The 72089-nt window shown below is 44.0% G+C and overlaps 2 protein-coding genes across 3 annotated transcripts in view; both read right to left on the bottom strand.

Moving 5' to 3' along the window:
* LOC123348180 (ubiquitin-conjugating enzyme E2 variant 1) overlaps positions 1 to 15003 on the bottom strand; it is a 19435-nt gene extending 4432 nt beyond the window's left edge. Inside the window, exons 1-3 of one of the 2 annotated variants that reach the window (XM_044985626.1) lie at positions 14878 to 14976; positions 3389 to 3436; positions 1608 to 1756 (exon numbers count right to left, since the gene is read on the bottom strand). In XM_044985626.1, the coding sequence (XP_044841561.1) occupies positions 1608 to 1652 (45 nt within the window). In that variant the 5' untranslated portion in view covers positions 1653 to 1756; positions 3389 to 3436; positions 14878 to 14976. Of the gene's footprint in view, positions 1 to 1607; positions 1757 to 3388; positions 3437 to 14877 lie in introns of both variants that reach the window. The other variant, XM_044985625.1, reaches the window with a different exon arrangement.
* A 13435-nt stretch (positions 15004 to 28438) lies between these two features.
* LOC123348179 (plasmanylethanolamine desaturase-like) lies at positions 28439 to 63394 on the bottom strand. Its single transcript, XM_044985624.1, has 6 exons — positions 63071 to 63394; positions 55965 to 56084; positions 32820 to 32911; positions 31954 to 32098; positions 31064 to 31276; positions 28439 to 29623 (listed from the first exon to the last, which is right to left on the bottom strand). Exons 1-6 carry the CDS (start codon positions 63369 to 63371, stop codon positions 29502 to 29504), a joined length of 993 nt encoding a protein of 330 aa, XP_044841559.1. The 5' UTR covers positions 63372 to 63394; the 3' UTR covers positions 28439 to 29501.
* Positions 63395 to 72089: the final 8695 nt, after the last annotated feature.

Below are 72089 nucleotides of genomic sequence, written 5' to 3'. Positions count from 1 at the left end.
TCAATAAAAATATTTACAGCCAACACTGAGGTTGACACACCATTTATCCCCAAATCTTCATGGAAGACCTTCTCTCAGAACACCTGAAGTGTCAAAACAAAGTCTACACTAAGTTGATTTGTCTCTAATTGAACGGTAAACCCTCAGCTGGAGTATTATGTTCGGTCACAGTCACCCTATCTCAGAAATGGCTACAAATAGACAGGTGCAGATATAGGCAATGAGAGCACCTGAAGGCTTCCATATAATGATAGGTTGAAAAGACTGGGATTACTTAATATAGTGAAGGTAGTAGGCACTCACATTTATTTTTCCATGGTAAAAGAGCAAGGGGATAGTCAGTGAAACTGGAAGGCCGCAAGAGCGATGAGGAAGGTTTGTGTGTGTGTTTTTGTTTTAAGATACACATAATGCATAAAAGACATGTGGAATTTACTACTGCAAAGTAGAGGCCAAGAGTTTAATAGGATTAAAAAAAGGATATGACATATGGATGAGAACATATAGTTACATTATCCTTCTATATTGTTAAAAAGTACAGAAAGCCTCATGAGACACAGCAGAAACCAATCACTAACTGATAAGGAATCACCTATGGGGCCATTCCATAGATGGTAGGGCCTAGAGGCCTAAAGGGGCTCACCCCACTGTAGAGACATCAACAACGTTCCTGCCCAAATAAATTAGTCCAATTTGTCCACTACAGCCAGAGTGTAGTGACATGGACCATAGCTCTGAAGAACCATCATAGCAGCCATGTTTTGGACTAGCTATGAGATACTAAGCTTGTCACCACTGTAGGTTTCAGACTGCAAGACCATGAGGTTAGTACGTAAGGTACTTTGAAAATATCAAATGATACGGAAACACTAAACCTAATTATTTGTCTCACACATAGTGATAACATAGCCGTACTGCTATCATCAAGATGTCCTTTTTACTAACCTCTCTAAACAGGAGGACAGATACTCTCCAGCTGCAGTATTACTGTAAAGAGCATGGTAGCATTATAAAAAGCCACTCTGAGGCATATTATATACGCAGATTGGGAGACAGGTGATAAAGTCAAAAGCACAATTTAGTTTATGGCTAGAATCTCAAATTCTAATAAGAGTTTTCTGAGTTAGCTGAAACTTTAAAACTTTAAAGTTTTGCTGCAATAGAAATACCACCCCCCCCAAATACTCAAGAAACTACCTAAAGCGATGACCAAAACTGAACTAAGGCAAAATATGTTAATATAGAAGGACTGGCTAATGAGATATTACCAGTATTAGCTCCATATTTAACTCTTAAAGGCTTTGAGACTTTGCTGTAATTCAGGGCTACAGGACACTAGAAAATTACTGTGTAAATTAATCTGTAAATGTGAATGTCACTTGTGTAACAGAGCTAATCAATTAAAAGGTATTAGCATTGTTTAAAGTCATAAGCAGAAAGATATACTGGCATATCAACCCCAATTTATATGCCAAATGAATCTGGTTGCATACACGTACCCACTCAGATACATGCATGAGAATGTCTGCAAGGGAAAAAAAAAAAAAAGGAGAGGAAAGCAGAATTTTGAGTGACGCTGGCATTTATATCTGAAAGTTGATGCTTACTCTTGGAGGCCCAATAATCATTCCTGTCCATCTTGTAAGTGTCATATCTTCATCATCTTCAAGACCCCAGCTAACTGTACCATCTCCTACTCCTTTCTGACCTTCTTCAAGTTCTTCCAACAGTCGAAAATTACGAGGAACTTTTACTCCTAAAAAGAATCAGAAAAACTTTGAACTAAGAGTATTTGGCAGTGATATAAGACTGGATAATTGGACTGCTACTTTTGATAATCCTATGTCAAAACATTTAGACCAAAACCTTGAGAAACAGCAATATTTCTGAGTGGCAGTATTTTCATGCTGTGAGGAAGATACAAGATCAGACATTAAATATAAAAGTAAGTGGAAACAAGGAGTCGTCTTTGGGGGGGGGGGGCGGGGGGGATACAAAAATCATGCTAGTGAGCCAAGGCAGCTAGGCTCTGCATTAGTGCATACAGCCAGAGGAGGAAGAGGACCTCTGTGTATTCAGAGATGTAAGCAGCATATTTACTTCCTGCTTCCTTATAGTCTATCTTCCTACTTTATGTCCATTTGATTTAGAAGATAAAAGTTAGAAGCTACAACATTTTGTAAGAGCCTGGACATCTATGAATCTTTCCAGAGCTTTTTAAAAGTAGCAAATCAATCTGTTTTGTAACATAAACAAGTTAATTTGAAATTAATTTTAGTGGACTTCATCAGTGCAAGATCTAGCTAAAGTACTTATGTGGGCCCCCAAAATTATAATATCTGAGCACCTCACCATCTTTAACAAACTTATGCCACAACACCTCTGTGAGGTAGGGAACCATTATCAGTACCATTTCACAGATGGGGAACTAAGACACAGAGAGGCTAAGTGACTCTCCCTTCAAGACCAAGCCACAGCCATTAAGAATCCTGAATAAATCCTATTCTCTGTCATGTTCTTTTATTTGCTCACAGCACATGCTTAAGAACAGTCCTAAGAGAAACAAAGATGCATTGATAGGACAGAGAACGCTAATGGAGTTATTTTCCACTTGACCTTCTCAATAAATTTTTGTTTACAGAAATACCAAAAGGTTAACTATTGAATAGTTGCATAACATGCAATATGACTGAAGAGAATGCCTAGTCCCCTTCTCCAGCCTCACCTGTTGGTTAGCATAGAAGAAACAGACATTCTGTTTATGGGACTAAAATGTTCTCAGTGATGAATAAGCTCATCTAGTGCTCAAGAAACATCTCTAGTACATGACACGAGGGAACAGGCAAAGCAAGAGCCTTGAAAATATCTCCTTTGACTGCCTGAGAACCTGGAAGGGTTGTCACATTGCATACGAGAGTGCTTAGAGTAGGACAACTTTAGTGTCTTTAAAGTCTCCCTCAAGTGTCTCAGAAACCTAAAAGGGACTGAATGCCAATTCTGATTTTGTTGTGGAATCAAAGTCCTAATCCTCAAACCTCTACAATATACATTAAAAAACAAAAAAATCCAAACCCTTGAACTGACATAAGAATGCCAAGTAACCTGGACACACACACCTGTCAGTTGTCTCATATTGGGCATCTAAAATTATAACACTTGACAAATTTGGCCTTAATATCATTCCGCCTCAATTCACCATCTGTAAAGCAGGGATAATACCACCACCTCATCTCACTGAGTGGTATGAAAATAATTCATTAAGATATGCAGACACCACAGAAGAGCCCAAGATGAAGTTAGTTCTGTATTCAGTGCAAGGTTTGGATGGTTTGTGGTAAGGCTTGGAGCCACATACTGACAAGGATAAAAGGAAATATTGAATAGCTACCCAGTCAGTGAGCACCATCAATTCTGTGCACTGAATACGGCAGGAATCCTGTGGGAAGAAAGCAGTATGCGATCATTTGATTAAAGACTATCATAATGTAAATGCACAGGAAAGTCAAACTAAAGTTCAAACGGCAACATTAACTCCATCATTTCCTAACCTGAGTGTGCTGGACTTTGAAACCTTAATCAGGCGTGAGGGAGAGTGTGTGTGATATTAATATAAGTTCTTATGGAAACAGATGGCAACATTGTTGTAGGGCTCTTCCAAATACTCTGATTCAGAATGAGTCAGAGCAATGAATAGCAAGGGTCCTAGAAATAAAAGATTGTAGAGCAGCAAGTAAACTAGTCTGTGGATCGCTGGTGGTCCAGAGAGAGCTGGCTGGTCATAGGGCTTCCTTCTTCCTAACTGCTGTATCACATGAGAGAAAAAAAAAGAAAAAAGGCTAAAAACAAACAGTATTACTGCTACAGAATTTTTTTAGTTGCAAGTGTCACAACTGCAAAGAGGTGGGTCCATGAGGCACTATCAAAATGTTGATTTCACACTATATAAAAAAACTGGAAAACCCCTGTTCGGGGCTGGGGGGGGGAGAGAAATCAGTGTCTTACCCTAGTACAGCCTGTACAAAGGCATCTTCTGTCTGCATGCTAAAGCATACAGCATCTGTGGAAGTTTGGTCCTAACTTGGTACTTGAATGAAGTTCAAAAAAACATACAAATTGATGAAGATCAATTTGTGAATTTAATGAGGGGATGAGGAAAGAGTAGGAAGATGAGAAAACTGTTAGTTATCCAATCATACATCCTAAAATATGTTCTTATCTGTTCTGTGCATATTCAGTATTTGCCAAGTTACTTTTGCAAGCTAAATCCGGGGCAAGTTCTATGACAGAAAAGTATTCCTACAGCAGCTGACTCAAGAGTGAGTCATCTGCATTTTCCACATATGCCAAATACCTGCATAATTTTTGTTATTAAGTGTAGTTATGGAGACTGACAACACAAAAACAAAACAAACCTGTTTGCTTTAACAGCCCTTCAATACAAAAACAGAATACAGAAGAAATAAGTAGTTTAGTCCAAGTTTTAATAACTACATCACCAAAACAGGCTTCAGATTATAAATTTTAATTTAGCCAATTCTTTATGAACCAGAATACTCTGAGCAGCAGCTTCAAATTTCATTTAAATTATGACACAAAAGGTAGGAGAAAAATCTACATCATCTTAGTTTACTGCCTGCAGACCTCATGGAAATAGTCCAAAGAGAAATTATTATAATTATAAACTTCAGAGCAAAAGGAGAAAGATTACCACAGTGAACCTGCTAGAGACTTAACTATAGCAACACTGAATGTTAAATCACCAGTTTCATGGGTTTATAAACTGGATATAAATTTTAAGTCTTGAGTAATTTGTGCACACCTGGCCTCAATCTTAGACTTTTGTTTACTACCTCTGACAAACCCCATGAAGGACATTTAGTTTTACAGCGGGGATTGGAAAAAAAAATCCACTTGCCAGCCATAAGTGGAGAAGCCTTATTTCTATAGATCTCAAGTTCCTAATGAAGAGTTGCTAGCCTTATGGTTATGAAGATGCATTTCAAGTGCTAAGTGGTACAGCGCCTTTGCTCCTCAGAATTCCACCAAGCAGCAGCAGCAGACTAAAATTGATTCTTGGTAAGTAATTATCTATCAAGTCATCCCAGATTTTAAGTTGCCTTCCAACAATGACCTGCCAAACCCAGGCACAACAGAATAAATTAAGGATGCAGAAGACTGATAAAGCAAAAAATCCTGTCAGTCAGAATCTAAGATAATTTTTGTATTAAGAAAGAAAAATATGCTTCCAGGCAGATATACGAAAGTCCTAGTTTGAAAAAGGGTCTTAAAACATTCCAAAATTCAACTCCTAGCAAACCACTTAAATACAAAAAAATTAACAGGGCATACGTTAACTCTTAGACCTCTTGCATCTTGTCAGGCTGAGGTACAGTATTACAAGTTAGAGCACAGAAAGCCTTAATACTTTAAGGGCTGGTCTACACGGGCTGGGGGGGAAGGGGGAGAACTGATCTAAGATACGCAACTTTGCTGAAGTCGAAGTATCTTAGTTCGACTTACCTGGCCATCCTCACGGCAGCAAGTCGACTGCCGCGGCTCCCCCATCGACTCCACTTACTCCTCCTGCCGAGGTGGAGTACGGGCGTCGATTCAGGGATCGATTTATCGCATCTAGATGAAACGCGGTAAATCGATCACCGATAGATCGATTACTACCCGCCAATCCGGCGGGTAGTGTAGACGTGGCTTAAGTGTTTTTAGTTTAATTAAAAACACTTAAAGTAGTTCAAATAAGTCACACACAAACAAATGTATATTTGATGAAGCAAAAAAAATAAAGTCCATTACTCTGCTTTTCTGAGCTTTCCCAACTTAAGAAATTTCAGTTATATAATTTAAATGATACCAGATTCAGCACTTGTACAACCAAATTGAAGCGCACAGTATGTTTTACAGAGGTAAAGACTTTTCAAAGACTGGGTGCATTTTGGAAGCACCAAAGTACTTTAGCAGCGCTACTAGGTTCTGATACAATGAAATGGTCAAAATACTTTGACGGACAGATGCTGTACTATGAAAGTCAAAAGGAGTTTTACCATTGATTTCAATATGCACAGAATCAAACCTTCAGAGTAAAGAGTTAGTTTTACATTGGCATAACAATGAAAGATTACATCTGTAGCTTTTCTTTCTACAGAGGAGTTAAGATACAAGCATTTATCTTTTGGCACATACGGATTTATCTCAACTGTAAGGGATAAAATAAAGCACAAGAATTTATGGCTAATACATTTCAGTAATTAGGAACTCTAACAAAAACAAGTCCTTGTTCTGTCAAGGATAATTTTACATAACTAATTTAAAAGAGGAAACCTATCAGATTCTGATCTCTCATACCAATTTTAACTTTGACATCCGTAATTACTCCAGATTTAACTAGCCTAAGTGAAATCACATCTTTCAACCATAACTTATCTTTTGTACCTAAATACACAAAACAGCTAGCAAAAAAATGTATTAAATTACTTTCCATGTTATGTTTGATATTACAGCCTTAATTATATCCGCTCCAAGTATTCTTTTGCAGTTCTTCTTTGGAACTATTTTTAAATGCTAGATTTTCCAACAATCACACAATTAAGTACTCTTTTAGATGCAGAAGTTTGTCCTCAGAATACTTTTGAAGTGATGCAATATTTAGTGTTTGATTAAAGGCTTTTGGTTATGACACAAACTGTAAGAAGCCAGGAAATTTAAAGTTCATATGTTGCCCTTACATGTCATTGTACTCAAACAAGACAACAGAAACTGACTTGTACTGAGATATTTAACCAGCCCCCAAACCCTATGAAATACTTCTGAATAAGATAAAGTGCTAGTTGCATAATTTTATACTAAAGTGCATTCCTTGCAAATTAGACTAAGGGCTAGTCCACACTAGAAGTGCTACAGTGGTGTAACTGCGCCGCTGTAGCGTGTCTGGTGAAGACGCTCTCTGCCAACAGCTCTCCTGGAGGCATAATAAAAGCACCTCCCTGAGAGCCACTAGCCCGCTGACGAAGGCCTGGTCTACACCGGGTGGGGGGTCGTGGTGTGTGTGTGTGTGAAAATCGATCTAAGATACACAACTTCAGCTACGAGAATAGCGTAGCTGAAGTCGACACCTCTTAGATCGACTTTGATTGACTTACTTCATGCCCTCGCGGTGCGTGATCAACGGCCGCTGCTCCCCCGTCGACTCCGCTTCCGCCTCTCTCCCTGGTGGAGTTCTGAGTCGACGGGGAGCACGTTCGGGGATCGATGTACTGTGTCTAGATGAGACGCGATACATTTATCCCCGATAGATCGATCACTACCCTCCAATCCGGTAGGTAGTGTAGACATACCCATACTGCTGTCTACCCCAGCGTTTGGGTTGGTGTAGCTTATGTCATTCTGGGAGATGGCTTACTGACACCCCTGAGCAACATAAGTTATATCGTAATAACCTGTAGTGTACACAAGCCCTAAAATTGCTTACAGAGACTTGCATTTCCATTAAAGAGGTCTCAAACTAAAGAAAACTTTGTAGTACAAATTAGACAGTGGCAACGTCAACATTGTTTCTTAGTTTTTAAACTGTGAAACAAGCCATAACAGCTACAATTTATTATACTAAAAAAGTCATTCAAAACTAATATTTTGGGGAAAATATTTACACCAACTCTTATGAGACAAAAATATTTGTTTTTATATGCAACAAGAATATTGGTGATGTTGAGTTCAACATTCTCTCTCAAACTTCCACCTTCCAAAAAAAAAAAAAATTTCCTTAAGTACTGCTAGAATTTCTGAAATTAATCCCTTTGATTAAAAAAAGCTTCTAAATAGCTGATCCTTTTGTACTCAATTATAAAATAAAATGCAAGTGTTATCTGGATATTAAGATTAATTTAAAACAGCAGGAAGTTCACGCCAGCAGATTAGAGCAAATATGATACAAAACTTTATTTTTAGCTAAAATCCTGTGTCAGTTTAATATCAGGTTTCTTATAAGCACACAGGAACTGCCATACTGGATCAGCCCAAGGTCCATCTAGTTCAGTAACGAACACCAAATGCTTCTGAAGAAGTTGTAAAAAACCTACTGTAGGCAGATGAGGGATAATTTGCTGTCCATGCTAGATCTCATCTTGCTTTCTAGTAGTTAGAGATTGGCTTAAACCATGAAGCTCAAAGTCACTTAGCATTAACTATAATAATTCTGGATATTCTTGTTATCCAGATACATGTCTAATCCCTTTTTGAATCTTACTAACTTCTTGGCATCAGCAACATCCAGCGCCAATGAATTCCACAGGCCAGTTATGCATTGCACAAAAAGCTCACTCTCTTACCAGTTTTAAATTTGCCATCTTTGGATTTAATTGAATGGACCTTAGTTCTTGTGTTACAAAACAGGAAGAACAGAAGCTACCAATCTATCTTCTCCACACCCCTTTTTTATGTACATTTATTGTGTCCCCTCTTATTCATTTCTCTTCTTTTCAATCTCTTCATAAGAATTTTTCCACGCCCCGTATCACTTGTCATCCTTCACTAACTCTGCAAAATCCTTTTTTGAGATAGGAATACTATCACACAGTACTCCAGATGAGGACACACTATTGATTTAGATGATAGCATAGTATTTTCGATATTATTCTCCATCCTATTCTTTATGCATCCTAACACTTTGATTTTAACTATAGCTGCATATTAGGCAGAGATTTTAACTGCCTTAACTCATCTGCAACGAAGTCTAGAATCCCAAACTGTGTTAACTCTGGAAAATCAAAACTTTGTAAGGTGTATGAGTAATTTATTTTTTCCCCTCCAGTGTGTATTATTTTGTATTTAGCAATGCTGAACTTCATATGCAATCTTGGTGCCCATTCACCTAATCTGGTTAGCTCCCTCTGAAGTGCTGCACAGTCCTCTCTGGTCTTGACTAGACTAAGTAACTCTCTATTATCTGCAGATTGTTACCTTTCTCATCTCATTAATAAGTTTACTACATGACACTGGACCTAAAAATGGAACCTTGAGGTACCCTGCTGTTAAAATTTTTGCTATGATGAAAGTTGACCATTTAATCCCAGTGTTTTCTGTCTAATAGCTAGTTTTTGATCCATTATAACACTCTGCTGTTCTCCTCATGACCCCTTAGATTTTTCTGTAGTCTCTTATGAGGGACCTCGTCAGAGGCCTTTTGAAAGTCTAAACATAAGAAGTTCAAGCAGTTATTCTTTATTCACACATTAAAAAACTTCTGAGATATAAAAGTGTGTCTTCCTTTGCAGAAACCATACTGGTTAGACCGTATCATATCAAGATATTTCAGAAACATTATTATTCAATTTTTAATTATTGTTTCAACCTATTTCTTAGATGTAGATGTAAGGCTCACTGGTCTGTAATTCTCTCAATCACCCCTGGAGCCTTTTTTAAATATTAGGTACAATTGCTACCATCCAATCCTCTGGAACAGTGCTGTCTTTAGATGAGAAATTGGGTATTTTTGTTAAAGAGGAAGTGGCTGGTCTCCTAAGTTCTTTTACTGAAACACTATATGCTACAGATATCATTCAAAGATATCCAAGTGCTTTACAAATAAACATGCATACCTCACAAGGATTTTGTGAAACAAGTACTAGTAAAGTAGATTTTGATAATAAGATATAAGTTGCTTGTCAAAAAGCCCCATGGTAAATCAAAAGGGAAAAAAAACAAACAGAAAACCCCAAGAGATTCATTTCCCAGGTCCTTGTTGTACCCTTAAGACTACACTTATGAAGCTTCCGGTATCAACTGTGTACATTACCAACAGTATTACAGTGTCACTGTAACATTACTGAAAATGAGTCTAAAAACTGCATTGTTGGCCACATGGCAGGATCTATTACCAGCAACAAACAGTTGCTTCATTTACCAACTGAACAAAGCCCAAAGTTGTATTTAAATTAAGTTGTTGGCCTATATTCCAAGGTTCCACAATTAGAGGTTAGGGCAAAGTCTCAGAATTCCCATACCATGTTAAAAAAGTTACATACGAATTTTAAGAGTTTTTGCCAAAAGTAGTTAAGGTACACAACATCCTACCAGCAGCAATTTAAATTTGAACATAACCATTAGTACATGCTCTTTACTGACATGCAAAGTTCCTGCACCGTTTTTTTCCCCTCTAGCCATATATTACCTAAAGTACAAACGCTCCACTTTCAATACTACAAGAGCCAGTAAAGCAGAGCTTTTAGAACAGGGGTGAGCAAACTACAGCCCCCTGACCCCATCCGGCCCACCAGCCATTTTAATCTGGTCCTCAAGCTCCCGATGGGGAGCGGAGTCTGGGGCTTGCCCCGCTCCGGCACTCCAGTTGGGGAGCATGGTCGGAGGCCACTCCATATGGCTCCCAGAAGCAGCAGCAGCATGTCCCTCTCCAGCTCCTAGGCATAGGGGCAGCCAGGGGGCTCCACTGGGCACACTGTCCCCGCCTCAAGCGCCACCCCTGCAGCTCCCATTGGCCGGGAATCACAATTGGGAGCTGCAGGGGCAGCACCTGTGGACGGGGCAGCGCGCAGCAGAAACGCCTGGCTATGCCTCCGCGTAGGAGCTGGAGGGGGGACATGCTGCTGCTTCCGGAAGCTGCTTGAGGTAAGCACCGCTCAAAGCTTGCACCCCGAGCCACACCCCTGCGCCCCATCCCTGATCCCCCTCCTGCCCTCCAAACCCCTTGGTCCCAGCCCAGAACACCCTCCTGCACTCCAAACCCTTCATCTCCAGCCCCACCCCAGAGCCTACACCGCCCCGCCCCAACCCCAAACCCTCTCCCGCACCCTGAACTCATTTCTGACCCCACCTCAGAGCCAGAGCCCTCACCCCTCCCCCAACCCCAATTTTGTGAGTATTTATGACCCGCCATACAATTTCCATACCCAGATATGGCTCTCGGGCCGAAAAGGTTGTCCACCCCTGTTTTAGAATTACATGGAGATAGAACGTGATCCAGAAGAAGCAACATACCCATTATCAAAACACATTTTACTGGTTAGTTAAGATTGTTCAGGTCTGGCCTACAGTGCAATGCCATGTCATGTGGAAGCCAGGTACCAAGGAAAGTTTTAGATTTTGTCTCCATGAAATGTTGGTTGCATAGCTCCTACTGCATCTCTTCATGCGCATCCCCTCATGTCCACCCAGACAGTGAATTTATGGATCTGCACTTGCTTCAAAAGAAAGCCACTTGCCTTATTCTTCCAGATAGACATAAATTGAAAAATCAGCAGATGCAAAGGATTATTGGGAAAATATGGCTGCCAGAATGAAATGACATGAGAGAGCCTGATGAGGTCATATCACAGTTTCATGTTTTATACTGAGTGTTCCAACATGGTCTCCTGAAATATACAGCACATTTGTGGCAGAACAGAGATATCATCAGGATTATGCGAACTTTTATATATAGATGCATAAAATACAAGCTTTATGGCAGTAGCTACTGCACTGCTATAACATCAGGGCTTTCCCCCCTTTAAATCTTGATTCTCTACAACCATTGTTCTTATAAACTTTAAACAGTCTTTGGAAATAGGCTACCCCAAGAGAAAGATCTTAAGATTTGTTCATTTGCTACTTCAAAGGGGAATGTCCTATGATTAATGGATGGATATGTAATTTTACATTTCAACAGAGATTTTAAACCAACTATTCTCATGCAACATTTGAAATCGAACACTGGAGCAAGAACCTGAAAGTGAAACTGACTTTATCATTCAACTTGAAGAAACTAAGTAGATAATGCCCGTAGAATCTGTAACTAGATTTTGAATATTCTTACAGTTTTAACGTAAGGCATTTAGTTACAGATGTAAAGAAGTTTATTTACACTAAGAGATAATGCTAGTAGAGTTTGTTTAGCCTTTCAAATCAGATTAACAACAAAATTAAAAGCCACAAAATCCTCAGTCTTTGAAATATATTAGGCCTGTAAAGGACATTATGTCAAGCCCTCCCTGTGAAGAGCTATGTGCTGCAAAAGTGAATACGAAGACATCTAATTTCATCTAGACAATACCAGTTTTAGCCCAATAAGTGACCAAAATGATTTGGGGGTTTTCAGGTCTCACTACACAGCATTAGACAGAAAAAAAAAAAGTGTTCAAATATGTAGCACCTGCAAGTCACTGCTTCATCAACAAAGAAAAAGCAGGGCCCAACTCACATTGTTATTTTATCCAGTTACCAGTGTCTGAAGCCTCATTTTAAACTTTTACCCCAGAATTGAGATAATAAGTACCTGAGAAGTGAGAACAGATAAAGGCTCAACCTTAGGAGAGATGCACTATTCTGGTAGGCATAACCAATGACAATATAGACAGCTTTTCCTTTATGAACTGCTAAAGAGATGTCTTCTTGAGTTTCCCCACAAAGATTTCAGCTGACTCAACATTCTCCCCCAAGTCAATTTATATAGCTTCTGTGAATTGAAGGGCTGAGCTACCTTAAAATGCTGCAGCAGCACCCATAGAGCACTTCACTGAACATGCTACCTATGCCACATAGGTGGTACTCCTTCATGAGAAGTGGTAGTTATGTTGAGGGGAGAAGCTGTCTACATTGGGGGTTATGTCAGTTTAGCTGCATCACTCAAGTGTGTGGATTTTTTAAACCCCTATGCAACGTAGTTATACCGACCTAATTTCCTAGTGTAGATCTGGTCTCACTCATGGTTGTTCTTAATGCACCCAAATACACAGGGTTCAGTTCAATTCAGCCAACACACAACACCTTTTGGAAACAGATTCTATCTCCCTTCCTCTATTTCTCCCACCCCCTTCTGTGCTGTAATTTGTCATGTCTCAAAGTATATTCATACTTAAACCACTGTGGCTGCGCTACTGTAGAGCTTCAGGCCTAATCTACACTAAAACATTAGCTTGGTTTAGCTACGTCAGTCAGGGGTGGGAAAACTCCACACTGCTGAGTGGCATAGTTAAATCGACTTAAGTCCTCATATAGACAGTGCTAGGTTGATGGAAGAATTCTTCTGTTGACATAGCTACTGTCTCTTGGAAAGGTGGATTAACTCTGCCAATGGGAGAATCCCTCCCATCAGTGTAGGTAGTGTCTACACTGAAGCACTGTCATGGCGCAGCAGTGCCACTGTAGCATCTTAAGTGTAGCCAAGTTCCCAGTGTAGAAACTACCTACGCCAACAGGAGAGGTTCTCCCATGAGTGTAGGTAAGCCACCTCCTCAAGAGATGGTAGCTAGGCTGACAGAAGAATTCTCCGGTCAACCTAGCACTGTCTACACAGGGGGTTTGGTCAGCATAGCTAGGTCTCTTGGGGATATGGATTTTTTTACAAGCTGACCAATGTAGCTATGCCAATATAAATTCCCAATGTATACCCTCCCTTAGTAACTTCAGATTTACTCTAATAACCCTGTTAATCAGGGAACAATATCATACTCAGAAGTGATAAAAGAGTAGGATTGAATACTTGAGAAAGAGAAATCATGTTAAGGATAAAGGAGAAGCAGCCAAGAACATCCTCAACTTGGAACAAGGCATCCCCATTCTCCTCCAGCCTGGTTTTATCAAGGGTATACCATCTTGACATCCCACAGCCTGGTACCCCCAGAACTCTACTCCCCCAAAGACACCCATCCTAGTACACAAGGCACCCCTCCTCTAGCCTACTAAACCCAGAATGCCCCTCTTCTCAACAACACCCCATCCTGGCACGCAAGGCAGCCCCCCTCCAGCCCAGCACCCCAGGAACACTCCCCCCCCCCAGGACACACAGCCTGGCACACAAGGCAGCCCCTCCCCCAGCCTAGCACCCCCAGAACACCCTTCCCCCCAGAGGGACACAGCCTGGCACACAAGGCAGCCCCTCCTCCATCTTAGCACCACCAGAACATCCTTCCCCCTAGGGGGACACACAGCCTGGCACACAAGGCAGCCCCTCCTCCAGCCCAGCACCCCCAGAACGCCCTTCCCCCCTGGGACACACACCCTAGCACACAAGGCAGCCCCTCCTCCAGCTTAGCACCCCAGGAACACCCCCCCGCTCCCGGACACACACAGCCTGGCACACAAGGCAGCACCTCCTCCAGCCCGGCACCCCCAACCCCTCCCCCTCCCGGACACACACAGCCTGGCACACAAGGCAGCCCCTCCTCCAGGCCGGCACCCCCAGAACCCCCCCCTCCCAGACACACAGCCTGGCACACAAGGCAGCCCCTCCCTCCAGCCCGGCACCCCCAATACCCCTCCCCCCCCGGACACACAGCCTGGCACACAAGGCAGCCCCTCCCTCCAGCCCGGCACCCCCAGAAACCCCCTCCCCCCCCAGGACACACAGCCTGGCACACAAGGCAGCCCCCCTCCAGCCCAGCACCCCCAGACCCCCCCCCCCGGGACACACACAGCCTGGCACACAAGGCAGCCCCTCCTCCAGCCCCGCACCCCAGAACCCCTCCCCCCCCGGGACACACAGCCTGGCACACAAGGCAGCCCCTCCTCCAGCCCCGCACCCCAGAACACCCCTCCCCCCCGGACACACAGCCTGGCACACAAGGCAGCCCCTCCTCCACCCCGATACCCCTCCACCCCCACAAGCGGCTGCTCCGCCTTAAGCCCCTCCCCGCGGAACCTCGCCCGCCAGCACGGGGGCCCCCAGCAGCAGCAGCCCCCTCACGCCGGGGCCCCCGGCCTAGCGCCCCCAGCCGCCGCCCCTCCAGCCCCAGACACGCCCCGCCGGCGAACCCCCGCTCACGGGAGCCCGCTGGGCCGAAGCCGGGCACCCCCGCGGCCCCCGGTACAAGCTGCTCCCCCCGCCTCCTGCGGCGGCGAGTCCCTCCTCCCCGGCCCGGCCACCCGATCCCCGCTTACCCGAGCCCGTGGTGGCCGCCATCTTGCGCCGCTGTCGCTCCGACTAGCCCGGCCCTGCCGCCCACGTCACCTCAACGCGGGAAGTGCGGCGGTAAGCGAGTCCGGGGGCTGGCGGACGGGACGGGGTGCAGGCGGGCGCAGTAAGAAAGGGCCTCGGGGCGGGGCGGGGCGGGGCTGACCAGGGGGACCTAGACAGAGAGATTTCTAGATGCAGATCTCTTGTGTGGGAAATTAGACCCGCGGGCGGGCGGGCCCTGTGTGGGTTTCTCAACAATGGACGTTAGATGAGGAAGGGGAGATGAGAGCACTGACAGTAACTAGTACGAAAAAACAAAACAAAAGGAGGAGTCCTTGTGGCACCTTAGAGACTCAGACATTTATTTGGGCATAAGCTTTCATGGGCTAGAACTCACTTCATCAGCTGTATGAAGTAAAAGATACCGGAGCAGGTATACATACAGGAAAGGCTGTGGGTTGCTTTGCCAAGTGTTGTCAGTCTAACGAGCTAAATCAATGAACAGCAGGATACCAAGGGAGGAGAAATAACGTTTGAAGTGGCAAGGGAGTGCATAGGGCTACATTCAGTGCCTTGCATGGTGACAGGTTTCAGTGGTAGCCAGGGAGCCTGGAGGCTAGATAGGGGAGCAAGTATAGAATCTATAGGGGAGATGACAGTACCACAGCAGTATACCTGGGATGAAAATAGTACCCCTAGTGGCATCTGTAGGCAGTGGTGCTGGAACTAGGGGTGCTGCTGCACCCCCAGCTTGAAGTAGTAACAAACACCAAATACACTGTTTCCATGGTTTCTGTCATCAGCACCCCCACTATAAAAATTATTCCCGCACCCCTGTCTATAGGGTAGTGAAGTTGGCACATATAGAGGAACAAAGCCTGTATCTATAGGGCACACTAGGTTATCACAATGCCAGTATCTCTATCAAGAGAGTTAATGATGGTTATACTATTGTTATGTATTATTTTGCAGCCCCCCCCCATGCGTCCTATGTGCCTATACCAGGGATTAAAAACATAAACTCCCTGTCTGATAGTGCTTACAACTGAATTTCAGACACGACACAGCACAGGAGGAAGTAACAAAATAATAGGGTAGAAAACAGGTGGCAGCAATAAAAGGATTTGGTAGTCAGGTAAGCTATGTGCACATACATGATGCACTTCTATGGGAACAATGCTGGTATCTGGAAGCCAAATATGAGAGATGTGCAGGCCACACATCTGTAGGGTAGCAGTGACCTTAGATGGCAAAAGAAGGAGAAGTTACAGCACCTCTGGAGGAGGAGCTAAAGCTGATCTATAGGAATAACATAGAGGGAACAATGTTAGTGTCTCTAATAACCATTCAGTATCTATCAGAGCATGTATTTTAGAGTTACACTATAGTCAGCGTTGCAAAACAATTTCCATTATAATGCCTGTTTCCTTGCTTTCATAACTGCTGCAATATTGTGCCTTATGGGTGGTCTCTACCCCAAGAATGGTTCTGAAAAGTTTCAGCAAACTTGAACTTTAATGTCACACCCATCGACCCATGGCTTCTTCAATACACATCTTTTCCAGCAGGGGCCACCACACATCTATGGAAAGACACAGCTCCTTGTGCGTTTCATGGTTCACATTCAGGACCAGTTTCTAGGGAAAGGGCAAAACACCTAGAGTGAATGCCAGGAAGGACCTATAAACGTGACAGATCATTACTCTGCACTGGTGTGGTCCTGTTGCTGCTTTCTTCATGGTCATTCTTGCCTTTTTCAGAGCAGCTTGAAGGCTGCTCTAACATACACTGGGCTGCAAAGGGCACAAGGAACTGAAGACAGCTGAGGGTCAGCATGATGCAGGGCAATCCGGGCAATGACCCCTTTTCCCAGTTATGCTAAGCTAGTAGCAGGGAAGATGTGTAGCGTAAGCAAGCCCACCAGCAGCTCTACACCAGCCCTTCTCAGGCTGGCAGCAGGACAGGGTTTGGGTGGGTGCAGAAAACTCTGGCTTTGTTTATTATTTACATTATAAAAAATGCCTCTGGCTGGCTGGAATTTCCGCCAGTGCTTCCTCCAACAGCCTTTCTGAGAGCCTGCAGCCACTGAGCAAGGCCTCCCAGTGATCTTCCAGCCACCAGGGCTCCAGCACGCAGGCCAGGGACACTGCCTTCTCCTCTGCCCTTACTGCTGTCCCCCTTCTGCCTTACCCAGCTTGCCTGGAGCTGCCAGCACCCATCTGCATACTCACCTAAATGCCTTGATGGCATGGAGGTGAGGATATGCTTGGACAGGGCACCATAGGGGTTGAGCCGAAGGCTGACCAGGGGCTCATAGTGGAACAGACTGATGGGGGACTGCAGACAGTAATGTGCTGGGGGAGGAGGGAAACAGACGGGGAGCTCAAGGGGTGGAACGCTGGGCTGGAAACATAAGACTGCTCCAGGTTGCCCCAAACAAATATTCTCCAAGGCTCCAGTATCCCACGCCCCAGCTGCCCCAAGCTCAGCCCTTTCACTGCAATGTGTCAGGGAAAGGTTACTTACACCCTCACTCTAGCATTTCACTAGTATACATGAATATCATCTCCAGCACACATGAAATTGGGACCTGAGCTCGTTTGCCTTGATTATAAAAGTGGAGCATGATGGTAAAATACTTGAGAACCTCTGACTCTATCCCACTGGGCAGACAAGCTCTGGTCTAGCAGCCTGGGGTCAGTTATGCTCTCTCTATAGCTAGATTACACTGCTGGTGTAGCACAGAGCAGCCAACAGCAGTGGATGAGCTTGCCATCACTTACCAGGGGGATTCAGGTGCAAACTGGACTCTGCTTTCTCTAGGGTTCACTGGCCAAAAGCCATCACTAGATTTTACATTAATCAGAAAACACTCTGATTTTAGAAGGGATGTGTGTGTTTCCATTCCAGAACATTCACACCTAGGTTTTCCCATCACCACATATCGCACTTGTCCAGTCAGAAAAACAAAGAGTGAAAATGTTTAAAAGCATATATTAGAAACTTGAAGTCTTTAAATCATGATTTGAAGACTTCGGTAACCCAGTCAGAGGTTAGGGGTCTATTACCAAGGCAGGTGGGTGAGGTTCTGTGGCCTGCAATGTGCAGGTCAGACTAGATGATCACAGTGGTCCCTTCTGACCTTAAAGTCTATGACTCTAAACATACTTTTCCTCCAAGTGGTATACATGGCTGGATTATCTGAATTAATTTAATATCCAACCCACCCTTTCCTGAGGGCAATAATCACAGATGCTATAACAATTGATATTTCTGATTATAAAGTTATGATGCACAAATCCAGAATTTTCATTGAGATCTTAATTTCTAAGACCATGCAAATGCTGTTTAGGTGGATTACATTGATTTGCTTTGTTCTTTCACATTTTGTTGGGGGAGGGAGGAGTTGTTGGTATCATTAAAACTCAGGAACATTGTCCATAATTTTTTGTTTGTTTTAGGCTGAGAAGGACTGTAAAATTTAAGGTAAAACAATACAAGCAAGAGTTAAACTGGATTAAGTGAGTCTACATTATGGGCTTACAACCGCTTAACAAGGTAGTTTTAAATCAATGTAGTTAAACCAGTGCATTTGTCTAAAATAGGCAAGAGCCAAAGTCTATATGCTGATATGTAGGGATGAGTTACAGCACTCTTGGGTTCTGGCCCTAGCCCTGCTACTGACACATTGAGACCTTCTGTAGGCCATTTAACCTTAATACACCTCACTAACTATTTGTAAATGTATGTAACCCTCACAGAGGTATTGTGAAGCTCAGTTAATTGGCTGTAAACTGTTTTGAACTCAACAGATAAAAGTGCTATAGAAGATTGCAGTGTTGATGGAGCAGTAGCCTATGTTGGTCCCAGGATAGTAGAGAGGGTGGATGAGGTAATGTCTTTTATTAGACCAACTTCTGGTAGTGTAAAAGACAAGCTTCTGAGCTACCCCAAGCTCTTCTTCAGGTCAGACCTTGTCCCACTGCTAGAGAAGTGAAAGGTACTAATAAATCCAGAGAGACCTAGGATTTCATTGTTGCCAGCACACTATACCATCTTCACCACTTGTAACTTTTCACAGTAACAACAGTAGGGATGAAACTTGGATCCAAACTACTCCAAGAGCACAGGCCTCTGACACACAGCTGTAATTCCATCAGGTAGAGGGCAGCAGTAGACAGGCCTTAGCCCGTTCAGACTACACAACACAATGGCTTGGGATCAAAGTACTTGCAGCAATGTGGAATGGCTTTAGGTTCTTGGCAGTAATTATCATTGATTTTAAAGTCTTGCTCCTATATTGTATAATGCAATTTAGGTGAATAGATGAGGAATTCACTATTGGACATGTCAAAGATAGGGAAGGTAATTATCTATCCCTCTGACCGCTACCCTCTATGCTGCTCATCCACATGGGCACGAATGATACAGCTGCAGATCAGCAGTGACTACAGGGCTCTGGGAGCAAGGGTGAAGGAGGCGGTGGCACTGGTTGTGTTCCCATCCATCCTTCCAGTCAAGGGTAAAGGCCCAGACAGGAACACACACATCTTGGAGATGAATTCAGGGCTACGCAGATGATGTAAACAGGAGGCCTTCTGCTTCCTCACCTGAGATGCTGTTCCAGTAAGGACAACATCTGGGAAGAGGAGCATCTTTGTTCATTGACTCCCCAGCCTCGTGAGAAGGGTTTTAAACTAGGCTCCAAGGGGGCAGGTGAAAAAAGCTCACAGGTAAGCATAAAATAAAAGGTTACAGATGACTAGATGTTGGGGGTGGTGAGAGGTACATGGAAAATTACAATAGGATCATAGAAGCAACAAGAAGAAAACCATTAGGTGAATTTGCTCAATATCTTAGATGTCTACACATAAATGCAAGGAATATAGGGAATAAATAGGAGGAATTAGAAGTAAACAATGAGCTAAATTATGATTTAACTGGCATTACAACTTGGAGGGATAAATCTCGTGACTGGAATATTGGTCCAGAGTGGCAAGGAAGAATATGCAAGGTGAAAAAAGGGAGGAGGTGTTGCATTATACATCAGGAGAATGTCTCTGAAAAGATAAAAGGGGGAAAAACAGGGGTGAACTCATTGTAAGGGGCCTACTGTAAACAAACAAGAAGAGGAGGGGGATGAGATGTCTAGAACAAACAGAAATAGCCGAAACACAAGGCCTGGTAGTAATAGGGGACTTCAAATACCCAGACAGCTGTTGGAAAAGTAAATATGGCAAAACACAAACTTTCCATAAGTTCTTGGAATGTATTGGGGATAACTTTTTGTTTCAGAAAAATGGAGGACATAACCAGGGGGACAACTATTTAGACTTGATTCTGACCAACAGAAGTCTTAAGATGGAGGGCCATTTGGGTGAAAGATCAGATGATAGATTTCATTACTGTAAGGAAAGGAAGGAGTCAGAGCAGCAAAACAAGGACAGTAGACTTCAAAAGAGCAGATAACTGGTAGGTAAGATCCCTTGGATAAAGGAAAGCTAGCAGTTGCTCAAGGTGCAAGCTATCCTGATGCGAAGGAAAAATTGTCAGAGGTCAATATGGCTCTATGTGGAGCTCTTCAGTGACCTGGAAATCAAGAAGAAATTCTATAGAAAGAGGAAATATGGACAACTTGTTGAGGAGCATAAATGAATAGCAAAATCAAAATCAGAAAGGTTTGTCATTTTGTGCCTTAGCCTATCAAGGGACATAAGGTAACAAGGTTCTTTATATACATCAGGAGCAAGAGAAGGATAAACAATGCGGGTCTTCTACTTGGCAGAGAAAGTGAGCAAATAACTGGTGGCATCACAAAGGTTGAGGTGTTCAATACCGGTTGTGCTTCAGTCTTCACTAAAAGGGTTAATGGTAACCAGACACTCACTGTAAATATTAACAACAAGGGGGAAAGAAACACAAGCCAATGTAGAGAAAGAGCAGCTAAAGAATATTTAGATAAGTTTGCTGTATTTAAGTCAGCAGGGCCAGATAAAATTCATCCTAGGGTATTTAGGGATGTATTAATAGGAGTGTCAAATGTAAGACACCGGAGGTAACTCTCCCACCCTACTTGGCATTGGTGAGGCCTCAGCTGGAGAACTATGTCCAATTTGGGGCCCCACACTTTAGAAAAGATGTGGGAAATTGGAGAATGTCCAGAGGAGAGCCACAAAAATTATGTTTAGAAAACTTGACCTAGGAGGCAAGGTTAAAGACACTGGGCATGTTTAGTCTTGAGACTGAGGGGGACCTGATAACAGCCTTCAAATATGTTAAGTACTGTTCTAAAGAGGATGATCAGTTGTTCTCCACATCCACTGAAGGTAGAACAAGAAGTAATGGGCTGAATCTGCAGCAAGGGAGATTTGGTTAGATATTAAGAAAAGCTAACTAGAAAGGTAGTTAAGTTCTGGAATAGGCTTCCAAGGGATGTTGTGGAATCAGTGTCACTGGAGAGTTTTAAAAATAGGTTAGACAAACACCTGTCTGGGATGGTAGGTTTACTTGGTTCTACCTCAGCACAGGGAACTGGACTTGATGACCTCCTGAGTCCTACATTTTTAATGTAAGCATAAGATGGCAAATTTGACCGCTTTTTGTGATCTAAAAGTACCAACTCATTTCACATAGGTCAAACAAGTGCTAGCTGATACAGACAGTCATTACTGCTCTGTAAAGGCAGAAAAAAAAAGTTGCAAAGCCCTTTAGTATTTTTAGGGGTAAGATCCTCAGCTGGTGTAAACTGTCATAGCTCCACTGAAGTCATTTTTGTATTGGTTTCAATGGAGCTATGACAGTTTACACCAGCTGAGGAACTGCTCCCCGAGGTGCTGCTCCCTAGAAATTTTATCCTATTATAAACAGCAGAAGGATTTTGTTGTTGCCATCTCTATGATCACATATATCCACAACACCACATACCAAAATAAAATCCCACAACTGTCTACGGGTTGTTTAATTCCACTGGGACTCGTTCACTTCCATTATTTTATTACAGAGAGATTGTGTGTGGTTCCCAAGAGAGGGAGGAAATGGTATATTCCAGTCAGGTCTAGCCAACAAGCAAAGTGTGTGTCTAAATCTTGAAAGTTATCCGCAACTGTTAGTTTGAACTACTTAGCTTCAAAAACGGACAACAGGTTTTGTTCATGCTACCCAGCTACTCAAGCCTATGAACATAAATACACCCCCCCCACACACACTTTTATGTTAAATTGCTGCAGAACAGAACATTTCTAGTTGGTAAAGACGAGTGAAAAAAGAACCTCAGTCCCACCTTCAAACTGGGATTTGAATCCTTGCCTCATTCAAAGCCCCTTTTAGAGACTTGGTTCCATGTCAGATGCAGAACTGGAAGAAGTCTGTTTTGCAGATTCTGTATGGATCCAGCCACTACATCATGAGAACAAGTATCTACAGGCAAGATTTCTGCCCTAAATGGCACACAACTGCCACCATCAGCAGCTGAAATAATGTGAGAAGAGCGAGAGATTTTGGTACCCAGGCCCAAGCTAGTCTGGAACTGTTTCCAGGTTGTCTCCTCTTCAGCACCTCTCTATTAATAGAAAGCTTACTACTAGGACATAGCATGAGACCAAGAGAACACTGCTTCCTGTACCAAAATGTCAAAGCAATGCTCACATTCTTAGGAAAAATAATTGTTGATATGAACCCAAGACTTGTTCATACAAGTAATGCTTAGCATAGTGATTTTTATCTTCAAAAGTACTGTTCAAACATTAACCACCTCTGAAGCGGGAAAGCAATGGAGGTGCTTATTCTATTTGTTCTTTCAGACAGCCCAGTTTGTTCCTTCTATAAAGTGCCTACCACACGCAGCTCGTGATCTAGGGCCCGATGACTAGAGTCCTCTTGAGTTTTACCTTTTCCAACTGAAACACTTGGTTTTACGTAACTTCACATTTAGAGAGATGTTTGTTTTTAACTGGAGGAACCTGTAAAACTCGTTAGTGAATAAACAGCCAGTATCAACTGACAACCTGCTTGGCTGCAAACCTTTCATAAATTGTAATGATAAATACCTAGATTTAAAGTATTTCTGCTATAAGGCTAAATAGGTACCAGAGTAATTGTAGAACTTCAGCTCTAAAGCAGCTAATTAATCTTGCTCTCGCAAGTCTGTTTACACAGGAACGTGACTATGTCAACCCATTTTTACAATATCCTAATGCACTAGTGGACAGAACAACCCTACATTTTAACTCACTACTACAGGAAAGAGAAGAGAAAAAAAGGCAGGAAAACTCAAAAGTTTTAGGGCTCATTTCTGCTCACATGGTTGTGTGTGGGAGCAGGACATGATTGAGATTGTGTCTGTACACACAAGTCTCTCTCAGGTTTAATTCAAATAGCTTTTTTAACTGATTTAGTTAAACTGAAATAAGTGCATCTATACAAGGGGTTGTATTGATTTAAAGGGAGTGGCTTCTTCCAATTCAGCATTATCCTGTCTCTAATCAATTTAAGATAAACAGATAAGCTATTTATATTGATTTAGGAGCACCCTCACAGCCTCATTTTGCACTGGTGAAACTAAATTGATTTTTAAACCCATGTGTATTTAATCTGGTGCAACCATGTGTAGACAGGCCAAAAGGAAAGAGACTTGAGAACAGAACCCATTTATTAACTGACATGTAGGGAGTGGCATACCACCAGACATCACTAGTTTACTCTGCACTTATTACTCCTGGGGGCATTCTGCACCAAACAATTAAAAATTCTGCACATATTTTAAAATTCTGCAAATTTTGTGGGTCAGTCACTCCAGTTTCAATTATTTTGGTAATTTCTTTCAAAATATCTATCAGCAAGTATGTCTGTAACAATACGGACACACACAAATTTTCCCCCAGGAGTAGAGATAAAGAAACCCCACAACCCAATTCCTGTTTCTCTACCCCTTTCCTCTCCACCCCCCACCCAGAGCCAAACCGGGTGAGGAGCAGACACCCATAACCCCTCCCTCAGGGCCCACCTGTGGGATCCTCCCAGCCAATACACCCAACCCCCTTCCACCCCAGACCCTAGCCACACCAATCCCAGCCCACATACCCGCATCCCTTCCCCGCTCAGTTCCTAGGGATCCAGAGGGAGAGAAAGCCTGATCCTCGGTCCCAGGCTGGCACAGAGTTTCCTGCACAATGTGCTCTCCCTTCCCTCAGGGCATGCTGGGAACTGCAGCTGCCTGGACCCCAGTAGCTCAGCGGTTTTCAAACTGCAGGTCGTGACCCAGTCCTGGGTCACGGAATGGAAGGCACTGGGTCGCGGTGGCTCTGGTCAGCACTCCTGACAAGGCTGTTAAAAGTCCCATCAGCGGTGCTACCTGGTTAAGGCAGGCTAGTCCCTACCTGTTCCGACACTGCACTGTGCCCGGGAAGCAGCCAGCAGCAGGTTCGGCTCCTAGGTGGGGGGGGGGCTACGGGTTCCACACACTACCCCTACCCCAGGGCCGGCTTTATGACCCGCGGGGCCCGATTAGAATACTCGGCGGCAGGGCGTCCGCTCCGGGTTTTCCATGGCACTGAAGGACCCCCTGCCGCCGAAATGCTGCCGAAGACCCCTGGAGCGGGGCCCCCTTAGGCGCAGGGCCCAATTCCGGGGAATCGGCTTAAAGCCGGTCCTGCCTGCCCCGAGCACCAGCCAATGGGAGCTGGGGTGGTGGTGGTGGTCACAGGCAAGAGCCGCGCACCTTCGCCTAGGAGCCGGACATGCTGCTGGCCGTTCCAGGGCGCAGCATGGTCTGAGGTGCCAGGACAGGCGGGAAGCCTGCCTCTGCACCCCAGCTGCACCGCTGTCCGGGAGCTGCCGGAGGTAAGACTGTGCCCCAATCCCCAGCACTGAGCCCTCCCCCAACCCAGAGCCCCTTCCTGCACCCCCAACCCCTCATCCCCAGCCCCAAAGAACCTGCACCCCAGCCCAGAGCCCTGACCCCCTCCTGCACCCCAACCCCCTGCCCCAGCCCAGAGCCCCCTCCTACACCCTGGGCCCCTCATTCCTGGCCTCACCCCTATACCCCGGCCCTCTGCCCCAGCTTTAGCCCCTCCCACACCTGAAACCCCTCATCTCCAGCTCCACTGGGTCATGGGCAGCAACAATTTTCTTCAACTGGGTCACCAGAAAAAAAAAGTTTGGAAACCACTGCTCTAGCTCCCTCTCCCCAGCAGTATCTTCTCTGTGCAAGCTGGACTCTGCCGAGTCCAGTGCCCCCTAATGGCGGCTAGCAGCACTGCAGCCCACTTCTGGGAGGGAAGGAAATTCTGCAAACCCATTAATTTCTGCAAAATTCTGCATTGCGCAGTGGTGCAGGATTCCCCCCGGAGTAACTTATGTTGTGTTTTTCCACCCATTTATCCTGACAGATTGGTAAGCATCCCCATTAACAAAGAGGTTAATAAACTTGTCCAAGATCACACAGCAATCAGGGGAAGAACAAGGACTACACTAACAAAAAGCTCAGTGCCTCCCACTGTCCCACACTGCCTCTTCCTCTGCAAGTTGAGTTATCATGGTCCTACAAACATTCAGACATCAGTAACATCCCCCAAACATGCTAGAGTGCCACTTACCTGTGAGTTGCATCAACAATTGAACACGATTGTAACCCAGGAATGTACGGTTTTGGAGTATGTCAACAGGTGCTGCCTGGATGCTACAGCCAGAGCCTAACCTTGTCCCTCTTTTTTACATTCTAAGCAGAAGGAAAGTGGCGGGTAGGAAGTAACAGTAGTCCATGCTGCTCTTCTCTTAAAGACACACCAATTGTTTTTAAGTGGAATATAAGTTGCTGAAATGAGTGGGAGCAGGTGACAAGAGATGTTGCTGCAGTCAATACCAGCAACTTCTGCTCATTTCTATAAGTCAGCCCAAATGCTATTTTCAATGTCCATTCTCAATGAAGGAGTTTTCTGTTAGAGACATCTGCCTCAAACGAGGTTTATTATTTCAGAGGCAAGGAGTGTTATGCACTGGATAGAGCCTGGGAGTCAGACTCCTGGGCTCTATAGCCAGCTCTGTCCCACAAGTTAGTGACCCTGGAAAAGTAAACTCATGAGCCACACCGTAGAAGGCGGCATGAGTCATGACGTTTGCAAAGTTGAGAAATCCAGAAGAAAGATGCTATCAATGTGCAAAGTATCACACAGTTACTGGGTTCTATTCAGGAAGCAACATTTGTATTCACATACCCGAGGCATACACATTTCAACTCCAAGAAACGTCAGAGTGTCCTTTACCTGTAACACAAGGACGACTTCAATTCCACTCCAATGTAAGTGTTCCTGTTTCACTAGCTATTCAGCAGAACAGATGGAAGGAACTGATTTCCTGAAGGATATTGCCCCCGGTACTATTAGAGTCAATAAAGGTAGAACCAGCAATCTGGGGCTATGGCTACATTAGCGCTTCAAAGCGCTGCCGCGGCAGCGCTCCCGCGGCAGCGCTTTGAAGCGCTACGTGTAGTCAAAGCCCCAGCGCTGGGAGAAAGCTCTCCCAGCGCTGTCCGTACTCCAGCTCCCTGTGGGGAATAACGGACAGCGCTGGGAGCCGCGCTCCCAGCGCTGGGGCTTTGACTACACTGGCGCTTTGTAGCGCCGCAATTTGCAGCGCTGCAGAGGGTGTTTTTTCACACCCTGCTGCAGCGCTGCAAATTTGCAAGTGTAGCCATACCCTAAGAGTAACACACACACTGCTGGTTAAAACTATTGTAGAGAAATCATCCCTGTGGGCGCCTGGCATAACTTAAGACAGCACTGTGGGGCTGCTAAATTATGGCAGCCTCCCCTGGCTGCCCAGCATCTCCCAGTGTTGTGCTTAAGCCATGCTTCAACATGACCCTCCCATCCCCTTCCCCATCCTTGCTCCCACAACATCCTACACAGGGTGTGCTCATAATACTGCTTTCCACAGTGCCTATACTGGGGGAATCCTTCCCTTAATCTGGATGCAGGGTGTTTAGGGCCTTTTTACACTGCTCTGGCCCTTCTATTAGGAGTAAAGGCCCCAAAGTGAGGTGTGTTCCCACCCAAGTCTGTTTAGAAAGACCCAAACTTTTGCATGGGTACATTGATTGAAGAATTTGGAGCAAGCAGATAATCGCATGTTATGCAGGGGGAAGAGACAGGTTTTCATTAGCTTGTTAAAATACAGGCCCTGAAATGCCTAAAAACAAGGCACCGACTGCAACATGAATCTCTAGGACCACATTTTCAAAATTCAGCCCTTCCATTCTCAGTGGGAGGTGAACTGCCACATCCTGAGCTATTCTGAAAAGCGTAGCTCATTATATTAAAAAATTTAGACTCAATCAAAACATATGCATGAGCCTCGATTTACACAAGACCTAATACTTGACTTTTAAAATGAACCTTCCTATTAACAAAGTGACAAACTTTAAAGCCAATGCAACTTATTTACCACCCCAAAATTAAGTGTACCCATTTTATATTGAGTTACAAAGAGTTTACAACTGAGAAAGAAAAGAATCAAAACACTCAATCTATTTGACAGGGTTCATTTCTTGGAAGAAAGGGAAAAATAGCTACCATGCTAATCATCTTCACTTGAATGAGGGACTGCTAGCAACAGAAATGTAGCAATTTAAGGGCATTTCTCTTAGGCATTCAGCCCAGGGGTAGGGGGTCCACCCTACGTCAGGGGTTGGCAAACTACAGCGGGGGCTGCATCCAGCCCTTGAACTCCTGCCGGAGAGCGGGGTTTGGGGCTGCCCCACTCCGCACAGCTCCTGGAAATAGTGGCATGTCCACTCTCTGGCTTCTATGCCTAGGGCTCCACACGCTGCCCCCACCCCAAGTGCTGCCCCTGCAGCTCCCATTGGCCAGGAACCATGGCCAATGGGAGCTGCGGGGGTGGCACTTGCGGACAGGGCAGTGTGCAGAGCTGCCTGGCTGCACCTCTGAATAGGAGCCAGAGGGGGGGACATGCCGCTGCTTTGGGAGCTGCTTGAGGTAAGCACCTCCCAGAACCTGCACTCTTGACCCCCTCCCATGCCCCAACCCTCTGCCCCAGTCCTGATCCCCTCCCACCCTCCAAACCCCTCAGTCCCAGCCCAGAACACCCTATTGCACCCCCAACCCCTCATCCCCAGCCCCACCCAATAACCCGCACCCCCTCCCACATCTCAACCCCCAATTACATGAGCATTCATGGCCCACCATACAATTTCCATACCCAGATGTGGCCCTCGAGCCAAAAAGTTTGCCCATCCCTGCCCTACGTTGAGCTCGCTGTAGGATCTGGGTGTAAAGCTTTTCTGCAGGGTGGTAGAAACTGGAATAGTCCTTTGTTATAATGTCAGATGCTTATATACTGAAAGAGTAAAATACACTGTTATAGTATAAGCAAAGGAAATGCAAGGTTTACACACACACACACACACACACCCCTCCCTGCTGGGAGACTCATGCATTAATCCTGTGAATGCTAGATATTTCAGACTAAGTGTTGAGGATGAAGTGTGATTTTATACCACTGAATAAAGGAAGAACTGCAACAAGACTTAACAAATGTGATTAGTATTATCCAACTGCTGTTATAAATTATATACATTCAGAACATCACGTTAAAATATTATTCCATGTTACACCAGAATAGATTAAGGCTTTATATTATTTACAGAAACCAACAAGCACCTTAAAAAACACCATTAACATTTCTGTGCTAAAGACTCAAATTTGATGTCTTTTGCTCTCAAAAGACAACAATTTGCAGATGTGCCCAATGCTACACCTACTTTAAACATTGATTATTGGAACAGGAAACATACTGGCAAGATCCCATCAGTGAGCACTCCGAATCAATTAACGCAAGCATGTGGGATACACATATACAAAGTGCCCTCCAGATACTCAGACATTTATTAATGTAAAGCTGAATGCTTATACAGAAATGGTTGGTTCAAATTCCTCAAAAATTTGAACAGATTTATTTTATTTTAAGAGAAACTGAAAACATTTAAGAATTCTTTGCCCATTGATAGAGTCAAAATTTCAAAGTCTGCTCCACACCACGTTAACAAGACTTAATGCAATAGCAAAGATGGAATTGATTTATCAACCACTAAACGCACTGAAACGGTGACAATTTTACTGGCTTCGATCACTCTGACACGCTGTTTTCATGCAGCATATCTGGATGGGATTTCTTAAAATGCCGTGACAAGTTATCTTCACTATTCTCCATATTGATCTTAGACAACAAGCTACTTTTAAAAGTTAAATAATGTTGATACAACACATGTTTACTGTGCCACCAATGTATTAGAAGTGATGGTGCATCGTCTTCCTCTCTGGCTCACCTGATGGCTTTTATGAGACTCAGTGATGAAATATTTTCTAAGACATCAGCAGACATGGCTAAAGAAAGGTGCTCGGTACAAACGGAAAAGTAACCATTCGCATTTCAAGTATTGTTTTAAAAAGAATGAGTTTTTAATTGCAGTCGATGTTAGCACTTTTTAGCTTGTGCTTTAGTCTGTTATTTCTTTGTAAGTCTTGCATTTGGCTGATGGCTTTTTTTTAAAAAAAGGTTGGCAACAAAGATAAGAACTGTAGAAGGCTGGTAAGAGTTATTTAACTTTCTGAGCCCACTTCATGTCATCTGCTCTAGGCTTTTGCCCAGTCACTCCTTGGATAATGTTCTCCAAGCATCTCCAAAATCCAATCTTCTCTAATGGATAGTTCAGCCAACCTGAAAGACCAGAGGGAATTAAGTATTGAGCATTAGCTTAAACCATAGCAGTAGAACCTCAAGTTTGCATTGCTTTTCTTCCCTACTTAACAGTGTTATTCACTTTAAATAGCAAACAAAAATGTGTTAGAGAAAAGTTCAGTGGTAGTGCGCTATGGGCAAACAATGAAGAATGGTCACTACACAAAGCTAAAAGGAGATTATTAGGGTAAAAGAGAAACTTAAAAGTAATTTGTAAATACACCACTTGAATTTAGATATTTCTGTTTTAAAATTTCTAGCTAGTTATTTAGATTACAAATTGCCCTTCACTCAGACCAGTGAGTTTCACTTGTTCGGATGGTTTCCCTTTCTGGTTCCTGAGCACTAGTGCACAGATGCAATGCCTCATTTGCAAGCAGTGCAAGAGAATATTCAAATCAAACAAGGTAACTGGTCACTGACATTTAGACAGATTTATTAACTCACCAGATTTTGTAAAATTTCAGACAAACCTAAATTTTGAGTCTACACTACTTATATGTGAATTAGATCTACCAGCTATACATCTAGATATTTGAGAGAGGATCCTATGTAGAATAGAGACTGTTTTCTGACAGATGACAGGAACAAGTTATAAAGCTTTACACAGGGCACACAGTATTGCATGACTAATACAAATCTATAGATTTTTATTTATTTCATGGTCCATTTGTCAGAGCAGGAAATGGAGTCAGGTATCTAGAATTGTATTTCCAGCTGTGCCTTCCCTCACTATGTGACCTTGAGCAAGTTATTAGCACTCTGGTTTAGCCTGCCCATCTGCAAAATGGACATAACCAGAATGACTTTAGTTGAGGTGAATATCATGATTTATAAATCCAAGGAGAATCAGAGGCCAAAAATACCTTGATAAAGAAGTTACACATGTTCTGAAGGCCGTTATTAGAAGTATTTGGAAATCTGAAATTCATGGCCATGAATTTCAGAAGTCTAAGAACTTGTTTTGGAAACTAACATTCAAGGAGAGATGCCAGTGTAGATTAAGAAAATGATATAATTCCCTTTGTATGAGAACAGCAGCTTTCACAGAATTCACTGCATTGAATAAAGATGCACTAATCTGCATGCAAGATCAGACTGCTTGACCTTACCCAAGCCTCAGCATCACTGACCTGAAGTCAGCAATAGAAAGTTACTGATTTTCAGCCAATTACAAGCTTGATTTTTCTTTTTTTGGGATTGGGATTTTTCTTATTTATGTAACAATACCAAGTAAAGAGCCTCAGTTGACTTGTACAGTAAAAGCTAATACTGCAAGTTGTAGCACGTAGCATCTTCCACATTTTATAGACTGCTAAACAGTAATATCATATATACAATCAGACTACATTCTTGCCACATGTATGCTTTCTGGCTCAGTGAAAAAAGCTCAGTCCAGGAATATATAGTTTACTTTACCTGTGGTAATACAAAAATAAGTCTCATGGGGAGACACATGATGGATTCGGTGGTGTTTCCGTGGCAGGATAACATGCCAGTCCTGCAGAAAGATGACCCACCGAGGAAGACCAAAGTACGTATGAGACCATTTGTGAATCTGGTTTGTCAAGGTTACAAAGATAGCCAGGGCAAAGACATAACATTCCCAAGGGCATGTCTGGTATAACGCTTCTGCAAAAAATAATAATAAAAAAAGCATTAAAAACCCAGACCTTTTCTTTCCTTTCTTTTATTGAAAAAGCAGATTCCTACCAGTTTCTAATAATGCCTGCCCCGTTTAGAAGTTGCCCCTCAATTCTGACACTATTCTAGCAGTTGCTGACACTTCAGATGTTAACAAGGCCCATGACCAAATTGCTTCAGCAATAGACTGTGACAGCAGAGTTGCTGAGTCATGAACTCCTCATCTCATATGACATTCTGAAATGCCACAAAGTAATAGGGTTGCAAGACTAGTATGCACCACACCAAATTAGTCAAAATAAATTCAGTCTAATGGATAGTGAGAACCTGAGCTATGGATTTACTGGCTATTGTAATTAAACAGGAGAATGTAATGCTGCATTATTAGTCTTTATATTTATTGAACTATTTCTGCAAAAGAGCAAATTTCAATGGTTTTTAATCTTAAGATTTCTTCCTTAATTGCCTGAGTTTAAAATCCTTTGTGAAAGAATGAGATGCTAGTTCTTCTGCAGAATTTATATTTTAAGGCTTCTTTACTGAACTCTTCAGTAAGACACTTTCCTGGAGATGGGAGATCCTTGACACGGGAAAGGTTAATCACCCATTATCAAACAGTGATGAAGATTCTAAATACATATACATAGTCACTGCAAATAGCTTACCTGGGGAAAGAGAAACAAACTTGTAGGCCATGTTTGCCAATGGCACTAGTGTCAGCATGCAGTTATCTCCATTGGTCTCTATAAAATCATGTCTAGTAATTGCTGTGGGGTCAATGTGATGTTCTCTAAAAGGTCTGATGAAAGCCTGAAAGAACAAAGCCAAAAGTGCCAGGCCATTACTCGTAAGAATGAATGGATCAGAAACAGAATGACAGCATCAAATCAAAGAGCGATAGAAGGGCTTCCATACTATCATGCACCTAGGAATTAAGGTTCAAGCTTTTAGAAGTAGTGTTTGAAATTATTCAACCATCTGTTGCTTTACACTTGGAAATCTTCATACAATGCTTATATTTCAGCCCAGTTTTTGCATTTTTAAGCAATGCATTAATATTGTTAACACATACGTAGCACTTTTCATCTCAAAGTGCTTTATAAAGGTGGATATGCATTATCACAATTTTACAGATGAGGGAGAAGCACAAAAGTTAAGTGACTTGTTAAAGGTCACATAGCTAGGCAACAGCAGATCTGGGAACAGAGACACTTATTCTAGTGTTACTTCTGCTTGTTAATACTCCCAGTCGGAACAGGGCACATTAGAGAGTCACCTCAAACTTCCTGGCTGTTATCAGTCTAGAAGAAGTTTAACACTGTATGTCATAGCTCTGCCGCCAATATACCAGGCCAATTAGCATGGGATAAAGAGAGGGTGAGGAGGACACAAGCAGGCCAAATCAGTAGGAGAGACAAGACAAGACAAAAAGAAACAAGTTCCTATATAGTGCATAGCACATTTAAGATGGTGGCAGCTTCCCCCAAAGTGATTTTTATTTGAAATTTTAAAAATTAAAAAAGTCTCAAACCTTTCCAACTATGGGCAGCTCCACAGATCCCCAGGTGTCCGCTCCCCAGTGCACTAATCCTGACAGAAAGTCAGCAGTAATAACTCCTGCAACTTTAAGAAAACAGAGTTAGGAATCCAGAAGTATTGTTTCAGTGTCCACAATCTCTCCCCCCGCACCCCCCCCCCAGAAAAAAAAATATCACTACTACTATTTTCTGGACAGATACACACTCCCAAACACAAGAGCGATCTGGCCACTCTGAATGCACAAAAGTCAACTCTTCAATGAAAGGTGGGTGATCATGACAGAGGCCATTAAAAGATTATGCCTTCTCTTAGCTAACAATAAGATCTTGGATCTGAACTACAATCCTGTTATCAAATAATTTCCATACTAGTAAATCTAGATTTGTCAGAAATTAATTTATACTGGATAGTCAATCAGTGAAACCAATTACTTCTAAAATATATCTCTACTCTGAATAGGATCCCCTCTCAAATATCTAGATGTATAGCTGGTAGATCTAATTCACATATTTAACAGCCAACATAAAGGGACAGTTTGGTTTTATCTAGTACGTCCTCGGTTTAGACCACCCATGTCCAGATCTCCACAGATATTCATAGCATTGGTGTGTAGCACTACCCACAATGTGGTGGTTATTCTTTTTGCACTCAGCAGAGACCTCCTACTAGCAGACCTGCCCCCCCCGCCCCATTACCACCACACTCTTGGACCTCACCAAAGCTTTCAAAGGGCTTGGCTACACTTGCAAGTTGCAGCGCTGGTGGAGGCTTTCCAGTGCTGCAATTAGTAACTGTCCACACCTGCAAGGCACATCCAGCGCTGCAACTCCCTGGCTGCAGCGCTGGCTGAACACCTGGTCTGCTTGGGGAATAAGCATTGCAGCGCTGGTGATCCAGCGCTGCTCATCAAGTGTGGCCACACACCAGTGCTTTAATTGGCCTCCAGGGTATTAAAAGCATTCTGGGATATCTCCTAACTAAATTAGTCTTTGTTTTGTTGTGAACGAGCTCCGCGAAGAGCTCCGTTGCCGGTGCTGCTTATCTAAAAAACAGAGCTCCTGTTTGCTGTGATCAATCTGTACCTGGCTGTAAACAATCAAATGAGAGGCAGGCAGGGAGTGAGTGAAACAGCGGGGAGACGTGTTGGATGCAGGCTGTTTGCAATTAAGAGTTAAGACTAAGGGGTTGGAAACATTTTCTGATTTTTTCAAGGCAGGAAGCTAAACACACAGTGTTGGCTCCAAAAATCCACTCTCTCTCCCCCCACTCCCTGTCACACTAGACCCCACTCCACCCCCCTCTTTTGAAAAGCATGTTGCTGCCACTTGAACACTGGGATAGCTGCCCATAATGCATCACTCCCAACAGCGCTGCAAATGCTGCAAATGTGGCCACACACCAGCGCTGGTAGCTGTGAGTGTGGCCACACACCAGCGCTGCTCCTACACAGCTGCACGACCAGCGCTGTAACTCCCAGCGCTGCAACTTTCAAGTGTAGCCAAGCCCTAAGTATGAAACAGAGAACTCTCTCAGCTTACTACTAAATAATATCAGCTACAGATGCACACTTGAATACCTGGAAGGGGCTTCCCGACATGGTTCTTTACAGCAAGGCTATTTACAAAGTAAGGTTGAAAGCCTAGCAGCCAGCTAGAGGGTGGAGCCACCTACAATAATGCAATGAGGAGCAGAGTCCATATTGATGATTCCCTGCAGAAAGTGTTCTACGCTGAAGCGTTATTACAGTGGCATGGTAAATGTATAAGAATGTGTGTCTAAATCTGTAGACCAACATAGACAGTTTGTAAAGGAGAATATATATATTTTTAAACTGCCAGCCAGGTGCACTACGTTTGCAATTTAAAATTTAAGCTGTGTTCTGTTCCTGCAGATAACGAGATTTATTTAAATTTTAGTTTTATATAAACTCTTCGCCAAAAGCACCTGTTCAAAAGCTCAGGGCAACTTTGGCACATTTAAAGAGAAATAAAACTTGATTGAAGCAACAGCACATCTTCCCGTCAGACATCATCTGATCAGCTGTGTGACCAATGCATCTGAAGATGACCCTATCATACTTCCTCACTACATTGAAATTCTACCATCAGCTGCCTCAGCTCTTCACCAGACAGGATTTACAGCATGCCCAGAACGTCAACCCATTGGAGGGAGATAATTAGCAGGAAAGTCCTTAGAGAGAAGGCTCTGCCAGCAGCCACTTTATAGGGGCAAGATGGGGAGAGGGGGCAGTCAAGCTCAAAGGCCTCTGCTGATCACAGCTGTGGCAGCATGGCACAGGGAGAGACACAGTCTCTCAAGTAGGCAAGTCCCAAGGCATTTAGGGCCTTATAGGTCAAAACCCAACACCACTTTAACCATCACTTGGCCAGCAATAGGTACAAAAAAAAAAATCATTAGTAATAGATTCTACAGATCCAACTTTGCCCTTATTGCTCTGAATGGAGTTTCTGAAGTGTCACCAAGGGCAGGATTTGGTTACAATTTTGTTGATACGTAAACAGGAATAGAATCCAACTCCCTTGTGGAGCTGTGTTGGCTCTGCAGGTATAATAGAATTACAGTTTTCTGTGCATTTAAAGTCTTGTCTGCTGAATTTGGCCACAGAGAGGAACTGTACTGAGTAAAAAGGTGCATTAGTTTCTCAGTGTATAACTGCACTTAAAACTGTCAAGAACAGCAGTACTCTCCTCCCCCACACCCACTCCTTCTGCAGCTCTATTTAAAGCCATTCAGTAGACACTCACCTAAATTTCCACATCTGCGAAGTGTAATATGCAAATAAAGTATTCCTGGAAACTGATTAGGGGTTTTATCCTGGAGGGAGTCACATGGAAACTATACACAACTCCTGCCAAGCTAAGCATCACACTGATCTTTCAATCCATTGTCAAAGGGCACCTTGGGATCAGAGAAGTAAATAAATGAGGGGTGTGTGTGTTTGTGTGTAACACATTTCAATAAAGAGATTGGCTAGCAACCAGTATAAAACCTAATGAACCACACCATTCATATCTGACCCTTAGAATGTAATTCACAAGGCAGAGGCTCGTAGTCTAGCAATACGTGTACTAAAGGCAGGTGCATGCTGTATTTGAGGAGTTGGTTAACTACTCATAGGAAGCCACATAATAGAACTAGCCGAATAGCTACGGTCAGAGTTTCCGGAAGTTTTTTTAGTTCTCCATTTTTTACAGTCACATTAACATTTTAAAACCGGCTCGGTTACAAAAATCACAGATGTCAGACATATTCTGACTTTTTAACTCTAGAAACACCAGCTAGTTTTTAAAAAAAGGTAAGAACAGAGTTGTATTTTATTTTTGCTGTATATAATTGGAGGGTAATACCCAAACTGCCTCACTGATTCTTCCTGGGACCTTGGTCTGCCACTCCAAGAAAACAGGGGGCTCCTGGCTTTCTACTCAGCAGGCAAGCACCTTCTCTTCCAGATGCCTTAGGGTATGTCTACACTGCAATCAGATACCCACGGCAGGCCCAAGTCAGCTGACTTGGGTTCATGGGCTTAGGCGTGGTTAACCGTGGTGACGACATTCCGGCTTGGGCTGCAGCCTGAGCACTAGGACCCTCCCAACTCGCAGGTCCTAGAGCCTGGGCTTCAACCTGAGCCCAGAAGTCTACACTGCAATCAAACAGTCCAGTAGCCCAAGCCAGCTGGCATGCGCCGGTCACAGGTGTCTAGTTGCACTGTAGACATACCTTTAGACCTCCTCTCCACCTCAGCTCCCCTTAGAAGGTGGTGCTTTTGTCATGTGGGTCTGCTAGGGTTTAGGCAGAGACAAGCAGACCCATGTCACTACTTGTGACCCAAACCCCAGAAATTAATGGTTACATCGTTAGCTTGCCTGGCTATGCTATCCTGGTGTCTCATTGCTGCTCTAAAGAGAGCCTCAAACACCTCCTTCCAGGATGCACCATTTTAGTAAATTACCTCTGCATTTTTATCCAGCAGTGAGACAGGCTGGGTTTCTCCTAGTCATGAGTTGATGTTAACATGCTTTTTACTATGGGGTTATGGAGCCACACACCCTGTTGCAATCAGGATGCTTAGATCATCTGTCTTGGGACTGTTGTTAGCAAGATTTTGTTTGACATTAGCAGGATTCCCAAAATGCAGATACTTTTATGAAACAAGGGAAGATTAGTCTTTTTCTTGTTAATACGACAAAGTACTGCAGGAATTCTCTTCGTTTGCATGCGGTGCAGAGACAGTGCAGCTCACGCACTCCCCGCCTCACATAGTATATTCTGAGGGTTCCCCTCACTCTTTGCCCTTCCCTTTGTCTTTGTTTAGCTAATCCCAGACATGTGTCTCTCTGCCCCCAACAATAATAATGAAACTAACAAGTTATATTCCTTTTCTCTGTCCTTTGTGTTGCCTTGTCAATTTATACTGTAGGCTCTTCAGAGAAGGAACTGTCCACTGCTGTTCTTGTATGGTGCCTGTCACAATGAAGCCCGGATTTGGCTAGTACGTACCTACCTACCTACCCACCCACCCACATTTTTAGAACAAGACTGTCTTGTTCTAAGATAGATGGATATGCTAGAGATACAGCTAGCCAGTGTGGGACAGCATTCAGCCTTTGGAATCACCCCACATCATGAATCTGAAAGAATGTGTGGCTTCTACTTAAAGGGGAAAAGGAATAGGTGGAGTTTATTTTAAAAACCTGGGCTACGGCTACACTAGAGAGCTTACAGCTGCATCAATACAGCTGCAGCACTATAAGCTCTCTGTGTAGCTGCTCTAAGCTGACAGGAGCGAGCTCTCTGGTTGGCTTAATTATTCCAGCCCCGCCGTGAGTGGCGTAGCTATGTTGATGGGGAAAGCTCTCCCGCGACCTAGTGCTGTCCACACCAGCGCTTACATCAGCATAAAATTATGTTGCTCAAGGGGGTGCCTAATTCACATGCCTGAGCAACGTAACTTAGTCAACTCCTGTTCTTTTTGCGGATACAGACTAACACGGCTGCTACTCTGAAACCTGTCATTAATCTGTAGTGTAGCCATAGCCTCAAATACTATGAATACGGAGGCTGTAGCAGCCGTGTACCCAATTCTCTCTCACCTGACCTCACACAGACTGAAGTATGTTCTGTGAGGATCATGTGGCTTTGAAACTTTCAAGATAATTGAAAAAGGAAGAGAAGAAAAGCAGAAATAAAAGTCTCGGTGGAAGGGTCTGAGAGAATATTTTACACAGCGTTTCAGGAGCAGTCACTATCAAACACCAAGATTAGGGGAAGAGTGAAGAGTTTGGTAAGATATGTCTTATTCTAAGGCTGTTTGAAATCCCAGCAAATGCTAGAAGCTACTTTCTAGCAAACAGCATTGCAAGGTAGGTTTCACTTACAATCTAGCCGATTCGCAGGTGGGTAATTTTGGCAGAAAGGAGTATGGAAAGAGGATGCGGGATTATACCTGGCATTCGTGGTGGGGATAATACTTTGCACTTTATAACACTTGGATTCAAGGATCTCAAAGCATCTCACAAACATTAATGAATGTAGCCTCATTTTCCTCATGAGGCAGGCATTCTCCCATTTTAAATGAGGAAACGGAGGCATAGATGCTAAGTGACTTGTTTAAAGTCACACAGGAAGCCTATACCAACACATGGGATAGAACTAAGGCCTCTGGACTCCTACGCCTGTGTGACTATAAAGAACTTCCTTCCTTTCTGAGTGAGATGTAGTGAGGTCTGGAGAGAAAAACAGACCAATTGTGAGTGATAAAATTAGGGAGGGCCAGTCACAGATCCAGTAAAGATGGAAGCCTAAAGTTTGTAATTCAGGGATGCATGAGTTTCATGCTGATCAGAAGCAAGGCCACTGTAGAACAGCAGAGAAAGGGACTTTTGCTGAACTTGATCTTATTCAATCCAATCAATAGGAACTCTGAACATTTATTTCATGATGGATTAGAAAGATCTCAGAAAATATCATGGCCAAGAATAATGGACATTGACTACCATCTTTGAATGTAATTAGAAATATAATGTTTTAATTTTTTTGATTAATGTTTTTTTTTTTAAATCAGTTCTGAACTAGGTGTCTAATGAAAGCTTTCATTTGTTATTTGATATATAGACCAATGTGGTGTTAAAAAAACCCACTTGATTTCAATAAACAGAATCGGTACTAGCTCAATAAAAATATTTGTCTAGTTTTTTGCTTCTTTTTAAGTGACTTTAGACTATTAAAGCAGAATGTCGTTCCACTGAAAAGAAGTGGAAGAAGAGGCCTGGAACACACAGAAGGGCGTTTCTTTCAAAAGCAGCCTACTGATCATGAATTGAATAAAACTGACAGGCCTCAACAGAAGGTGAAACCAGATTTCACAGGCAGAGAGTTTAATCAGGCATTTTAACTAGAGCAAAGAACAGCAACAGAGGTGGTTTCAATATCCAGAGGCATAACCCTCATATCATTGGCATGCAAGGGAGGAAGTTTTAATAAAGTAAGAAGCTAAGCCCTGGTTTTGCCAGAAAGGCTGTGCCTGGGTTTTGCCCTCAGATACATACAGGGTTTTGAAGTACAGAAACAAGAGGCTGCAAGGGACCTCGGCAGAGGCAAAGGCGTGATGGCTAGCGGAGCAAGATCTTGAGCTGGCGGTTATTGTTACAAAATGAGCATCATTGCAGAGAACTCAGTAAAGAGTTTCTAGGTATACAGGTGAGATACAGCCAGTGAATGTGACTGACCCTTAAAAGAACTGAGATGTGTTAAGAAGCTTGGAGCTTTTATATCATGCATCAATACAAGCAGAAGCCTAGGGAACAGCAGCTTCTGATGTTTTTGGGCTGTTTAGCAACAGATGGCAGGGAAAACCAAAAACTGCAACAGCCAGAGAACAGAATGTAACCAAGGATGTTGCATTAGAGCAAGTTACACAACACTGACAATTCTCTGAGCTCCCAAACTCTATAGCAGGGGTCAGCAACCTTTCAGAAGTGGTGTGCCGAGCCTTCATTTATTCACTCTAATTTAAGGTTTCGCATGCCAGTAATACATTTTAACATTTTTAGAACATCTCTTTCTATAAGTCTTTAATATATAAGTAAATAAGGTTTTTAAAATGTTTAAGAAGCTTCATTTAAAAATTAAATTAAAATGCAGAGCCCCCTAGACTGGTGGCCAGGACCTGGGCAGTGAGAGTGTCACTGAAAAAAAAAAAATCAGCTCGTGTGCTGCCTTCGGCACGCATGCCATAGGTTGCCTACCCCTGCTCTATAGGAAAGGGCCAGAGAGCAGTGCACCTCATATGCCTGGGAGCTCAACAGATAAAGTTTTTTTTTTCTTCTTTTTGGATTTGTGACAAATCAGATACATTAATGGGGATAATGCCAATGTCATGCTAAATATAACTGTACCTTCCCTTGGTTGTGATTTGCAAGTGAATTCCACCAACAGAGCAGTCTTATACTGGAGTAGAGTGAAGTTTCACTCCTAGGGTACATCTACACTACCCGCCAGATCGGTGGGTGGCGATTGATCTATCGGGGATCTATTTATCACATGTAGTGTAGACACAATAAATCAATCCTCGATCGCTCTCCTGTCAACTGCTGAACTCCAGCAGTACGAGAGGCGGAAGCAAAGTCGACAGGGGAGCTGCAGCCATCAATCCAGCGCCGCAAGGATGTGAAGTAAGTAATTTTAATTCGATCTAAGATATCTCGACTTCAGCTATGCTATTCTCATAGCTGAAGTTGCCTATCTTAGATAGATTTCCTCCCCTGTGTAGACCACGACCTACTCAGAGTTCCTACTCAGGAGATTTTTTGGGAATAGGTGTGTTGGACTGAGGAGTGTCACATGTATTGAAGTGTTTTATTTTTCCCTAGGTTGTGTACTTAACCACAATTGCTGTTTAAAGTGAATGAACGAACATTTGCAAGTGGAGGGGTTTAGGAGGCAAAAGTTGGAAGGGAAAAAACTCAAGCCAAATTCCCCAAACAGATAGAAATATACATATGTTTACTGCTAACACATCTTTACTCCTAGAAGCACTTGTTTTAGGTATTCCCATAACAGTAACACCCATCTACATTCCATATAAATTTGTCGCCCCCTCACTTTTGTCAAAAATTATTTACATGACAAATAAGGACTAATGACATTGATGTTTTAGAAAACAATTAACCATAGAGGAAAGAATCCTGCAACATTAAGTTTCCTGCAATTAAAAAAAAATTAAGAACCACTCATTTTAGCTCTGTCACATATATGGGCCCTGGCAGGCCATTACAGATAAACACCAAGTAAATCAATCAAGATTGGTGCTGGATGTATAGCCTACAAAAGCAGCTAACTGTATCAACAGGACAGCAAAGTCCCAATGGCTGGTAGGAACGTGGTCCCTAAAGGATTTAGCTAGAAGAAGCTTAAGGTTTTTTCCTTTTGCGACTGCATGTGTCCCACAGGTTGGCAACACCTAATCTAATCTGCAGGGAACAAACAAAGGTGAAGCAAGCACAAGACAATGATAAACTTTGTAGCTACTGGTCATATGCCCACCGGGGTAGTTGGGGCAGCACAGAAGGTGTGGTGACAAGACAATTTGTGACTGTCTCAAGTAGAAAGAGCCTGCTGAACACGTTAACCTTGACTGCATTGCCCCCAAAACGAACACTGCACAAAGTTTACTCAAAAGTGAGTATAGTTTAATGATAAAAATCTACTTATATATAGTATTGTCTGAAAATTTAAACAGAAATCCTGAAACAAACATTGGTCAATGTATTTGAATATTAGGGCACTGAATGACTATTCTGCCAAGTGTAATTACTGATATTTTGCCATTCTACAGCACCTGTCAGCCAAAGATCTCAAAGCACTTTACAAATTTAAGCCACAAGTATTCCTGAGAGGCAAGAGGAGGAGAGTGAGGAACAGCTGTTAATCACCTCACCCAAGGTCACATGGCGAGTCAGTGGCAAGGCTGGATGGAACTATATGCCATCTAGTCACTGTATTACACTTCTTTCAGAAACGTTTTATTAGAGTACAGCAGTATCTCTTGCCTGGCCTCCCACTATTGTAGCTCACATCTGAACACAATGTAAGAGTCCACCAAAAAGCCAGAAACAATATGTGGTCTAGAGGAGAAAGTGCAGGAGTCTCAGCCTTTTACTTTACACCTGAAGGTAAGATGCTTATGGGAGAAACAAACTAATAGGTTATTTTGGTTAAACTACCAAAGTGTGAGGGGAAGAGAGTTAGATGCAAAACAGCAGCAGCAATTCAAAGTGAACATGATAGGCTGTCTGAGGAGAGCCTGACACATTCTCTGTTAAACTAAGGAAACAAAATGACTCATCTGGCCTCTTGCAGTTCTGGGACACCTGTGCTGGGTAGCCTTACACATTGGGAGTCTCATTCAGTTCAGTCCAAAAGATTCAAAAAGCAAGTACTGGAAGGATGGAAACATCTCCTGAGATGCTCTCTGTTCCTTTAGAGAGGAACTGACAGAAGTTGGCTGCATTAAAGTTGTGTCTCTTAAGGCGTTTCTAAATTCTCCAATACACAAGAGTTACATCTAAGAAGGTACCAAAGGTAAGAAGTGCCCAGAAAGATGGAAAAAAGCCTGTCAGACACTGTAGCTTGAGTTACAGTCAGAAGCTGCCAGTAAAATCAGCTGGGGAGCCAGACACTAAACACAAGGATAGGCCACAGGAATTGGCTTTTAAGCAAACATCTATCAGATAGAAGACTTGAGCAAAACAACCCATCCCCAATTCAGCAAAATAAAGAACCAAGTTTCAACTAAAGAAAAAAAAAAACCAGCAACAAAACTAGTTTGCTTTGGATGCACCCAGCTAGCTGGCGAGCCAGACGTTCTTCCTATCACACTTACACATGCACTAGTCTAGAATTCTGTTTAGAACTGAAAATTGATGGTTATACAGAGGATACTGACATAGGAACTCTTCTGCTCTGTCTCTTCAGAAAAACGATGGCAGCATGCGGACCCCAGAGCAGGCTGGTATAATAGAGGATGCTGCAGGAGAACCAAAAGGGAGACTTCCTCCTTTGCTAAAAAAAAACCCTTCCCCCAGCAGTTCACCTCCTGGGGTGATATAGTGAGCTTAGTGAGCAAATCCTCTTGCCACACACTGACTCTCTGAAGTCTCTGGTTCCAGTCAAGCAGGATCAATGCAGCCCTTTGCAGTACCACACAGTTTACTCTGGAGGTCCCTTTTGGAGGGAAAACATAATACTCAAATATACCTTAAGGATCCTATGGTGCGCTTCGTACAAGGCCTGTGTCTGCCCCTAGTGTGGCTGTTCAACACTCCCTCCGGCAGCACTAGCTAGCACCTCCACCCCAAAGGTGGCAGCAGCATTTCAATAGTGCAGTATGCGTAGGGTTCAAGGTAAAGGGCCCAGTTTTATAAAACAACATACATTTCACTCTGAGGGATCCCAGAGCATTCAGCTACATACTTATAAGAATCATTGCACCCTTCTGCAATGCAGCTGCAATAGTACTGAATGTGGGATTTTCTAACCAAGATATCTATTATTTCAGAACAGGCTATTGTACATATGTTTACACTGGTGTGATTCCCAGCTTGGGTTAGACACACTTGTGCTAGCTCTAATTGAGTTAGTGTGCTCACTTGGGTATGTACTCAAGACAGCGTGGAATTCAATGCATCTACCTCAAAAAGATGAAGGGATAAATTTCCTGTCTACCAAGATTTATACTACGCTCATCACTTAGCTATCCAAGCACCTTCTATTCTAAAATACACATCAAAAGATAACACCAAATACCACAAGCCGGCCCTAAAGGTACAAAAGATTAAGTTTCATCTGCATTTGTTGTTTTTTTTTTGGGGGGGGGGGGGGGTTAGCTGCTTTATGACATTTACTGAAGGCCTGAAAAACAAGGGAGAAAACCCATTTAAAATGTCAAGACCAGCAAGTCTCGTCTTCCCTAGTTTTGCAGTAGGGCTTCTTACATGGAGAATGGCTGGGGCGAGTGGGGGGTAGAGAGGGGAGGTACTGTCTCACAATGTAGCCCAAGGTCTCACTTTAACTGAGGGCTGGTCTACACTACACAGTTAGATAGACATAATGCAGCTTACATTGACCTAATAATGTCAGTTCCTACAATCTTCCTCCTGCGGATGTAATTGCCCTGCTACACCAACATAATCACTCCACCTCCATGAGAGGCGTAAGGCTTACAACGACCTAGTTAAGGCAATGCAGTGTCTGTGTAGACACTGCGTCCCTTTCATTGGCGGTTGGCTGTCTTGTCAATTCCACCGCAGGAGCTGTGAAATTGACAAGTAGGCCCGACAACTAGAACTCAGCCTCCTCCTCTCCCTGGTTGACTTACTTTTCTAGTGTAGACATACCCAGAGAGGGCAGGTGTATTAAGTATTTGGCAAAGACATCCATGCCAGTATGCAATGGAGTTAAATAAAAGTGTTAAAAACCCCAGAGTTTTAAACAGTCTTACTCAATATCACTTCCTCTTCAAACGGCTCAGCTTTGTCTCACAATGAGACTTTCCACAGCTCTCCAGTCACTAGAGAGCCACAGCAAACAAGACCTGAACTTCTAACATAAAAGCAAGCAGAAGCCCCCACACACAACCCCCACCCTTTAAAACAAAACAAAAATACAAGCCTGTCAGGCCATCTGTGCACATCAGGAAAGGCCAGGATTAGGCACATTCCCAATTCTCCTTTCCTCTCCAGGTCACCTTTGAGCAAACAAATACAGAATCTTTAATTCAGAAATCGTCTGAAACCAAAACAAAGTTCTTGGCCAGCCTCTCTCCCTGCATGAAACTCACATAGCATATGATTTGGCACAGCACATTACAACATGCCAAGTCAGATGATATCTAATAAAAGAATCTGCTCACATCACCCAGGCAAATGACTGCCTTCATGTCAGCCTACACACACAGGATCCAGGCCCCTAGAGTTGGAAGCGTTTCTGGAGTCAGTGAATGTCACTAAATACATTTTAAGTAAAACAGCAGCAAAAAATAAAGGATTTTTTTCCTATCCTGTAAGGCACTGACAGAGAGGGAGTGTAATGTGGCCATGTCTGCACCGCAGCTGGGAGCATGCCTCCCAGCCTGGGGAGACAGACACACTTTCTAGCTGCACATGAGCTAGAGTGCCAAAGCGTGGATGTTGTGTCTCAGTCTCGTCCTGAGCTCGGACCCAGGAACTGAACAGGCTTGGACTTGGGTGGTCAGCCTGAACCACTGAGAGTGCTGCAACATCCGTACTGTGATTTTTAGCATGCTGTTTTAAGTGGAGTTAGCGCATCTGTCTCATCTCCAGGCACTCTGAACCTCATGCTCAAACACACACTTTGCAAAGGAGCCCGAAGAAGGGGCACCAGAAAACTAATGACAAGAACACCACTAGTTACTACTGCAGCAGCTGTTCTGGATCTTTAATATTTTACAGTTGAACAGATTTTTGCTAGTTTCCCCATGTTTTCACCTTCACACGGAGTAACTCCTCCCACTTTTGTTTTTACATTGAAAAATGTAGCGCTAGTGAATGGAATCTGCAGCCAGAACTCCAGTTTACCCATAGAACAGATACAGCACAGGCAGCAGCACTTCCTGCTTCCCACAGAGCCAATTAATTCATCTCACCCTTGAAAGACCCTCCCCCATCTCCAAAACCCATGCAATTTCATTAGCAAGAAAGGAGGCAAATAACTCAGTCAGTGGATGTTGTAATGCAACGGCCATCCACTAGAAATGGACTGAATGGACTGAAACCCCACAATTCATTTCACAGGCTAGACTGATCAGTGGTGGATTCAAACAAATGACAGGTAATACTGAATCTAGCTCAGGATTCTCAAACATTGAAGACCTTCAGTGACACAGCAGTAATAATAATGGAGCTTTCCACTGTTACTAGTTGCTTCAATCGTTACAAAAAAATTAGAGCTTTAAATTAAAAAACTTTTAAACACAACAGCAGGTTCATAACATTAACACACACCAATCCATGCCACCTTTTGCAATAAGATAATGAGAACTCCTGCTCTTGAGCTCAAAGCCCTTTGGGTTTTGCCAAAATGACCCCTGGGGTAACCCTTTAGCAGGGACAGAGATCATCTAAAGCAGGGATTCAGGAACTCAGGGGAGTGTCAGACCAGTCATTTGTGCAGGGACGAATAATTTTCTACATGCCCATACTCTGAATGACATTATTCAGAAATAGAACTATAAAAAAAGTCAAAGAATCCTTGACTATGGACCAAAAGCAACCTCTGGATCAGCAGGTGCACTTATTTAAATCAATATAAGATACACCTGCTTACTGCAGGGCTGAATTTGGCCTTAAGTGTTTAATGTTTTGGTTTTTTTTTTTTAAAAAGACATGGTTGGGGAAAGCATATGAGGGAAATTAAGTAACCCTGGATCAAATGAAACACTGGTATAATATTATTCCTCTGGAGAGGGAGATTAGAGCATAGCGTCTTGTTTGTTGCTGTGTGACATTTATATTACTTTATTGCACTCATTTTTGAATAGTTTATCAGCTATTTCCACACTACTATATTTACACAGAAACCAAATTCTGCTACTTTAATCATTCACTGCTATTTAAACACTGTTATCAGTGAATTGGCTACCTTATCAGTTAAGCTCGTAACTGGGACAACCGAGGGCTCAGTCTTTCATCACTGTTCCCAGCTGGCTACTATGGGTTAAACACAGAGTGGATTTGATTTAAATCACTAGTCAAGACAACTCTATTTAATCATGGATTTCTATATAAAAGTGCATTCTTGTTGGTTGTTATAACCTTAATACATATTCTTCACAACTCAGATAGATGTAGGTTTCATTTTTAGAAGGTACACACTATATATATAAGTGATTTATATTGAAAACTTTTCAGATTAATTTTACAGCTATATCAGAAAATGAACGATTGTTTGGTTATTTCATTTAGCAAAGGTAATTGAAGCAGGTATTTATGAAGTCATTGGGAGTGAATTATCTCCAATTCAACAGGTTAATCATTAATATTTGGAGGATTTTCTTGCCATGCTGTATTAGGAGGACATCACCAGACAGACGTTTAAATTGTTTTAGTTAACTAAAACAACAGCGTTATGTATTCTGTATTTTTTTCCTTCAACAGCAAACATATTTTAACAAAACAAGAATATGAATTTTTAAATTTAGTTAAACATTCAAGTTTTTAGTCAGGTTTGTTTTTGTTAAAATTGTTTTTAACTAAAAAAGTTAAATGAAATATTAAAAAAAATCAAATCGACAACATTAGCCAGGTCAATATGAGAAACTTAAAATATTGGCTTCTGCATCTAACTCAGTCATCTTTTCTTTCATTTTCCTGTTTGTTCTTAATGTGGCAAAGAAAAAATAAGCTTTCCTGCTTTTACAGGTCCCAAATGATTTCTCAATTTGGAATGAATTAGTCCAAAGAAAGAAAATATTCTTTCTACACCAGCAGAATCATAGATTATCAGGGCTGGAAGGGACCTCAGGAGGTCATCTAGTCCAACCCCCTGCTCAAAGCAGGACCAATCCCCAAATCCCTAAATGGCCCCCTCAAGGATTGAACTCACAACTCTGGGTTTAGAAGCTACTGCTGTTAAAACTGAGATTAACACTTCAACAGTCTCTGAATCTGAGGCCTGGTCTACACTATGCGTTTATACCGAATTTAGCAGCGTTAAACTGATTTTATGCTGCACCCGTCCACACAACAAAGCCCTTTATATCGATATAAAGGGCTCTTAAAACCGATATCTGTACTCCTCCCCGACGAGGGGAGTAGCACTCAAATCGGTATTGCCATGTCGGATTAGGGTTAGTGTGGCCACAATTCTACGGTATTGGCCTCCAGGAGCTATCCCACAGTGCACCACTGTGACTGCTCTGGAAAGCCATCTGAACTCTGATGCACTGGCCAGGTAGACAGGAAAAGCCCCGCGAACTTTTGAATTTCATTTCCTGTTTGGCCAGCGTGGAGAGCTCACGAGCACAGGTGACCACGCAGAGCTCATCAGCACAGGTAACAATGCAGTCTCTTGAGAATCAAAAAAGAGCTCCAGCATGCACTGCACGGGAGGTACTGGATCTGATCGCTGTATGGGGAGAGGATTCCATGCTAACAGAACTCCATTCCAAAAGATGAAATGAAAAAACATTTGAAAAAATTTCCAAGGCCATGATGCAGACAGGCCACACCAGGGACTCAGTACAGTGCCGTGTGAAAGTTAAGGAGCTCAGACAAGCCTACCAGAAAACCAAAGAAGCAAATGGACAGTCCGGGGCAGGGCCAAAAACATGCCGCTTCTATGCTGAGCTGCATGCAATTCTAAAGGGGTCCACCACCACTACCCCACCCCTGTCCATGGATTCCGAGGTGGGGGTGGTAATCACAGCCATGGCTGAGGATTCTGCGGACGGGGAAGATGAGGAGGACGAGCTTGTAGAGAGCACACAGCACTCCGTTCTCCCCAACAGCCAGGAGCTTTTTCTCACCCTGACGGAATTACCCTCCCAAGCAACTATCCCAGACAATGAAGCCATGGAAGGGACCTCTGGTGAGTGTACCTTGTAAATAAAAGACATGGTTTAAAAGCAAGCGTTTAATGATTAATTTGCCCCGAGGATTTGGGATGCATTTGCGGCCAGTACAGTTACTGGAAAAGTCTGTTAACATGTCTGGGGATGGAGCGGAAATTCTCCAGGAAAATCTCCATGAAGCTCTCCTGGAGGTACTCCAAAAGCCTTTGCAGAAGGTTTCTGGGCAGCGCTGCTTTATTCCATCCTCTATGGTAGGACACTTGACCACGCCATGCATGTAGGAAGTAATCTGGTATCATTGCATGACAAAGCCTAGCTGTGTATGGTCCTGGTGATTGCTGGCATTCAAGCAACATCCGTTCTTTATCTTGCTGTGTTATCCTCAGGAGAGTGATATCGTTCATGGTAACCTGGTTGAAATTCAGGAATTTAAGTAAAGGGACAGAGATGGCCATTCCTACTGGGCTGTTTGCCTGTTGCTTAAAAGAAATCCTTCCCTGCAGGTAGCCAAGCGGGGGAAAGGGGGGGGCGCAATTGGCGCTGAGCTTTTCCGCATTTGGCTAGCAGGGATCTTTCCTGCTACCAGCCACGTGGTTGCGGGGGGAAGGGGGGTGTTTAGCAGTGATCTTCCATGATGCCAGCCACAGGGTGGTTTCTGCTGCTGCACATTAACAGGAAAGAAGCAGCACTCAACGGTAACACCAAAGCTGCAGGCACTCAATATTAAGATGCAAAATGCGACCTTGTAGTGAAGACACATGAATGGTGAATACTGTTGTTCACCGTGAAAGAGTATGACCATTGTTCTCTAAAATGTATCTTTTTAAATACTTCTCTCTTTTTTCCCCTCCTTCATGCATCTGCAAATTTTTCAAGCCTCCCTACTCTGTCCCAAAGGCCATCTCAGATAAGGTGGCGGAAAAAAAAAAAGACGCGAGAAGAAATGTTTTCGGAAATCATGGAAGTGACCCGCAATGAAAGAGCTCATCTGAATGAGTGGAAGGACGTGGTAGCAAAGTACAGGAAAGATGCCAGTGACCGTGAGGACAGGAGAGACGCTCGAGATGAGAGGTGGCGGCAGAAAGATCAGCGGTGGCGGGACAACTCTGGGGCTGCTGCGTGATCAAACTGACATGCTCCGGCATATGGTGGAGCTTCAGGAACGGCAGCAGGATCACAGAGTGCCGCTGCAGCCCCTGTATAACCACCCTCCCCCCTCACCATGTTCCTTAGCCTCCTCACCTGCCAGACGAGTAAGAACTCATGGGAGTAGGCTCCATGCACCCACCCACTCCACCCCAGTGGACAGCCCAACCAAAAGGCTCTCATTATGAAATTTTTTTAGTGGCCTTTTCCTTCCCTACTATTCTCCTCCCAAACCCCACCCGGGCTACTTTGTCAGTTCTCTCCCTCTTTTTATAATTAAGTAATAAAGAATACATGATTTTTAAACGAGAGTGACTATTTCCATAGAAAGCAAGCTGTGATCGAAGTGGGGGTGGGGGTGGGTGGCTTACAGGGAATGAGTCAATCAAGGGGGGGGGTTCATCAAGGAGAAACAAAACACAACAGTCACACTGTACCCTGGCCAGTGATGAAACTGGTTTTCAAAGCTTCTCTAATGCGCACCGCTTCCTGGTGTGCTCTAATCACCCTGGTGTCTGGCTATGCGTAATCGGCGGCCAGGTGATTTGCCTCAGCCTCCCACCCCACCATAAAGGTCTCCCCCTTACTCTCACAGAGATTGTGGAGCACACAGCAAGCAACAACAACAATGGGGACATTGGTTTGGCTGAGGTCTGAGCGAGTCAGTAATGTGCACCAGCGCGCCTTTAAACGGCCAAATGCACATTCTACCACCATTCTGCACTTGCTCAGCCTGTAGTTGAACAGCTCCTGACCACTATCCAGGCTGCCTGTGTATGGCTTCATGAGCCATGGTATCAAGGGGTAGGCTGGGTCCCCCAGGATAACGACAGGCATTTCAACATCCCCAACTGTTATTTTGTGGTCTGGGAAGTAAATCCCTTGCTGCAGCCGTTTAAACAGAGTAGTGTTCCTGAAGACGCGAGCATCATGAACCCTTTCCGGCCATCCCACGTGGATGTTGGTGAAACGTCCCTTGTGATCCACCAGTGCTTGCAGCACCATTGAAAAGTACCCCTTGCGGTTTATGTAGTGGGTGCCCTGGTGCTCCGGTGCCAAGATAGGGATATGGGGTCCATCTATCACCCCACCACAGTTAGGGAATCCCATTGCAGCAAAGCCATCCACTATGACCTGCACTTTTCCCAGAGTCACAACCTTTCGTAGCAGCAGCTTAGTGACTGCTTTGGCTACTTGCATCACAGCAGCCCCCACAGTAGATTTGCCCACTCCAAATTGATTCCCGACTGACCAGTAGCTGTCTGGCGTTGCAAGCTTCCACAGAGCTATCGCCACTCGCTTCTCAACTGTGAGGGCTGCTCTCATCTTTGTACTATGCGGTCCCACCAGTCTGTGCTTGTTTCCCGGGCCAAAACTCAGTGTTCAATGGCTAGAACCTGCCCCATTACCAGCAGGATCTCCAAAGCACAGGGGCCCGCAGTTTGACAGAATTCTGTGTCCATGTCCTCATCACTCTCGTCGCCACGCTGCCATAGCCGCTGCCTCCTTGCCTGGCTTTGCAGGTCCCAGTTCAGCATTGACTGCACGAGAATACACAAGATGTTTAAAACGTCCATGATTGCTGCGTTGAGCTCCGCAGGGTCCATGCTTGCTGTGGAATGGCATCTGCACAGTTCACCCAGGAAAAAAGGCGCAAAACGGTTGGCTGCTGCTGCTTTCACGGAGGGAGGGGTGAGGCTGTACCCAGAAGCACCCGCGAGAATGTTTTTTGCCCCATCAGGCACTGGGATCTCAACCCAGCATTCCAATGGGCGGGGGAGACTGCGGGAACTATGGGATAGCTACCCACAGTGCAACGCTCAGGAAATAGACACTAACCTCGGTACATGGACGCACACCGCCGAATTAATGTGCTTAGTGTGGCCACGTGCACTCGACTTTATACAATCTGTTTTAAAAAACCGGTTTCTGTAACATCGGAATAATCCGATAGTGTGGATGTACCCCAAGTGCTTAAGTGACTTCTACCAGTTCACTGATGTGACTTTCTTTAAAATATCATCATCAGCAAACATATTTCTTATTTCCAAACTGGGTGTCTTTTACAGCCTGCTGCCATTATGGGGTTTCCCTTCTAGTGAGAGAATGGTATGGTAGATCTCAAATCAATGAAGGCTACACTCAGAAAGACCTCAAGACTTCTGGAATATGCCGCTCAAACAGTTTCACTTTTGTTTCCAATGCCTGTCCTTCCCTTTTCACATTTATCTCCAGACTTCTCCTTGTCCAGACCTATTCCGCCCCCAACATTCTTCTATTCATGAAACTTGGCCCTTTTAGAGAGAGAGATGAGGGATTGACTGTGTACACAAATTTGAGGTCTGTTATTTTTTTTATTTATATATACACATATATACATATACACACATATATATATATATATATATATATATATATATATATATATATACATATATACACACACACACACACATACACACACGAGAAATGTATATATTTATTTAAAAACATTTTTGCTGTTAACAAGCATGTTATGTCTGGAGACACAAATCCACAGTTTGAGAACTGCAAAACTAAGCATCTCTGATGGTATCTTCTAGACTGAGCACTGAGTCCCATTGGGTAGATAGAAAGATTAACCTAAATAATCTATACAGAAGCCCCTGGAACCCCATAAAATTGGGTCCCTAATCCATGAACTATTGGAACTCATTTACAAAAGTTTCTTAAACATTACATGAATATATTGTCTCATACTATAGAATTAGAATTTATAATCCCTATTCCATGATGAGATATCTTTGAGCTATAATTTATCTATCTTTAGATTTGATTTTTTTGTTAAAATGCTTTTTGAGGAAAAACCTATTTAAATAAAAAACGTGGGTTTGTTTTTTTTTTAAATCATTGACTTTTAATCCACCCTAGTTAAAAATAATTGCTGACTTCTTCCCCTACTGTCTCTTGATTATGAGATAATTCCCAGGCAAGATGTCATTCTCTCTTCATCACCATCCCATAAATGGGAAACAGAGAAGGGAAGAGGGGACAACATTCTAAAATTCAAGTAAATCAGGTGTAATAATTCATAGTGAAAGGAGGGGGAAAAAAACAAAACAAAACAAAACACAAAACACCACACACCAAAATGAGCAAAACACAAGTTTAAGAGCCACTGAGAACTGGACAAGCAGTCTTACTGCTCAGGTTCAAGGAACAAGCTCAGGCAAGCGATATCCAATAGCTGTCACTGTCATACTTGCTTGGTATCCTGTAATAAGTAACACTGCTCACACTGAACAGGGATTTAGATTCCCATCCGCCACCCACAGGAACAATGTGAAACATATAGCTCACATTACATTTATTCAAGGCTCCTTCTCAGAGAACAAGCATATTAGAAAGCACAGCAGCTGAGAAGAGTTTAGGGCAGCGGGTCTCAAACTTTTTTTTACTGGCAATCCCTTTCACATAGCAAGCCTCTGAGTGTGACCCCCCCTAATAAATTAAACACACTTTTAAATATATTTAACACCATTATAAATGCTAGAGGCAAAGCAAGGTTTGAGGTGGAGGTTGACAGCTCATGACCCCTTCCGTAATGACCTCACGACCCCGAGGGGTCCCGACTCCCAGTTTGAGAACCGCTGGTTTAGGGTATTCATCTGCAAATATATTCTTTTCTATTAAATTAATAAAGCAGTTACTGTAAAGCTCATGTTTATATTTTTCCTTACCATTCATCCTTAGTACATGGTACAAAAGTCACATATACTAGAGGAGGCAGAAAGTTAGCATTTTAGGGATGTTTGTATGTTCTAACTATCTGACAAAACCTGCCAGCATATAATTTCATTAGTCCTTTTTTTGGTGAACTAAGCCAAAAATAAGGAGAAACTTTCCACGAAACACTTGAACAATGGATTCACAGTCACTTATTACAAAAAAGCATGTGCACGTACACATGATAGCGAGGGGCTTCCAAACTTCATCATAGTGTGGACAACATTTGAATAATGAGACTGACCTGTGGACACCTGCCCTCCTGTTAATAGCACTGACCACCTCTCTGGCCATTCAGAAGTCCTACAACAACCTGGGGCCAATCACAGCAACAGCCAGTAACTGTCATTGAAACCAATATGACTAACACTCATCTCTTACATAAAAATAAACTGTAGGTTAAATACTTGTTTCTCAACAAAGCATGATGCTAACAATCTAAGCCAAGCACTATGCCAAGCTAGCATGCTCTCTCTAATCCTCTCTCTGCCGATTCCCATTACAGTCTCCGTGCAACACGGAATCACAGTGGCGTTCTTTTGAAGCAATGTAATTTCACTAAAATGCTGACTCTTCAAAGCAGATATATTTGGCACCTGGGGATGCTTTTTGCCCTCTGTACATTGGGCAGCATTTCAAGTTGTTAAGAGTGCAACTTGTTACATGGAACCCAATTCCATTAATATACCAGAACCACCTTCAACTCAGTTTTGTGTTCTATTAAATCCACACAATATGCATTCTATCTATAATATGGTATAATTTGGGATTGAATCGGTCCCTATAAATTGAGGGTTGCCATAAACAAGATTATGGGATTGAAATACTTGATTTCTTGTTCTGATTCACAATAGGCAGAATTACTATAGCGGGGTTCACTACAAACATCTGATGTGTTGGAAGCTATTAAAAATAATTGCTATTCAGATTCATAAATCCTGTATGCTACGAACCCTGAAAAGAGACAGTGAAGTAGCACAGCATATAACTTGTGTTGATAAGAACACATTTTACAGTCTTCCATACTGTATTCGCTTTCCCTACCATTTTTAGTAACTTCTTTGGTGGCAGTTTTTTTTTTTTCCAATTTGAGGACTCACACTTAATAGTGGGTTTTTTCATAATTTCTTTTCCCCTCTGAATCTCGCCACAATTTATCAGTAAAATTGTATTGATGATTGTACAGAAAATAAAACAGTGTACAAGTTTTGCCAGTAGATCTCAGAGCACTTTAGTAAGGTGGATACGCATCACTGTCACTGGTGTAACATCATGTGATACAATGTGAATGAAGAAAGTCTGGAAAAAAGGCAAGCAGTAGTTCCAAACACAAATTTTCCCCATAAATTCCCAAACTAGTCCACAATAGGTACAGAAAGTGATCAGGCCAGATTCTCTGCGGTGCTGCCTGTGGGAGGGGTGCCCCAAAGGAGGAACAAATTTGGCTCCCTGATTCTCAGGCAGGCTCTTCATCAGCTCCAGTATAATTCAGAGCAGCCAAAGAACCCTCCATTCCTGCTGATAATATCAGGATGCAACAACACTTTCAGCCACAAGCCTCCCCTCCCAACACTTTCCCCCATTTCAGTGCAGGGACAAGGCCACAGAGTAAGAGCCTACTATTCATTCCCTTAAGCAGAAGCACCTCTCTGCTCAAGCAATCCAATCAGATTTCAACCCCTTTGTACCACCAAAATGAGGCAAAAGGACTAGACTGTCCCTGGCAATCTGGACACCCATAAATGCAAATTGGGAAGATAAAGTAAACAGACTAGATTTTGCCTGGCAATCTGATCTGTTTACTTTATCTTTCCAATTTGCATTTATGGGTTTCCAGTCCAACAGACTAATAACCAATCAAAAGTCACTTCTTTATGGATTACTTACAACAAGGAGATTGCATGTCTTTTCTGCTACCTCAGTTAAGTGATAGAGTTAACATTTTGAAGGTGAAGGCCACGTCTCACATTCTGATACTCCTGACATGTCTTTATTTCCACATTTGTAATAGAATCAGAGACACTAAAGAAGAGCGTACATCTCCAAAAGCCCAAATTTTACAGGTGTCTGACAATTCAGAACCAAGATCTTTCTTTGTACCTAACTTTATGGTGCAATCCTAAAGACTTTCTATAGCAGGCATTTATTTAATGGATAAATATCCATAATAGTTTTGTAACTCAGTTATTTATCTTTTGAACAATTCTCATGTAATTATTTTAAAGAAATTAAAAAAACAGGGGAAAAAATATCAGAACAGTTAGTGATCCTTCTGACCTCCTTTGTAAAATTCTTTGAGGTCCACTGATGAAAAGCACATACAGAGGTGAGCATTATTCTACAAGGCAAAGCCATTTTATCTGAGACAAGGGCACAGAAATGGTTGAAACACCACCCAGGGTAGTGATTAACTTCAATTTGAAGTGGCGCCCTACACTGAATATTTAGTTGCAGATACTCCATTACCTATCTCCTCAAATTAGGAGACAAGCAACTGAACAAATGCTCATGATCATGCATATACTTCCAGCTTCACAAAATGCATTTCAGTGACCAGGGAAAGATGAACACTTATGTTATTACAATTCAGTTACTGTCTTGTGAATAGCTTCTACTTACATATCCCAACAATAACTGAAAGAGTATGGTCCAGACTCAAGTAGGAAAGGAGACTGTAGAAGTTGAAAGAGATCAGACAGAAGCATAAGATGACACTGATCCATTCTTGCAGTCTTTTCCCTGTTGAACAAAAGAGGGCACATTAACAGTAATATCTGAAACACTTTGTATTAAAAGCCAGGGTACTATAGTAATCTACTGCCTGTATGATTTGCTCAGTTTCTCCTCTTTCACGTTGTTTAGAAATGATGAGGCAGAAACTTATTTAGTGGTGGGAACGGTATATTTTGTCTCATGTCAGAGACACTCCTCCACTATGCACAATTATTAATTATTATTATTATTATTGTTGTTGTTAAAAAACCCACCAAGGACAGAAAAAACATCTTTCCGCATAGTTTTCAGTTTCCTTCTTGCAGTGTTCACTGTCAAGCCCGTCAGCAGCTTTGGTCTTGCTTTTGTAGCTGCCACACCTTTTCTATGCAGCAACAGGAAGCAGCACACCACTTCACTGCTAATGACATATTTTCACTATTGTCAGCAGGAGTGAAGTTCAGCCACAAAGTGCTGATTTTCCTTCAGCAGGCTTCTTACCTTTCAGTCTTATGAGTCTCAGACATAGTGACTGAAGTACCCTTTGTCCCCCATATCCATGTACAGAGGCTATTTTAGAACTGGTCATGAAAAGCTTCCATCATATTAGGGAAATGAACAGAAACTGTTTTTTATGTTTCATTTTCAAACAAGTACATGAATGAACAGGAAAATGTGTTCTCTAGTATTCCTGTGCCCCATCAGAGCTGCTTTCATAGCATCTTTATATGTGGCTCTCAAAGCTCTTTAGGCATTAACACCCCCAAAACCTTCATAGCCTTATCTTTACTAGGAAAAAAACCCCTTAACTTGAGTTAGTTAAAACAAGGGTGTTTATTGTTTTCACACAAGTTAGCAAGTAATATTAAAGACTAGCCTCCCTGACAGCCTATAACTGAGCCTGCTAACTTGTGTGAAAATGATAAAATCCTACGGAAGATTAGGCAGTTTACCTCAAATTAGCCATCTCAAATTAAGAACACCTTCCCCCCCCACAGGGAATGTCTGTGAGGCATGATAATTCTCAGAGTGTTAACCAGAGGCACAGACAGATTAAATTGCTTAACCAAGGCAGGTCTGTGACAGAGCTGGGAATAAAGCCCAGGAGTCTTGACTCCCAGTCACATGCAGAACTTTGTATACAATAGAACCTCAGAGTTACAAACACCAGTCAACCATACACCTCATTTGGAACTGGAAGTACGCAATCAGGCAGCAGCAGAGACAGAAAAAACAGTACAAACTACTAAAAAATAAAATAAAAGGAAAGCAATATTTTTCTTATACATAGTAAAGTTTCAAAGTTGTATTAAGTCAATGTTCAGTTGTAAACTTTTGAAAGACCAACCATATTGTTTTGTTCAGAGTTATGAACATGTCAGTTATGAACAATCTCCACTCTCAAGTTTTTCATAACTCTGAGGTTCTACTGTACTGTGAAATAACAGGGCATATAGCTATGACAAGATACTCTGAGACACTTGGGAAGACACAAGAAGGTGCGGTGTTAAGAATCAGTCATTTCAGCTGAATCTTGCTACAGTTCTTCACAGTTCAACAAATGCACTGACTCCTTACTTTTACAAAGAGGAAGCATGTGTTTCAGGATAGAATTACACTCTAAGAAGGTTCTGATTTGCAGGCAATCAGAGATAGATAGCATCCACTACTGTCTAATCAAGAGATAGGACAGTGAGACACTATCTGACATGCCTTTGCTTCCTTAGACAAAATAAAAAAGTGAATTTACAATCTTTTAAAGTGGCCAGTAAGAATAACAGTTGATGTAGTTACTGGTCATGAATATTCTGAATATTCTATCAGATGTGAGAAGTCCCAATCACTCCCCCTTCTTAGATCTCATCTGCTCTAGCAACTCTCTCACTGCTGACAACAGACATCAGCAGCAACAGAGCTGATCTGGTGCTGAACACAGTTTAACTGTAAGCATTGGGTATGGCTACACTTACAAATCTGCAATGCTGGTAGTTGCAGCGCTGGTCGTCCAGCTGTGCAGGGCCAGCGCTGGTGTGGGGCCACACTCACAGCTACCAGCGCTGGTGTGTGGCCACATTTGCAGCATTTGCAGCGCTGTTGGGAGTGATGCATTATGGGCAGCTATCCCAGCGTTCAAGTGGCAACAACATGCTTTTCAAAAGAGGTGGGTGGGGTGGGGCGTAGTGTGACAGGGAGTGGGGAGAGAGAGAGTGGATTTTTGGAGCCAACACTGTGTGTTTAGCTTCCTGCCTTGAAAAATCAGAACATGTTCCCGATCCCTTACCCTTAACTCTTAACTGCAAACAGCCTGCAGCCAACAGACTCCCTTTCTCCCCTCTGCCCAGCAAACACTCACTCCCTGCCTGCCTCATTATCTCATTTGATTGTTCACAGATTGATCACAGCAAACAGGAGCTGTGTTTGTAGATAAGCAGCTCCGGGATCAACGAGCTACGGAGCTCCGAGTTCATAACAAAACAAAGAGAGGCTGCATAACAAAACAAAGAGTAATTTATAAAAGCATTCTGGGATATCTGCTAATACCCTGGAGGCCAATAACAGCGCTGGTGTGTGGCCACACTTGATGAGCAGCGCTGGATCACCAGCGCTGCAATCTTTATTCCCCATGCTGAGCCAGGTGTACGGCCAGCATTGCAGCCAGGGAGTTGCAGCGCTGGATGTGCCCTGCAGGTGTGGACACTTACTAATTGCAGCACTGGAAAGTCTCCACCAGCGCTGAAACTCGCAAGTGTAGCCATACCCATTGTCAAGTACAAGTTATCAAAAGCAGCAAAGAATCCTGTGGCACCTTATAGACTAACAGACGTTTTGCAGCATGAGCTTTCGTGGGTGAATACCCACTTCTTCGAAAGCTCATGCTGCAAAACGTCTGTTAGTCTATAAGGTGCCACAGGATTCTTTGCTGCTTTTACAGAACCAGACTAACACGGCTACCCCTCTGATAAGTTATCAAAAGTTAACTCTTTCCTGAAAAGGTGCTGAACATAGTTAGCCACTACTTTTACAGGTAAATCATGTTCAGCACAAGTTCAAACGTTCCTGTTGCAGAAAGTAACCATCAGTACGGGATACTTTTTGTAGTGTAGAAAACAATCAGTGCCAACTTATGTTGAATACCTATTTCCAAGCGTTAGGGAAAACCTTGCTGAGCTGTATAGAGAGGAGCAAAAGAAAATCCTGGTGATCAAGGGTCTGGTCTGAGGAGCAGGGCATTTTGTTATTCTCCAGTATGCTGAGTAAAATGGCATGCCCAGAAAGCATTGCTTTAATAAGTCAGAAATAGAACTGGACAGGAATAAGAATCTTAAAAGGTAAACATGTCCTAATCTCACCACTGCAGAATTTTGTTCTGAGAAGGATGGACATATCTAAATTGTATAGATGGATCCTGGGATAGCAGATGACTTTGTAAGAAGAGCAAAAGTGATTAAAGGAACACCAAAGAGAACAGGTTTTCAGAGAGCAGAGGGTAACAATATGAAAGACTGCTCTAAAAAGGCCTCCAAGGTGCCCGAAGTTAAAGTTAATTAACACCCACATTCCGCAAGGAGAAGCGGCACCCTGATTAGAAGAGTTAACTTGAGAGGTCCACAAGGAGCAATTAGTTGACAATGTGGGAAAGACCAAGGCACTTCTTCACATGTCCGAAGGTGTGTGACTAGAGCCCTGGAACTCTGCATATTAGGGATACTAAGACCACTTTCTTCATACTGACATCTGAAACCAGGAATATGACCCCAATTTTGGCCAGACTTGCAATGGATTGACCAGAGAGCAAGTCAGCACTAATTATCTGATATTTATGGAACATTTGAATTTTAACAGTTGCCAAACAGAGAGGATCAACAAAATACAAAATACCATTTTAAAAAAGGATTATGGAAATAAGCCAAAGTGGCATGAGCTGAAATGGAAAAAGGCACTCTTATTCCAGAATGAAAATGTCTACTTGTGAAGTTATAGCAGTATAGTTACACCAGTAAGTTTCTCCATGTAGACATTCTCGATGTACCTAAGAACTATTACTCTAGCTTCATATTTGGACCCCCAAAGTATATATGCTTACTTATGGAACTTGCAGTGTGTTCCCACCAGTGCATAAAGGGTTCGCACATTTAATTCCTATTAGCATTAGTGAGTTACTGGTATAAAACCCCCTACAAAATCCACAATATGCACTGCTCCCTAATTTTTATCTGTAGCTGAAAGTAAAGGTAGTAGTCTGATACTTCAGAGAGTAAACAGACCACTAGAGAGACCAAGGAAGAAGTTCTTGCGCTATAAACCATGACAAAGTCAGCAAGGTAAATTATTGGCCACCTTCCTTTGAAGCCTAGGCAGTCACTGCTGGGGTTAGGTTAGCATATTTGGATGAATGGTCTGACAAATATTACATACCTGATTTTTCAGCACAGCTGTGGTGTGACCAACATAGAGAAAAAAGTTCAAGTGGGTATGTCACTTGAAATAAACAATCCAGAAAACTGAAAAGCTAAGAAACTTAAATGCATTCACTGATATTCATGTTCTGCCTCTATGTTAAGTTTATTTTTCCTAATCACCTCAAATCTATGAGCTAAGCTGTTTTAGCTGAACTGCCGTTTATGGCTGTTTTGCTGGAAACAGCAATAATAGGCACAGTTTCACTGAGTGCTGAAACACGTATTTTTCCTCTTTCTGAAGTTTTAAGCTCTCATCTTAGGAGGAATCTGTTGGAAATGACAAAGGCATCAAAAATTACTCTCTACCCTTCATTCCAAAGAAAGGATATATTTTTTCACTCATAGAAAGGGATATTAGGATGAGTTTCTCCAGCTATTTCCACTGCATGATTGCACATTAATGGTTAGAGCTAAAAAATGACACGCAGCAAAGTTTGATAATGGGTATGAAAAAAATTAATCACCCCGCCCCAATCTCAAAGCACTGTATCACTAGTACATGCCAATGCCATGAATATTTCTGTTAATATTGCCTTGCCTGGACACAAGACTTGAACTGCAAGACTGGGGTGCGGGAAGGGAAACAGTTTATCTTGCTAAGCAACAGGGAAGGCTGCATGCTCTAGGGGCTGGAACACTGGGTTGGAGTCAGGGGACCTGGATTCCAGTCTGTCTGACTCAACTATTTGGCCTAGAGAGCAAGTCATTTAGCTTCTCCATACCTCACTTTCCCCATCTGTAAAATAGGGATGCAATCTCTTTTTGAAAACTGATATGCAAGTGCTGGGTATTACTGATAAAAATAATAAATTCAAACAATTAAAATTCATCTAAAGAGTACAGAAAAACCATGGAGTGCTTCGTATTAAGTGTATATTATTGCAGTTCTGCTTCAGATGAGTTCATTCCAGATATCTTCACAAGACACACATCACACTGAACACAGATACCAAGTGTGGGACATTGCTGTTTCACTGTGTTTCCAAGAAGGATGACATTGATATGGGAAGTTCACAGTAACTTCCATGTCTAGATCTCGAGGGGTGAGGGTTGTGTTAGTAGTCTGAAGAATAAAAAGATGTCTCTCTCAGGTCTGCAGAGGGAAAAGGCTGACAGGAGAGAACTAAGCTAGGTAGCTGATTTGCCGCATGCTGCAGCCCTATGCCTCTCTTGGCATGCACAGGCCTTGCTGTCTGGAGCCAAGGAAGGCGGCATTTTGCCTTTCCAGGCAGTCAGGAAATTGCCTAAAGCTCACTTAGCTTTGGAAAGTGGATCTCTCAGGTTCCCAGCTTCACCCTGACTCTGCAGTCTTCTGTTGCCTCCCTTTCACTCGCTTTTTCTTCCCAAACCCTGTTCATTACCGAGCTTCCTAATAACTTTCCTTCCTGCCCATCTCCCTCTTGGTCTTCTCAAAGGGCCCTGTTGCTGTCACTGCTCACTGCACTTTCCTCTGACCGCCCCTTTACCCAAGCATCTGTTCTTCTCCCATCATGGGTCCCAGACTACTGCACTTACTGCCCCACACACCCAACTGTCCATTCCACAACCATTACAGACCTCCATCACTGGACTTTTCCTGGTCCAAACACCCTAGCCTACGGTTTGACTTGACCAGTTGTGTGCCACATGGCCATGCCCCCTATGGAGCATACTTCCCTGCCTGTGGTGTGAATTACAAGAAAACTGACAGGTAGCAGCTTGGTTTCAGCACCACCCTCCACTCAGACATACTCCTCAGTCCTGACATGTTAAGTTCAGCTCAAATCATCAACTGCTCCACAGAGACCATGAGGGTCAAGGCCAGGCCCAGCCCTCCTCCCACAGCCCATCCCCAAGGGATTCACTTCAAGCAAAATTCCCTCCCTGGCTACACAGGCATCAAGGCCATGGGACTTTCTCCTCAGGTCTCAAATTGAGAAGTCAGACCCTTTGGACAAGTCCCTTCAAATGAATGCTACCAGCCTGAGAGCTTATGCCCTAGCCCAAGGAAGGAAGGGTTCATACCTAGTTACCTGCTTGATCCAAGGGGGAAAAGAAATCCCACTCAACTCTGGGGGTGCAGGAACAACTGAGGCTGCTCCCTCCAACATCTGCCTGGCCTAGGGGAGGGGGCTTGAAGTTGTAGCTTAGTCACGGGGAGGGGGGGGGGAAGAAGAGGAGGAGAGGCAAGAGGGTGTTTTCCTGCCTGGGCATCACTGGGGGAATAACAGGCCTGCCTTCCCCCAGCCCCCATGCAGAGCCCCCCCTCCACTTCTACAACCCCCAGAGCAGAGCCCCCCCATTCTCCGCTCCCCGCACCTCCCAGTTCCCCTTATGCCCCCAGAGCAGAGCCCCCCGTTCCCCCACCCCACCCACTCCCGGAGCAGAGCCCCCCGTTCCCCCACCCCACCCACTCCCGGAGCAGAGCCCCCCATTCCCCCACCGCACCCACTCCCGGAGCAGAGCCCCCCGTTCCCCCACCGCACCCACTCCCGGAGCAGAGCCCCCCGTTCCCCCACCCCACCGCGCCCCCTGTTCAGCGGGGCAGAGCCCCTGCCCGGCCCCCCCGCGCACCTGGGGAGTAGAGCTCCGCCAGCTCCCGGGCCCCGACGTGCTGGGCTCCCCAGCGCCGGCTGCTGCACTCGGACTCCTCCTGCGCGTAGCCAGCCTCGGCCTCCGGCTCCGCGCCGGCCCCGTTCGCCTGGAGCCGGGCGCACTCGGCCCCGCCGCTCGCCATGGCCCGGCCTGTCCCCTCCGCCGCCGCCTGCTCCCGGGGCCCGGCCTGAGGCCGCGTGTCGGCTGCGGGCTGCGGCCCGGGCAACAGGGCTCCAGGGCCGCGGGAACCGCCCAATGCGAGCGCTCGCGCCCCGGGCATCGACACTCGCTGGGGCCAGCCGCACGCACTCGCCTGCCTCAAGTCGCCGGCCAGAGAGGCGGGGGGAGCGGGCGGCTACGCCCCGGCACGGCTCGTCCAATCACCTCCGCTCCCGCACCGCCTTTCGGCCAATGGAAACCAGCGGTTGCTATGTCTCAGCCAATGGCAAGACAGCAAAGGCTTTCGCATCTGGAGCACATCCTCTGCTTGCTGCGTTGAACAGGGGGCGGGGTATCACATCTGGAGAAGCGCCATTGCACGGATGGCCTTAAGGGGGAGGGGTTCCAACATCTGCAGCAGCAGCAGCAGCTCTGCCAGCTGTATTAACACCGTGAAAGGAGCACATCTGGAGAAGCACCATTGCATAGATGCATTAATGGGGAGGGGTTTCATATATGGAGCAGCATCTCTGCCACCTATATTAATGGGGGAGGAGCAGCACAGCTGAAGCAGAACCTCTGCCAGCTGTATAAACAGGAGAGGGGCAGCACAGGGCCATAACTGGGGCCAGAGGGGCAACTCCCCAGGGTGCAGAGTGGGCGGGGATGCAAAAATGGGGCAGCGCAGGATAGGGCCCAATGGCATCACCCCGCCCCCCCCCTCGCAGGATTGGGGCCAGCAGCATAAGCTGGAGTCCATGGATGGGCATAGTTTGGGGCAGGGGGTGGCATTGTCCCCGCCCATAAAAAGGCCGGTGCTGGGAGTGGAGGGGGTGGTACAGAGTTGCTTGTTCTCCTGCCAATACCTTTGCAGCTGAACACTGTCTCCTGGTGCCGAATGTTTTCCCCTTCTCTGTTTGCTGGGTACCCTATATGGCAGGGCTGGCCAAACTTACTGATCCTGCAAGCCGCATATGACAATCTTCAGAAGTTCGAGACCCAGGCGCACCTGACAGGGCTTGGGCCTTCAACCCTGCTCTTGCTGAAGCCCTGAGCCGGGGCAGGTGCACCCCGCAGGGCTGAATCCCCGAGACTCCCCCTACCTGCTGGGCAGAAGTCCCAAAGAGGACTCCCCCTCCTCCTTACCCTGCTACAAGGCAGAGGTCCCAAGCTTCCCCCACCCCAGTCTGGTAGGGGGGAGGACGTGGGGTCTCTGCAAGCCATACTTTAATGGTAAAGGAGCCGCATGTGGCTCATGAGCCACAGTTTAGCAACCCCTGCTCTATGGCCAGCATCCTGTTTCCTATACAAGGGTGAGTGCCCAGGGGGGTAGGAGCTATAGGGGAGGGGGGGTGACGTGGGGGAAAGAAGAAGTGGGGCTCCCCTGTTAAGTCAGCCCATCCTCCCCAGCACTGGCATCCCACCTCCAGTCAGTTCCCCTGCTGCAGGTACCCCCTCCAGTACCCTCCAAATATCCTCTCCAGCACTCCCCAAGTAACCACCACAGTACACAGACACCCCTCTGACACCTCCCAAGTGCTCCCCTGGCTCCTCTTCCCCCTCTTCCTGGCAGTGTCCTCTATTTGGGAACTTGAAACATGGCAACCCTAGGGGTTGCTCCGTTCTCACAGCCTTTGTTTCCAGAGCTGACGGGAGCAAGTTCACCATGCCAGCAGCCACCTGCCCCCAATGCCTGGTCTGGGCACTGGGCTTGCATGGCCAAGCTCAGAGCTCGGGCTGTGTGACCACGAGCCCAGAAACCACGGAGCTGGGGAAGGGCAGCTAAGGGGAGCAAGGGGCGGTTCCGCTCTGTGCACAGGGAGTGTGGGGAGAGCGACCCAGCTGCAATGACAGGTCCCTGGGCAGTGACCAGATGACCAGGCAGCTGAGAGACAGGTGCCCAAGGAGAATGAGTACTGCAGGCCACACCTCGGGAAGCATCTCATGCTAGGCAGGCTCCATGATCAGGGGCCAGCTCCAGGGGGTGTCACTGGCCGGCACCAGGCACCTTCTGGGCAGAGGCAAGAACATGTCAGGGGCACAGCTCAGAGCTCCCACCCTGCCTCGGGAGCACCCGGCTGTGCAAAACAGCCGGCTTGGGGAGCAGGGCAGGGAGGGCTGCCAGGCAGCCATCCTGTGCCCTGGCTCCCACAGCACAGAGAACCACAGGGCCGAGCAGCTCCCACCAGCTTCCAATCTGCCAGCTCCTGGCAGGTGGCATGCCCCACAGTTTGAAAACCTCTGTGATAAATAGGCAGAAATCTGGGGGCGGGCACATGACACCTCACCTCACCTCTAAAGGGCGCAGATACGATTGCTTGCCTCAGGTGCTAAAATGCTTAGGTACGGCTCTGGGGCCAGATCTTCTAAGGAGGACAACCTCACAGCCAAAGACAAAAATCAGCTCTTACACTCAAAACCAGAGCTTCGTGCACACCTGTACCACCCTCATATTACCAGGGACAATATCCACCGCAGCTCCATCTTGTGGCCCACTTGGTCTATGACAGTCCAAAGAGTGATTCACACGTATTTCATGGTTACCTAGCACATGAATATGAGTTCTCAATGGACCTATCTGATGCTCTGTAAAGCTCATTCTAACCAGGAAAAGTGTCATATGTGTTAAAAATAAAATCAGATTCTCAAGTGTGTTTTGTTTAGGTTGCATCTTATACAGAGTCTCACACAGGTTGTGGTGGCTGTAATAATTTTAAGGCCCAATCCTGCAACAAACACAGTGAATCAGCGGCAGCTAAGGACACTCAGCATTTCCCCATGGGTATTTAGCACCTTGCACGATTGGGCCCCACTACAAGACTTACTTCCGTTTTTCATTGCTAGATCCCAGATCCCAGTGTTGAGAATTACATTATTTTAAGTTGAAGACACCTTTAACTTCTTAATAATACAAGCCCCCTGCCTAAAAGACTTGTTTGTTTGTTTGCATGTTTCATAATGGTATCTGATGAATTGATGCTTACGGACAGAGTTCTGACTTGTTTTTTGTTTGGGGCTGATCCCAGAGGTTCCAACTAGAGCCAAGGGGTGTGTTGCTATTCACTTAAATGTTAGCAGAATTAGGCCTTTGTTTGGTTTATAACAGAAAAGGCTCCATTTCAGTGCTGGAGAAAGGTGGTGATTGACAGCCTGGAGATCAAAGTCCTCTATTTATCCACAAGATGGGTACAGAACAGGGGCTAACAGTGCCCACTTCCTACACACACTGCCCAGCAAGTCACCTCAAACCTGACCCAAGGAACAGCCCAGGGGGGTCTCAAACTGGGGGTCATGACCCCTCAGGGGGTCACAAGGTTATAACGTGAGGGGTCACGAGCTGTCAGCCTCCACCCCAAGCCCTGCTTTGCCTCCAGCAGTTATAATAGGGTTAAATATTTTTAAAGTGTTTTTAATTTATAAGGGGTGGGGGTCACATTCAGAGGCTTGCTGTGTGAAAGGTGTCACCAGTACAAAAGTTTGAGAACCACTGAAATAGCCTTTAGTGGTGAAAGGGGAGTTTAGTCTCCATGGCCTTTTCTGTACTTGGCCCGATTGCCTCTCTGCCGAGTCTGATGACAAGTACCAGTTGTAATGTTGGGTTTTGTGATGTGATTTGCACTGGGAAAATGGACAAAGAGCCACCAAATACAATTAATAGATGGATTTTTTGGTAATCATTATCTCTGGTTTTGGAATTAATTAGGGCTCTTGAAGTCTCTATGTTTATTATATCAAACCTTGTGACAAATGGGGAATTTTGGTAAAGGTTTTACAATGCCTATACATGCCTCAGTTTCCCTCTGTGTATTGCATTGCTATGCACAGAGTGTAAAGGGTTAAAAAGCTGCTCTTGGGGCAGATCAGTTGACATGAGGTGTTTGTGTCACAAAACTGTCTGTTGGGGTATGAACGAGTCGTTAAAGATTTGTCTGAAACCAACCCAGATCAATGGAGGTTCCAGAACTGACTGAACAGTTGACACTTATCCACAACAAATTCGGGTGGGCAGAACATGTGACCTCAGCATGGGTCTGCAGAACAATGGACCAAGAGGTGACAGGAGGCTGGGATAAGATCTGGCCCTTGGGCAGACATGTGGGCTCACCTGGGACTGAAAGACAAAGGGACAGGGACTGAGAGAGGAAACCAAGATGTTTTCTTGATGGCACCACCCATGGCTCAAGGAAGTTCTGGTTTGTCCAAAATGGACTATGTTTTAACCTTTGCTTCTTGATGCAAGGACTTTCTGATGCTGCATTCCAGTTGACTAATTAAACCTACTGTGTTTTGAAACAGCTGCCATGTGTCACTGCAAAAACTTGCTGAGGTGCACTGATCCCTGAAAAGTGTAAAAGTCTCTGACCAGGCATCCATCTGAGTTGGACTTGCCAGGAAGAGCTCATGGTGTGGGAAACAGGAGTGCTAGAGCCCAGATACTCAGTTTCAGAGGCATTGTAGGACCCGAGGCAGAAGCCTGACTCTTTTGGCCAGGGGATACTTTGACAGGAAGTACACAGACTTCAGCCACAATTGCAAGGGCCTCAGACGAAGTCTGGCAAGCAACATCATGCATGTGCCTGCTGACAAGTGGCTCAGCAGCTGCAGACATGAGCACTCCATCATTGTCAGGTTCGAACTTTGGTGCTTTGCCAGCAACTGAATCCTACAATGAGAGCTGACAGTCCTTTCAGTGATGTTTATCCCAGACCTCAGAGGGCAGGTGTCTGAGTGTGAATTACCTACCAGTACCCCCCACACCCCCATGGCTGGTGCCACGTAGCAGGCTCTCCTCCTTTTGCACCCCCTGGTGATGGATGCGCCAGCCCGATGGTGGCTTGCTTCTTTTGCAACCTGGCCCTCCATCTGGGTCATATATAGTCCCCACATCTTTCAAAGTAAACCACAAGTCTCATAAACAGTACTCTGTCAACCTCACATAGTCCTTATCCCTGGTATCAGGGAATTTTAATGGTCTGTACCCCTTGTTAGGGAGTTTCCATTCCACCTTCCTTGGTGGGTCAGCACTTCAGAGTCACTTGCCTGCTAGATGGCGTACTGCAGGGGTTCTCAAACTGGGGGTCGGGACCCCTCAGGGGATCACAAGGTTATTACATGGGGGTAGCGAGCTGTCAGCTTCCACCCCAGACCCCTTTGCCTCCAGTATTTATAATAGTGTTAAATATATTTTAAAGTGTTTTTAATTTATAAGGGGGGGGGGTCGCACTCAGGGGCTTGCTATGTGAAAGGGGTTACCGGTAAGTTTGAGAACCACTGGCGTACTGGGTGAAGCTGGATTGTCTGCTGTCTGGACCCTGGAGTTCATTGCCTCAGGGATCTGAGGAGCCCTTCAAAGATTGCTCCAGGAGATAAAGCTTCAGCTGCATATCCCACAACATACGCATTCTTGTGGAGAATGAAAGGCACACAGAGCATCTGCTCAGTACATGGGACTTTCCTAAACAGAAGAGGGTCCTGCTGCGTCCATCTTTCAATGCAACCAGCTCATCACCGGATCACTTGCAGGTTTCAAATCTGCACATGTTGAGAAGCCCTGTACAGGGATGTCTGTACAGAGGGGCCTGACTATAAATAGTCCTGATGGGTTGACAAAGATTGTATGTCAGAGAATCAGAAAAGTTCTTGTGATTTTATGAAGAGTCTGAAGAAAATTAGCTAAATCTAAGGACTAGTAAGTAAGCCAGGCAGTCGCCAGGTTCCATCTTCCTGCCATGAGCAGTAAGAGGGACCTGAGGAAATGTTGCAGCCAGCCGCTCTGCGATTTATGCCCTTGAGGAGGCACAGAATTCATGTGTGGCCCCAACGGACACTGGTCTTCCAAGGAATCCAATTTTGCGTGCATGAGGTGCATGCAAACCTGCAACAGGATCCACACTGATACATACATGAAGAAGAACTCTTAGAATTTCGGGCACAAATACTCACGATGACAAGTTTGAAATCCATTTCCCAAAAATATTCTATAACGGTCACTTCAAATTCACTCTTCCCGCAAACATTTCCACCAGTGAGCTGATTTGCTAGAGCAGTCATGTAAAACAAATACCAACAGGGAGTCAAATTGAAAAAATATTTGTTATGGATATCCCGTTGAGATATTCTCCTCGCTTTGGTTATGTATATCCTCCTGTAATCATTGTCTCATCCTAGCTGCTAAGCTTGCAATAGCTTCCCACTACCCAGGCCCCAAATGCCCTCCCACTCTGCCTTCACATCCCTCTTTAAAACTCGCTTCTTTTGTGAAGCCCTTCCATGTAGATTTCCCTCTACGGACACAGGCCTGATTCTCCGTTGCCTTGCACCGTGTGTCATTTACCACTGGGCAAAGTGCTTGAAACTTCTGCTGTTCTGATCTGGCAGATTTAACACCACTTTGCATTCACTTGACACAAATATATATGATGATCCCAGGGGCCAGGCTGTGGAGATTCAGGCCCCGTGCCTCCAAAGGCTTGAATCGGAATGGACGTTCTCCAGGGCAATGATTTTGGGTGAAGTTCTGATTCTATTGACAACAATGGCAAAAATGATTTCAATGGGGCCAGGATTTCACTCTTTGGCTTTTCATAAGTTTGCCAAGTGGCATGCTCACTTTATGAATGTGGTAGACTGTGCAGCTGGTGGTCAGGGCAGTGCCTGACATGCATCTTCCACCTGCATAATCTCAGCCTTCCATTTGGTTCAAGGCGAAGAACCAAATGCTGGTATCTGTAGTCTATGTAGGACACACATCCATTTTAAAGAGGAGGCATGGCCCTGGGACTCCTGACAAGCTGCTATCATTTGGACAAAATTCGGGTACCCTTGCTCAAAACATGAATGTTGCTCTGAAGAGTAATGGCACACAGGCTAAAATATAGAAGGTCCTTCAACTCATGCCTGTGGAGTTTCTTCTTTTGAACAGATTCCTCTCCTCAAAATATCCTGTTTTAATAAAGCAACCCACACAGCATGTGATATTCAGATTTAATTTGCCTTAAGGTGCGTGTCAGGCAAAGTAGCTGTTGGGTTTATTTACCATCCACAAGATTTCTAGGAAAACTAGCTATATAAAGTCAATGAGTTAATATGTGTACTGCACTTTGACATGCTAAATGAGGACTGCATTTTCAGAAAATCCAGCCATCCTTTTTTGAAAGCACATTTTGTGTCTGAATCCGTGATTCATTTTGCTAGCACAAATCCACACACCTATTTCATGAGTCCAAATGGAGGCAGGGCCTTAGCCCTTTTGAAAAATTTAGTCATAAATGTTCTTTCTGCAGCTAGTCACTAGGTGGCAGTATGAGCTCAGCCACTGCACTTTAAAAGCACATGCACTCAGTGAGAAAAAAAAAAGTCGCGGAATCCTGCAGTTCACTAAGGGCTTGTTTACACAGGGATAGTGAGGAATGTTAAGGCGAATCAGCTAAAGGTGTGGAGTCAATGCAATGACTTTGCTTGTGCTTAATGTGATTCTACTCCAAGAAGATTGTTCAGATTCCACCCAATCACAGCACGAATATTAACTGGAAACCAACCTCTTCATTATATGTATGCAATGGTATAAAGTGTATATATTTCAGTAAAAAGGACATACCTTGCTAGACCTATGGGGACCAAAATCAGTCTTGGACTAAGTAAGAGGCAACTTCTCTGGGCTTCAACTGAAGTCGCACCCACTTACACGAGGGAATGAATTTCAGCAGCAAATTGTAATTTTTTAGCCCAAATCTTACTTTTTCTTTTAGTTGTCAAACTCCGTATAATTCTTTATATGTATTTCAGATATATATATGGCTCTTTGAAAATGACAGCTCCATTCTGTCAGTCCTGATCAATGCCAAACTAGTTTGCACATAAAGTGGAGAGTAAAAAATTCAGTTAAAAAAAAAACAGATTTCAGCGTCTAGCCTCTCTGTGGGTGTGAATTATTTATTATAAACATTGCCAAAATAACAGGATTCTAAACACTTTGTAGAATGCCTTGACAGCATCCTTTTAAAATACTTTATCTAGCCCTCTGTAGCTGTCTATTAACAACTGTGAAAGCACTGACAATGTGCTCAGCTCTGTGTAAGGCTTTATAAAGCACCCAATCATCATGGTATCATATCATTCAGCAGAGTGGCACCAGCTATATACAGTCACGTTTCTCTTCCTTATGCGCCTGTGCTGAGAGGTGAGCACTGGAAGGGTAAGAGAATTTCATTCAAAAACCAGTGGGAGAACACTTCAACCTCTCTAACCACTCAGTGACAGACTTGAAGGTGGCAGTTTTGCAACAAAAAAACTTCAAAAACAGACTCCAAAGAGAGACTGCTGAACTCGAATTAATATGCAAATTAGATACAATTAACTCAGGCCTAAACAGAGACTGGGAATGGTTGGGTCATTACACTAATTGAATCTATTTCCCTATGTTAAGTTCTCCTCACACCTTCTATGGGTCATCTTAATTATCACTTCAAAAGTTTTTTTCTTCTCCTCCAGATGATAGCTCATCTCAATTGATTAGACTCTGCCTGTTGGTATGCATACTTCCACCTTTTCATGTTCTCTGTATGTATAAATATCTCATGTCTGTGTGTTCCATTCTATGCATCCAAAGAAGTGGGCTGTAGCCCACGAAAGCTCATGCTGAAATAAATGTGTTAGTCTCTAAGGTGCCACAAGTACTCCTGTTCTTTTTGCGGATACAGACTAACACGGCTGCTACTCTGAAACCTGTCAGAATGAGGTTCACTGCTGGCTTGTCATGATTATTGCGATGCGAAGGTGAACATGATGGCAGACATAGCTGTTCGCTGGTCAAGATGTGGAAGTGCTAGAGCTTGGAGGC

This window comes from Mauremys mutica, chromosome 13 (genome assembly GCF_020497125.1).
Source record: "Mauremys mutica isolate MM-2020 ecotype Southern chromosome 13, ASM2049712v1, whole genome shotgun sequence".
Classification (NCBI taxonomy): domain Eukaryota; kingdom Metazoa; phylum Chordata; order Testudines; family Geoemydidae; genus Mauremys; species Mauremys mutica.
The sequence above is the reverse complement of the archived record's forward strand: the minus strand, read 5'-3'. Positions and strand labels throughout refer to the sequence as shown.

Bases quoted from the DNA above. Each gene is read 5' to 3' on its own strand.
- LOC123348179 (XM_044985624.1), bottom strand. From the start codon at position 63,371: ATGCCCGGGGCGCGAGCGCTCGCATTGGGCGGTTCCCGCGGCCCTGGA. The intron at 56,085-63,070 runs GTGCGCGGGGGG...TTTGTTCAACAG, and splicing joins GGCGGAGCTCTACTCCCCAG to GGAAAAGACTGCAAGAATGG. The intron at 29,624-31,063 runs GTAAAGTAAACT...CTGGTCTTTCAG, and splicing joins TTATTTTTGTATTACCACAG to GTTGGCTGAACTATCCATTA.